At 52.0% G+C, this 66,643-nt stretch overlaps 10 non-coding genes across 10 annotated transcripts; 2 read left to right on the top strand and 8 right to left on the bottom strand.

Annotated features, from left to right (window-relative positions):
• Positions 1-4,343: 4,343 nt before the first annotated feature.
• On the top strand, positions 4,344-4,532 carry LOC135228190 (U2 spliceosomal RNA). Its single transcript, XR_010318520.1, has one exon. It is a non-coding gene; the product is annotated as a U2 spliceosomal RNA (small nuclear RNA).
• Positions 4,533-10,948: 6,416 nt separating this feature from the next.
• Positions 10,949-11,139, top strand: LOC135228177 (U2 spliceosomal RNA). The gene has a single exon (XR_010318507.1). It is a non-coding gene; the product is annotated as a U2 spliceosomal RNA (small nuclear RNA).
• Positions 11,140-16,449: 5,310 nt separating this feature from the next.
• LOC111751797 (U2 spliceosomal RNA) lies at positions 16,450-16,640 on the bottom strand. The gene has a single exon (XR_002786879.1). It is a non-coding gene; the product is annotated as a U2 spliceosomal RNA (small nuclear RNA).
• A 6,422-nt stretch (positions 16,641-23,062) lies between these two features.
• Positions 23,063-23,253, bottom strand: LOC135228175 (U2 spliceosomal RNA). The gene has a single exon (XR_010318505.1). It is a non-coding gene; the product is annotated as a U2 spliceosomal RNA (small nuclear RNA).
• A 6,422-nt stretch (positions 23,254-29,675) lies between these two features.
• LOC135228174 (U2 spliceosomal RNA) lies at positions 29,676-29,866 on the bottom strand. Its single transcript, XR_010318504.1, has one exon. It is a non-coding gene; the product is annotated as a U2 spliceosomal RNA (small nuclear RNA).
• Positions 29,867-36,287: 6,421 nt separating this feature from the next.
• On the bottom strand, positions 36,288-36,478 carry LOC135228173 (U2 spliceosomal RNA). The gene has a single exon (XR_010318503.1). It is a non-coding gene; the product is annotated as a U2 spliceosomal RNA (small nuclear RNA).
• A 6,412-nt stretch (positions 36,479-42,890) lies between these two features.
• LOC135228172 (U2 spliceosomal RNA) lies at positions 42,891-43,081 on the bottom strand. The gene has a single exon (XR_010318502.1). It is a non-coding gene; the product is annotated as a U2 spliceosomal RNA (small nuclear RNA).
• A 6,422-nt stretch (positions 43,082-49,503) lies between these two features.
• Positions 49,504-49,694, bottom strand: LOC135228171 (U2 spliceosomal RNA). Its single transcript, XR_010318501.1, has one exon. It is a non-coding gene; the product is annotated as a U2 spliceosomal RNA (small nuclear RNA).
• Positions 49,695-56,116: 6,422 nt separating this feature from the next.
• Positions 56,117-56,307, bottom strand: LOC135228170 (U2 spliceosomal RNA). The gene has a single exon (XR_010318500.1). It is a non-coding gene; the product is annotated as a U2 spliceosomal RNA (small nuclear RNA).
• A 6,413-nt stretch (positions 56,308-62,720) lies between these two features.
• Positions 62,721-62,911, bottom strand: LOC135228169 (U2 spliceosomal RNA). The gene has a single exon (XR_010318499.1). It is a non-coding gene; the product is annotated as a U2 spliceosomal RNA (small nuclear RNA).
• Between the last annotated feature and the right edge of the window lie 3,732 nt (positions 62,912-66,643).

Below are 66,643 nucleotides of genomic sequence, written 5' to 3'. Positions count from 1 at the left end.
CATAGAGAGATAGTATTGGAGTCAGAGCTGCCCCTCCCCCCCACCCCCCGTAGGGTTGCCTAGGCTGTTTATTGTTATGAAAGCTGCCTCTGGGTGGGCGTGAACCTCCAGGTTCCCGCTAGCAGCAAGCAGTTAAGCATTTGCACCACCCAGAGAATCCAGTGAAGGCATAAGACCACACAGGAGCTAAACTCGCTCATTGCAACAGTTTTCAAAATAGCCCAAAGGCGGAAACAGCCAACACATCCGTCAACGGACGAACGGGAAAAACGAAACGTGGTGTATTCGTACAAGGCGGTTGTAAAAGTTTTGCACATGTTTTTCTTGTGAAGTTATTTTCCTTGAGGGTATTGTGAGGTTTACTGCTGCTTTTTCCAATCCCCTGTATGTCTTTTCTCCCTTCTCCTTCCTCTTCACTTTCTCCTTTTCCTTCTTCTCCTCCTCCTCCTCCTCCTTCCTCTCCTTCTCCTTATCCTCTTCTTCCTCCTACTCCTCCTTCACCTCCTTCTTCTACTGCCTTGTCGCCCTGGTTCCCTAGTCCAATGTTGAGTAGACCTGGTGCAAACCTGACTTTCTTGCCTTGTTGTTGATCGTACAGGAAGATATTCAGTCTTTCACCATGAGGTATGTCAACTCTAGATTTCTTAGCTGCCCGTTATCGGGTAGACGTTCCATTTTACTCCAAACTTGGTTGTTTTTTAATCATGAATTGGTGTTGAATTGCGTCAAATGCTTTTTCTATACCCCTCGTGATGAGCAGGAGCCCCGGTGGCACAACACTTAGGTGCTTGGGCTGCTAACCACAAGGTTGGCAGTTCGAACCCGCCCAGCAGCTCCTTGGGAGAACGACCTGGCAAACCGCTCTCATAAAGATGATAGCCTAGGAAAGCCTATGGGGCAGTTCTCTGTCACATGGGGTCGGTTATGAGTCGAAATCGACTGGATGTCACCTAACGACAGCATAACAACTTTGAGGTAATTCTTCCTTTTAGTCTGTTAACGTAGTGCATTACATTGATCTTAAAGTTAAAGTAACTTCGGACCGAATCCTGGTTTCGGGTCCGGCATGTCAACGGCTCTGAACCACCAGTCCTGTCCTCACCACAAGAAAAAACTGAAAAGTGGACATCAACGACTCGTTTTACACCCTTCAGGGAATAGAGTTCGCGGGGCAAATGTCGTCCAGAAACCGGAGAGGCACACACGCCAATACAATGAATCACCGCTGCCTCTGGGCCTAACATCGGGGCTTTGCCAGGGATTACAGCTTGAGAGAACATCAGTTCCTTGACCTGGTACGTGATGGCCGGCTTTCAACAAAAGATTGCGAGGGAAAAACAAAACAAAACAGTCCAAAGAGACAGGGCAGGCATCAGAAACAGAGTCCGATATTGCAGATTTGGGCAATATCAGGTGCGATTTATAATACTATGATACTACGCTCTAATGGAATGTCAGCAGAGAGGCCGAAACTCTTAAGTATCAAAAGAAAATCTAGAAAGAAAGACGAAACAAAACCTTGTAACAGGGATGAAGAATGTTCATCCGTAGACCGGACATGGCTGAGGAAAGAATCAGTGAGCGTGGAGACATGTCAATAGAAACTCCCCCAAACGGAAAAGTAAGCAGAAGAAAAGACTGAGGAAAAAGAGGAGCATCCAGGAACCGTGGGACAACCACAAGTGATGTAACAAACGAGCCATGGAAAGACCGGAAGGAGAAGAAAGAGAGAACGGCACAGAAGAGATACGTAATGGAATGTCACGTAATGTAATAACGTATTAATGGCTGATACCTGTCCGAGAACTGTCCGTAGGGACCAAAGCATAGGGGGCTGAGAGAACACCGAGCAGGAGAAACAAAACCAGAACAAAACCAATCGAAAGCCTAAACCTAGGCACATCATATTCCATTCAAACTGCAGAAAATTGAAGGTAAAATCTTGAAAGAAGCCAAACACAATCAAACAATCGAAAAGCCACCTTAGCTATAAAGGAACAAGGGTAAGAGTTACATCAGACTTCTCTTCATAAACCGTGCAAGCGAGGAGAGAGTGGAGCGACATATTTAAAGTCTTGAAAGGAAAGACAGCAACCTAGAATTCTGTGCCCCAGGATTTAAGACTTTCCCAGTCAAACACAACTTGCGGGAATTGTTGGCACTAGACCCGCCCTGCAAGAAATGCTAAAAGGAGTTCTTCAGGGAGAAGGAAAATTACATAGATCCGAGACTCGATGGACAGAAAGAAAGGAAGAGCGTTCGAGAAGAAATAACATGAGGGTAAACCGAATATTCTATTTTTTCTTGTGCTTAACCGATCTCGCATAACCATTTATTTAAATAATAATAGTGGCAACGCTCTACTGGATGATTATAGCTTATGGATAAGTGAGATGTATGACAGCAATGCTAGGAGGGACGGGGGCGCGGTGGGTGTTCTCTTTCTCTCTGCGGTGGTCCTCAACGTCCATCTTCCCTGACTGCCCCCGACCCCAGCCTGGAGTTCAGCTTCGAGTGGCATACCACCCACTCCCTCACCTCCTTCCCGCCATCGGTCCAGCCGCGGGTCTCCCGTCCTACTGCGCACCCCGCTCATTCCTTGGGGATTTTAGCTGCCGGCTCACTGTCTCTCGCCGACTTACTCCTGTCGCGATTCCCGGTGATGGCAACACCCGCGCAGATGATCCTTCCAACACCCTGGCCTGATCTCAGCTCCTTAACCTTGACCCCCATACTATAATCTACGGCCCGTGTTCAGATTTCGCCAATCATCTCAACAGAGCCCCTTACTGCCATTTGTTTCCTGGCCCAGGAGCCAGTCCGGGATCACTTGTTGCGTTTGGTTGGCATGTCCCTCTAAGTCTCTGTGGGGCGGAGGCTTTAACTTTGCCCAAAGCATTTGGTCTTTATCCTTGGTCCCTGAGAGATGATAGCCTCTAAAACGTTGGGACCGTGCCCCAGTGAGTGAAGTGTCTTGGATGAGGGCTCCAGACCACACCACCTAATGAGGTGCCTCTTGGTGGGGGTTGGCCAGGCCAGAAGGACTCAGTTGACTGCAGGGCGCGGGGCGGGGGGTGGGGTGGGGGGGTGGGGGAGGCACGATTCAATCAATCCTGCCTGCTTAATGAGGCTTCGATAAAGGCTCTGGACTCGGAAGCTCCCCGGGCTTCCCGGTTGGTGAAAGGCATCCATGCAGGGGCGAGGGTAGCGCATCCCTTTTTGGCACGTGGAAGCTCCGCGTTGGGAACGCTCCCAGGCCTCAGGCTCTGCGTCTCTTCGTTTGTATCCTTTTTGCTGTAATAAAACTGTAATCCTAAGCTGAGCGCTTTCCCGAGTTCTGTGAGTCGTTGTAGCAAATTACCAAACCTGAGGGAGTAGTGGGAGCTAGCAGGCCGGAAGTGAGAGGGAGCCCCTGGGGCCCCCGGAGCTTACCGCTTGGCATCCCGACCCGGGGTAGTGGGAAAACTCCCAATTTGTAGCGGGCAGGTCAGCCTCAGCCACCCCGGCCTCCCACGCTCTTCCTCGGGAACCTCCTTAGGGCGTCTGAACTGGTGGCTCCTTGTGCCTGGAATGCTCCTCCCCTCGCAGGAGAGGACTGGATTTACCGCGAAGCTGTGTCCTCCCCACGGAGGGCCCCGTACCCAGGAGTCGCCGGTCCACCCGGTGAACCTGTCATCGCCTGCATTGCCCGGGGGACTGTACTCTGGCGACGCCCACCAAGAAGAAAAGAAGAAAATTAATGGTAAATAAATCCTCATCATCATAAAGAGAGGGAGGGAGAGAGAGAAGGTGAAATCGAGATACGTGTGTGTACACTTATCCGTATATGTCTATATACATACGTGTGTGGAGGTGGTATACGGTTAGGAGGACACTGGGAAACCCTTTCAGCGTAGCTGTGCGTGTAAGGATTTGAAAGAAAAACCTCATAGAGCGGTTTGCGTCTGCTCGTCCTGGGTTTTTCCTCCTTTTTCCCAGGGCGACGCGGCTGAAGGAGCTGTCCCACCCCATCCTCTCTGTTGATTTACGTGCGGCTGGGGTTGGGTTTGGGTTGGGTTCCAAGGCGAGGGGGCGGTCCCGCCGAGCCGGAGAAGGCCCGTGTGGGCGGTTCATGCAATGAGAAATGTCTGTTTCGCCCGGAAGCTAGGGGAGCTGAAAAGTTAAAGGTGCAAAAGGCCCCAATAAGTATCAACCTGCCAAGCCACGTATTCGCTGAGGTTCTGACAGCAGAACGGTGGCAAAAGTAGGAGAGCGGGTGAGTCCTGGGTGAGGCTGTGTGTGCTCACCGTGAGCTGAAGATGTGTGAGGGGAGCAGTGCCCCGGCGAGGGGGGCGGAGCCCGGCATCGCTTCTCGGCCTTTTGGCTAAGATCAAGTGTAGTATCTGTTCTTATCAGTTTAATATCTGATACGTCCTCTATCCGAGGACAATATATTAATGGATTTTGGAGCTGGGAGTTGGAATAGGAGCTTGCTCCGTCCACTCCACGCATCGACCTGGTATTGCAGTACCTCCAGGAACGGTGCACCCCCCTGCGGGGACCACAACCGGCGGTCTAACAGCAGCAGAAATGGCGCGCTTCTCCTTGTCTTTGCGTTTATCCGGCGCCCGCGTCTTCTAGCCGGGGCGCCTTACGGAGTAATGTCTCCTCTTCGCCGGCGAGACAGCAGCTCGGGTCCTCACGTCTGCCACACCTCTGAAAAGCCTACCGGGAGGGTTTGCCGCTCAGGCCCCCCCTGGGGTCCACCCACCGCGCTGCAGAAAATTCGGTGTTTCACCGCTTTGGGAAGCGCCGCCTCCTCTGGCCCTAGTGGGCTCTGACCACGTGTGCACAGGGACATCAAGTGGACGCTGCCACCGGGGCTCAGGGCTGGCCCTGCACATCAACCCGGGTACGGCCTATTCGTCAGCTGGAATACATACGTCGCACACCTTATACAACAGGCTCAACACCCACGGAGGCAGCAGTCAGGATGCAAAAGACGCCTTGCGTTGGGCGAATGTGCTGCAAAAGGCCTCTTTAAAGTGCTGAAAAGCCAAGGCGTCGCCTTGGAGACTGAGGTGCGCCTGACCCAAGCCGTGGTCTTTGCAATCGCCTCCTACGCATGCGAAAGCTGGACGACGAATAAAGAAGACCGAAAGGAGAATTGACGCCTTGGGATCTTCGTGTCGGAGAAGAATACTGGCGATACTACTACCGTGGACTGCCAAAAGAACCAACGCACCTGTCTTGGAAGAAGTACAACCAGCATGCTCCTGGAAGCAAGGACGGCGCCCACACACATACTTCGGACGCGTCGTCAGGAGGGATCAGTCCCTGGAGAAGGGCGCCATGCTTGGGTAAAGTAGAGAGGGTCAGCGAAAAAGAGGGAAGACCCTCAGTGAGGTGGATCGACACAGTGGCTTAAGCACAACGACGATTGGGGGGATGGCGCCGTACGTAGGGTCGCTATGAGTCGGAACCGACCGGATGGCACCTAAGAGCAACAACAACGTACAACAGGCACACTTTTGTATTGCGCGTGCATACGTGTAACGAGATGTATGAGTGATAGAGAGCGCGAAGGACCAGAGGGGGGAGCGTGCGAGTACCTCCAGTGGTATAACGGTTACACTGGCACTCTATATACCAAGTGGAAACCCTGGGGGCCTAGTGGTTAAGCACTGCGGCTGTTCACCAAGAGCTCGGCAGTTCCCATCCGCCGGGCCCTCCTTGGCAACTCTACGGGGCGGTTCTGCTCTGTCCCGTAGGGTCGCTGTGGGTTGGAATCGACTCGATGGCAGCGGGTTTGGTTTGGGTTTTGTCTTCGTTTTTTTAATCAAGTCGGATGGTATTAGTTGGTGGTAATGCTGGAAACCCCGGTGGCGTAGTGGGTAAGTGCTATGGCTGCTGACCAAAAGGTCGGCGGTTGGAATCCGCCAGGAGCTCCTTGGAAACTCTGTGGGGCGGTTCTACTCTGTCCTATAGGGCCGCTGTGAGTCGGAATCGAGTCGAGGGCAGTGGGTTGGTTTTTTGCTTTTAATGCTGGAGATAAGTTAGAGACGGATGCTGTAAACCCTAGACTCCAGCGACGAAGGCGTAAAACAAAGAGGTAGGGCGCGTTTTGATGAGAATGCACAGAAAGTGCAACCCTCGTCCGTTGCTGGGGGGAGCGTACCACCACGTTCGTTCCAGTTGCTTTGGAGAAGCCCGGCGGTTCCTCAGACACTCAAACAAACATGGAGTCACCGTATGACCCAGCGCTCCCCCTCCTAGGTATATATACCAGCCAACCAGTTGTTGCCGTTGAATCGATCCCAGCCCCATGACAACCCCACCTGTGTCCGAGTAGAACTGTGCTCCACGGGCGTTTCGATGACTCACCCTTTGGAGGCGGACCACCGCCAGGCCTTTCTTCCGAGGTGCCTCTGGGTGGACTCCGACTTCCAACCTTTAGGTTAGCCGTCGTCGAGTGCTTTGCACCGCCCGGGGGAATCCCGCCTTGCAAACACACCCTGCTTTTTCTTCTCCCTTCCCTGACTTTGCTCAGGCGCTTTCTTTTGCCTTGAACACCCGCCCCTTCGCCAGCTCTTCTGCCTATTGTAGTTGTTAGGTGCCCTGGAGTCAGAGCTGCCCCTCCCCCCCACCCCCCGTAGGGTTGCCTAGGCTGTTTATTGTTATGAAAGCTGCCTCTGGGTGGGCGTGAACCTCCAGGTTCCCGCTAGCAGCAAGCAGTTAAGCATTTGCACCACCCAGAGAATCCAGTGAAGGCATAAGACCACACAGGAGCTAACTTGCTCATTGCAACAGTTTCAAAATAGCCCAAAGGCGGAAACAGCCAACACATCCGTCAACGGACGAACGGGAAAAAACGAAACGTGGTGTATTCGTACAAGGCGGTTGTAAAAGTTTTGCACATGTTTGTCTTGTGAAGTTATTTTCCTTGAGGGTATTGTGAGGTTTACTGCTGCTTTTTCCAATCCCCTGTATGTCTTTTCTCCTTCTCCTTCCTCTTCACTTTCTCCTTTCCGTCTTCTCCTCCTCCTCCTCCTCCGTCCTCTCCTTCTCCTTATCCTCTTCTTCCTCCTACTCCTCCTTCACCTCCTTCTTCTACTGCCTTGTCGCCCTGGTTCCCTAGTCCAATGTTGAGTAGACCTGGTGCAAACCTGACTTTCTTGCCTTGTTGTTGATCGTACAGGAAAGATATTCAGTCTTTCACCATGAGGTATGTCAACTCTAGATTTTCTTAGCTGCCCGTTATCGGGTAGACGTTCCATTTTACTCCAAACTTGGTTGTTTTTTAAATCATGAATTGGTGTTGAATTTCGTCAAATGCTTTTTCTATACCCCTCGAGATGAGCAAGGAGCCCCGGTGGCACAACACTTAGGTGCTTGGGCTGCTAACCACAAGGTTGGCAGTTCGAACCCGCCCAGCAGCTCCTTGGGAGAACGACCTGGCAAACCGCTCTCATAAAGATGATAGCCTAGGAAAGCCTATGGGGCAGTTCTCTGTCACATGGGGTCGGTTATGAGTCGAAATCGACTGGATGTCACCTAACGACAGCAATAACAACTTTGAGGTAATTTCTTCCTTTTTAGTCTGTTAACGTAGTGCATTACATTGATCTTAAAAGTTAAAGTAACTTCGGACCGAATCCTGGTTTCGGGTCCGGCATGTCAACGGCTCTGAACCACCAGTCCTGTCCTCACCACAAGAAAAAACTGAAAAAGTGGACATCAACGACTCGTTTTACACCCATCAGGGAATAGAGTTCGCGGGGCAAATTATCGTCCAGAAAACCGGAGAGGCACACACGCCAATACAAAGAATCACCGCTGCCTCTGGGCCTAACATCGGGGCTTTGCCAGGGATTACAGCTTGAGAGAACATCAGTTCCTTTGACCTGGTACGTGATGGCCGGCTTTCAACAAAAGATTGCGAGGGAAAAACAAAACAAAACAGTCCAAAGAGACAGGGCAGGCATCAGAAACAGAGTCCGATATTGCAGATTTGGGCAATATCAGATCGAGATTTATAATAACTATGATTACTACGCTCTAATGGCAATGTCAGCAGAGAGGCCGAAACTCTTAAGTATCAAAAGAAAATCTAGAAAGAAAGACGAAACAAAACCTTGTAACAGGGATGAAGAATGTTCATCCGTAGACCGGACATGGCTGAGGAAAGAATCAGTGAGCGTGGAGACATGTCAATAGAAACTCCCCCAAACGGAAAAGTAAGCAGAAGAAAAGACTGAGGAAAAGGAGGAGCATCCAGGAACCGTGGGACAACCACAAGTGATGTAACAAACGAGCCATGGAAAGACCGGAAGGAGAAGAAAGAGAGAACGGAACAGAAGAGATACGTAATGGAATGTCACGTAATGTAATAACGTAATAATGGCTGATACCTGTCCAGAACTGTCCGTAGGGACCAAAGCATAGGGGGCTGAGAGAACACCGAGCAGGAGAAACAAAACCAGAACAAAACCAATCGAAAGCCTAAACCTAGGCACATCATATTCCATTCAAACTGCAGAAAATTGAAGGTAAAATCTTGAAAGAAGCCAAAACACAAACAAACAAACGAAAAGCCACCTTAGCTATAAAGGAACAAGGGTAAGAGTTACATCAGACTTCTCTTCATAAACCGTGCAAGCGAGGAGAGAGTGGAGCGACATATTTAAAGTCTTGAAAGGAAAGACAGCAACCTAGAATTCTGTGCCCCAGGATTTAAAGACTTTCCCAGTCAAACACAACTTGCGGGAATTGTTGGCACTAGACCCGCCCTGCAAGAAATGCTAAAAGGAGTTCTTCAGGGAGAAGGAAAATTACATAGATCCGAGACTCGGATGGACAGAAAGAAAGGAAGAGCGTTCGAGAAGAAATAACATGAGGGTAAAACCGAATATTCTATTTTTTCTTGTGCTTAACCGATCTCGCATAACCATTTATTTAAAATAATAATAGTGGCAACGCTCTACTGGATGATTATAGCTTATGGATAAGTGAGATGTATGACAGCAATGCTAGGAGGGACGGGGGCGCGGTGGGTGTTCTCTTTCTCTCTGCGGTGGTCCTCAACGTCCATCTTCCCTGACTGCCCCCGACCCCAGCCTGGAGTTCAGCTTCGAGTGGCATACCACCCACTCCCTCACCTCCTTCCCGCCATCGGTCCAGCCGCGGGTCTCCCGTCCTACTGCGCACCCGCTCATTCCTTGGGGATTTTAGCTGCCGGCTCACTGTCTCTCGCCGACTTACTCCTGTCGCGATTCCCGGTGATGGCAACACCCGCGCAGATGATCCTTCCAACACCCTGGCCTGATCTCAGCTCCTTAACCTTGACCCCCATACTATAATCTACGGCCCGTGTTCAGATTTCGCCAATCATCTCAACAGAGCCCCTTACTGCCATTTGTTTTCCTGGCCCAGGAGCCAGTCCGGGATCACTTGTTGCGTTTGGTTGGCATGTCCCTCTAAGTCTCTGTGGGGCGGAGGCTTTAACTTTGCCCAAAGCATTTGGTCTTTATCCTTGGTCCCTGAGAGATGATAGCCTCTAAAACGTTGGGACCGTGCCCCAGTGAGTGAAGTGTCTTGGATGAGGGCTCCAGACCACACCACCTAATGAGGTGCCTCTTTGGTGGGGGTTGGCCAGGCCAGAAGGACTCAGTTGACTGCAGGGCGCGGGGCGGGGGGTGGGGTGGGGGGGTGGGGAGGCACGATTCAATCAATCCTGCCTGCTTAATGAGGCTTCGATAAAGGCTCTGGACTCGGAAGCTCCCCGGGCTTCCCGGTTGGTGAAAGGCATCCATGCAGGGGCGAGGGTAGCGCATCCCTTTTTGGCACGTGGAAGCTCCGCGTTGGGAACGCTCCCAGGCCTCAGGCTCTGCGTCTCTTCGTTTGTATCCTTTTTGCTGTAATAAAACTGTAATCCTAAGCAGAGCGCTTTCCCGAGTTCTGTGAGTCGTTGTAGCAAATTACCAAACCTGAGGGAGTAGTGGGAGCTAGCAGGCCGGAAGTGAGAGGGAGCCCCTGGGGCCCCCGGAGCTTACCGCTTGGCATCCCGACCCGGGGTAGTGGGAAAACTCCCAATTTGTAGCGGGCAGGTCAGCCTCAGCCACCCCGGCCTCCCACGCTCTTCCTCGGGAACCTCCTTAGGGCGTCTGAACTGGTGGCTCCTTGTGCCTGGAATGCTCCTCCCCTCGCAGGAGAGGACTGGATTTACCGCGAAGCTGTGTCCTCCCCACGGAGGGCCCCGTACCCAGGAGTCGCCGGTCCACCCGGTGAACCTGTCATCGCCTGCATTGCCCGGGGGACTGTACTCTGGCGACGCCCACCAAGAAGAAAAGAAGAAAATTAATGGTAAATAAATCCTCATCATCATAAAAGAGAGGGAGGGAGAGAGAGAAGGTGAAATCGAGATACGTGTGTGTACACTTATCCGTATATGTCTATATACATACGTGTGTGGAGGTGGTATACGGTTAGGAGGACACTGGGAAACCCTTTCAGCGTAGCTGTGCGTTTAAGGATTTGAAAGAAAAACCTCATAGAGCGGTTTGCGTCTTGCTCGTCCTGGGTTTTTCCTCCTTTTTCCCAGGGCGACGCGGCTGAAGGAGCTGTCCCACCCCATCCTCTCTGTTGATTTACGTGCGGCTGGGTTTGGGTTTGGGTTTGGGTTCCAAGGCGAGGGGGCGGTCCCGCCGAGCCGGAGAAGGCCCGTGTGGGCGGTTCATGCAAATGAGAAATGTCTGTTTCGCCCGGAAGCTAGGGGAGCTGAAAAGTTAAAAGGTGCAAAAGGCCCCAATAAGTATCAACCTGCCAAGCCACGTATTCGCTGAGGTTCTGACAGCAGAACGGTGGCAAAAGTAGGAGAGCGGGTGAGTCCTGGGTTGAGGCTGTGTGTGCTCACCGTGAGCTGAAGATGTGTGAGGGGAGCAGTGCCCCGGCGAGGGGGGCGGAGCCCGGCATCGCTTCTCGGCCTTTTGGCTAAGATCAAGTGTAGTATCTGTTCTTATCAGTTTAATATCTGATACGTCCTCTATCCGAGGACAATATATTAAATGGATTTTTGGAGCTGGGAGTTGGAATAGGAGCTTGCTCCGTCCACTCCACGCATCGACCTGGTATTGCAGTACCTCCAGGAACGGTGCACCCCCCTGCGGGGACCACAACCGGCGGTCTAACAGCAGCAGAAATGGCGCGCTTCTCCTTGTCTTTTGCGTTTATCCGGCGCCCGCGTCTTCTAGCCGGGGCGCCTTACGGAGTAATGTCTCCTCTTCGCCGGCGAGACAGCAGCTCGGGTCCTCACGTCTGCCACACCTCTGAACAAGCCTACCGGGCGGGTTTGCCGCTCAGGCCCCCCCTGGGGTCCACCCACCGCGCTGCAGAAAATTCGGTGTTTCACCGCTTTGGGAAGCGCCGCCTCCTCTGGCCCTAGTGGGCTCTGACCACGTGTGCACAGGGACATCAAGTGGACGCTGCCACCGGGGCTCAGGGCTGGCCCTGCACATCAACCCGGGTACGGCCTATTCGTCAGCTGGAATACATACGTCGCACACCTTATACAACAGGCTCAACACCCACGGAGGCAGCAGTCAGGAAGTCAAAAGACGCCTTGCGTTGGGCGAATGTGCTGCAAAAGGCCTCTTTAAAGTGCTGAAAAGCCAAGGCGTCGCCTTGGAGACTGAGGTGCGCCTGACCCAAGCCGTGGTCTTTGCAATCGCCTCCTACGCATGCGAAAGCTGGACGACGAATAAAGAAGACCGAAAGGAGAATTGACGCCTTGGGATCTTCGTGTCGGAGAAGAATACTGGCGATACTACTACCGTGGACTGCCAAAAGAACCAACGCACCTGTCTTGGAAGAAGTACAACCAGCATGCTCCTGGAAGCAAGGACGGCGCCCACACACATACTTCGGACGCGTCGTCAGGAGGGATCAGTCCCTGGAGAAGGGCGCCATGCTTGGTAAAGTAGAGAGGGTCAGCGAAAAAGAGGGAAGACCCTCAGTGAGGTGGATCGACACAGTGGCTTAAGCACAACGACGATTGGGGGGATGGCGCCGTACGTAGGGTCGCTATGAGTCGGAACCGACCGGATGGCACCTAAGAGCAACAACAACGTACAACAGGCACACTTTTGTATTGCGCGTGCATACGTGTAACGAGATGTATGAGTGATAGAGAGCGCGAAGGACCAGAGGGGGGAGCGTGCGAGTACCTCCAGTGGTATAACGGTTACACTGGCACTCTATATACCAAGTGGAAACCCTGGGGGCCTAGTGGTTAAGCACTGCGGCTGTTCACCAAGAGCTCGGCAGTTCCCATCCGCCGGGCCCTCCTTGGCAACTCTACGGGGCGGTTCTGCTCTGTCCCGTAGGGTCGCTGTGGGTTGGAATCGACTCGATGGCAGCGGGTTTGGTTTGGGTTTTGTCTTCGTTTTTTTAATCAAGTCGGATGGTATTAGTTGGTGGTAATGCTGGAAACCCCGGTGGCGTAGTGGGTAAGTGCTATGGCTGCTGACCAAAAGGTCGGCGGTTGGAATCCGCCAGGAGCTCCTTGGAAACTCTGTGGGGCGGTTCTACTCTGTCCTATAGGGCCGCTGTGAGTCGGAATCGAGTCGAGGGCAGTGGGTTTGGTTTTTTGCTTTTAATGCTGGAGATAAGTTAGAGACGGATGCTGTAAACCCTAGACTCCAGCGACGAAGGCGTAAAACAAAGAGGTAGGGCGCGTTTTGATGAGAATGCACAGAAAGTGCAACCCTCGTCCGTTGCTGGGGGGAGCGTACCACCACGTTCGTTCCAGTTGCTTTGGAGAAGCCCGGCGGTTCCTCAGACACTCAAACAAACATGGAGTCACCGTATGACCCAGCGCTCCCCCTCCTAGGTATATATACCAGCCAACCAGTTGTTGCCGTTGAATCGATCCCAGCCCCATGACAACCCCACCTGTGTCCGAGTAGAACTGTGCTCCACGGGCGTTTCGATGACTCACCCTTTGGAGGCGGACCACCGCCAGGCCTTTCTTCCGAGGTGCCTCTGGGTGGACTCCGACTTCCAACCTTTAGGTTAGCCGTCGTCGAGTGCTTTGCACCGCCCGGGGGAATCCCGCCTTGCAAACACACCCTGCTTTTTCTTCTCCCTTCCCTGACTTTGCTCAGGCGCTTTCTTTTGCCTTGAACACCCGCCCCTTCGCCAGCTCTTCTGCCTATTGTAGTTGTTAGGTGCCCTGGAGTCAGAGCTGCCCCTCCCCCCCACCCCCCGTAGGGTTGCCTAGGCTGTTTATTGTTATGAAAGCTGCCTCTGGGTGGGCGTGAACCTCCAGGTTCCCGCTAGCAGCAAGCAGTTAAGCATTTGCACCACCCAGAGAATCCAGTGAAGGCATAAGACCACACAGGAGCTAAACTTGCTCATTGCAACAGTTTTCAAAATAGCCCAAAGGCGGAAACAGCCAACACATCCGTCAACGGACGAACGGGAAAAAACGAAACGTGGTGTATTCGTACAAGGCGGTTGTAAAAGTTTTGCACATGTTTTTCTTGTGAAGTTATTTTCCTTGAGGGTATTGTGAGGTTTACTGCTGCTTTTTCCAATCCCCTGTATGTCTTTTCTCCTTCTCCTTCCTCTTCACTTTCTCCTTTTCCTTCTTCTCCTCCTCCTCCTCCTCCTTCCTCTCCTTCTCCTTATCCTCTTCTTCCTCCTACTCCTCCTTCACCTCCTTCTTCTACTGCCTTGTCGCCCTGGTTCCCTAGTCCAATGTTGAGTAGACCTGGTGCAAACCTGACTTTCTTGCCTTGTTGTTGATCGTACAGGAAAGATATTCAGTCTTTCACCATGAGGTATGTCAACTCTAGATTTTCTTAGCTGCCCGTTATCGGGTAGACGTTCCATTTTACTCCAAACTTGGTTGTTTTTTAAATCATGAATTGGTGTTGAATTTCGTCAAATGCTTTTTCTATACCCCTCGAGATGAGCAAGGAGCCCCGGTGGCACAACACTTAGGTGCTTGGGCTGCTAACCACAAGGTTGGCAGTTCGAACCCGCCCAGCAGCTCCTTGGGAGAACGACCTGGCAAACCGCTCTCATAAAGATGATAGCCTAGGAAAGCCTATGGGGCAGTTCTCTGTCACATGGGGTCGGTTATGAGTCGAAATCGACTGGATGTCACCTAACGACAGCAATAACAACTTTGAGGTAATTTCTTCCTTTTTAGTCTGTTAACGTAGTGCATTACATTGATCTTAAAAGTTAAAGTAACTTCGGACCGAATCCTGGTTTCGGGTCCGGCATGTCAACGGCTCTGAACCACCAGTCCTGTCCTCACCACAAGAAAAAACTGAAAAAGTGGACATCAACGACTCGTTTTACACCCATCAGGGAATAGAGTTCGCGGGGCAAATTATCGTCCAGAAAACCGGAGAGGCACACACGCCAATACAAAGAATCACCGCTGCCTCTGGGCCTAACATCGGGGCTTTGCCAGGGATTACAGCTTGAGAGAACATCAGTTCCTTTGACCTGGTACGTGATGGCCGGCTTTCAACAAAAGATTGCGAGGGAAAAACAAAACAAAACAGTCCAAAGAGACAGGGCAGGCATCAGAAACAGAGTCCGATATTGCAGATTTGGGCAATATCAGATCGAGATTTATAATAACTATGATTACTACGCTCTAATGGAAATGTCAGCAGAGAGGCCGAAACTCTTAAGTATCAAAAGAAAATCTAGAAAGAAAGACGAAACAAAACCTTGTAACAGGGATGAAGAATGTTCATCCGTAGACCGGACATGGCTGAGGAAAGAATCAGTGAGCGTGGAGACATGTCAATAGAAACTCCCCCAAACGGAAAAGTAAGCAGAAGAAAAGACTGAGGAAAAAGAGGAGCATCCAGGAACCGTGGGACAACCACAAGTGATGTAACAAACGAGCCATGGAAAGACCGGAAGGAGAAGAAAGAGAGAACGGAACAGAAGAGATACGTAATGGAATGTCACGTAATGTAATAACGTAATAATGGCTGATACCTGTCCAGAACTGTCCGTAGGGACCAAAGCATAGGGGGCTGAGAGAACACCGAGCAGGAGAAACAAAACCAGAACAAAACCAATCGAAAGCCTAAACCTAGGCACATCATATTCCATTCAAACTGCAGAAAATTGAAGGTAAAATCTTGAAAGAAGCCAAAACACAAACAAACAAACGAAAAGCCACCTTAGCTATAAAGGAACAAGGGTAAGAGTTACATCAGACTTCTCTTCATAAACCGTGCAAGCGAGGAGAGAGTGGAGCGACATATTTAAAGTCTTGAAAGGAAAGACAGCAACCTAGAATTCTGTGCCCCAGGATTTAAAGACTTTCCCAGTCAAACACAACTTGCGGGAATTGTTGGCACTAGACCCGCCCTGCAAGAAATGCTAAAAGGAGTTCTTCAGGGAGAAGGAAAATTACATAGATCCGAGACTCGGATGGACAGAAAGAAAGGAAGAGCGTTCGAGAAGAAATAACATGAGGGTAAAACCGAATATTCTATTTTTTCTTGTGCTTAACCGATCTCGCATAACCATTTATTTAAAATAATAATAGTGGCAACGCTCTACTGGATGATTATAGCTTATGGATAAGTGAGATGTATGACAGCAATGCTAGGAGGGACGGGGGCGCGGTGGGTGTTCTCTTTCTCTCTGCGGTGGTCCTCAACGTCCATCTTCCCTGACTGCCCCCGACCCCAGCCTGGAGTTCAGCTTCGAGTGGCATACCACCCACTCCCTCACCTCCTTCCCGCCATCGGTCCAGCCGCGGGTCTCCCGTCCTACTGCGCACCCGCTCATTCCTTGGGGATTTTAGCTGCCGGCTCACTGTCTCTCGCCGACTTACTCCTGTCGCGATTCCCGGTGATGGCAACACCCGCGCAGATGATCCTTCCAACACCCTGGCCTGATCTCAGCTCCTTAACCTTGACCCCCATACTATAATCTACGGCCCGTGTTCAGATTTCGCCAATCATCTCAACAGAGCCCCTTACTGCCATTTGTTTTCCTGCAAAGACCACGGCTTGGGTCAGGCGCACCTCAGTCTCCAAGGCGACGCCTTGGCTTTTCAGCACTTTAAAGAGGCCTTTTGCAGCACATTCGCCCAACGCAAGGCGTCTTTTGACTTCCTGACTGCTGCCTCCGTGGGTGTTGAGCCTGTTGTATAAGGTGTGCGACGTATGTATTCCAGCTGACGAATAGGCCGTACCCGGGTTGATGTGCAGGGCCAGCCCTGAGCCCCGGTGGCAGCGTCCACTTGATGTCCCTGTGCACACGTGGTCAGAGCCCACTAGGGCCAGAGGAGGCGGCGCTTCCCAAAGCGGTGAAACACCGAATTTTCAAGGCGCCCCGGCTAGAAGACGCGGGCGCCGGATAAACGCAAAAGACAAGGAGAAGCGCGCCATTTCTGCTGCTGTTAGACCGCCGGTTGTGGTCCCCGCAGGGGGGTGCACCGTTCCTGGAGGTACTGCAATACCAGGTCGATGCGTGGAGTGGACGGAGCAAGCTCCTATTCCAACTCCCAGCTCCAAAAATCCATTTAATATATTGTCCTCGGATAGAGGACGTATCAGATATTAAACTGATAAGAACAGATACTACACTTGATCTTAGCCAAAAGGCCGAGAAGCGATGCCGGGCTCCGCCCCCCTCGCCGGGGCACTGCTCCCCTCACACATCTTCAGCTCACGGTGAGCACACACAGCCTCAACCCAGGACTCACCCGCTCTCCTACTTTTGCCACCGTTCTGCTGTCAGAACCTCAGCGAATACGTGGCTTGGCAGGTTGATACTTATTGGGGCCTTTTGCACCTTTTAACTTTTCAGCTCCCCTAGCTTCCGGGCGAAACAGACATTTCTCATTTGCATGAACCGCCCACACGGGCCTTCTCCGGCTCGGCGGGACCGCCCCCTCGCCTTGGAACCCAAACCCAAACCCAAACCCAGCCGCACGTAAATCAACAGAGAGGATGGGGTGGGACAGCTCCTTCAGCCGCGTCGCCCTGGGAAAAAGGAGGAAAAACCCAGGACGAGCAAGACGCAAACCGCTCTATGAGGTTTTTCTTTCAAATCCTTAAACGCACAGCTACGCTGAAAGGGTTTCCCAGTGTCCTCCTAACCGTATACCACCTCCACACACGTATGTATATAGACATATACGGATAAGTGTACACACACGTATCTCGATTTCACCTTCTCTCTCTCCCTCCCTCTCTTTTATGATGATGAGGATTTATTTACCATTAATTTTCTTCTTTTCTTCTTGGTGGGCGTCGCCAGAGTACAGTCCCCCGGGCAATGCAGGCGATGACAGGTTCACCGGGTGGACCGGCGACTCCTGGGTACGGGGCCCTCCGTGGGGAGGACACAGCTTCGCGGTAAATCCAGTCCTCTCCTGCGAGGGGAGGAGCATTCCAGGCACAAGGAGCCACCAGTTCAGACGCCCTAAGGAGGTTCCCGAGGAAGAGCGTGGGAGGCCGGGGTGGCTGAGGCTGACCTGCCCGCTACAAATTGGGAGTTTTCCCACTACCCCGGGTCGGGATGCCAAGCGGTAAGCTCCGGGGGCCCCAGGGGCTCCCTCTCACTTCCGGCCTGCTAGCTCCCACTACTCCCTCAGGTTTGGTAATTTGCTACAACGACTCACAGAACTCGGGAAAGCGCTCTGCTTAGGATTACAGTTTTATTACAGCAAAAAGGATACAAACGAAGAGACGCAGAGCCTGAGGCCTGGGAGCGTTCCCAACGCGGAGCTTCCACGTGCCAAAAAGGGATGCGCTACCCTCGCCCCTGCATGGATGCCTTTCACCAACCGGGAAGCCCGGGGAGCTTCCGAGTCCAGAGCCTTTATCGAAGCCTCATTAAGCAGGCAGGATTGATTGAATCGTGCCTCCCCACCCCCCCACCCCACCCCCCGCCCCGCGCCCTGCAGTCAACTGAGTCCTTCTGGCCTGGCCAACCCCCACCAAAGAGGCACCTCATTAGGTGGTGTGGTCTGGAGCCCTCATCCAAGACACTTCACTCACTGGGGCACGGTCCCAACGTTTTAGAGGCTATCATCTCTCAGGGACCAAGGATAAAGACCAAATGCTTTGGGCAAAGTTAAAGCCTCCGCCCCACAGAGACTTAGAGGGACATGCCAACCAAACGCAACAAGTGATCCCGGACTGGCTCCTGGGCCAGGAAAACAAATGGCAGTAAGGGGCTCTGTTGAGATGATTGGCGAAATCTGAACACGGGCCGTAGATTATAGTATGGGGGTCAAGGTTAAGGAGCTGAGATCAGGCCAGGGTGTTGGAAGGATCATCTGCGCGGGTGTTGCCATCACCGGGAATCGCGACAGGAGTAAGTCGGCGAGAGACAGTGAGCCGGCAGCTAAAATCCCCAAGGAATGAGCGGGTGCGCAGTAGGACGGGAGACCCGCGGCTGGACCGATGGCGGGAAGGAGGTGAGGGAGTGGGTGGTATGCCACTCGAAGCTGAACTCCAGGCTGGGGTCGGGGGCAGTCAGGGAAGATGGACGTTGAGGACCACCGCAGAGAGAAAGAGAACACCCACCGCGCCCCCGTCCCTCCTAGCATTGCTGTCATACATCTCACTTATCCATAAGCTATAATCATCCAGTAGAGCGTTGCCACTATTATTATTTTAAATAAATGGTTATGCGAGATCGGTTAAGCACAAGAAAAAATAGAATATTCGGTTTTACCCTCATGTTATTTCTTCTCGAACGCTCTTCCTTTCTTTCTGTCCATCCGAGTCTCGGATCTATGTAATTTTCCTTCTCCCTGAAGAACTCCTTTTAGCATTTCTTGCAGGGCGGGTCTAGTGCCAACAATTCCCGCAAGTTGTGTTTGACTGGGAAAGTCTTTAAATCCTGGGGCACAGAATTCTAGGTTGCTGTCTTTCCTTTCAAGACTTTAAATATGTCGCTCCACTCTCTCCTCGCTTGCACGGTTTATGAAGAGAAGTCTGATGTAACTCTTACCCTTGTTCCTTTATAGCTAAGGTGGCTTTTCGTTTGTTTGTTTGTGTTTTGGCTTCTTTCAAGATTTTACCTTCAATTTTCTGCAGTTTGAATGGAATATGATGTGCCTAGGTTTAGGCTTTCGATTGGTTTTGTTCTGGTTTTGTTTCTCCTGCTCGGTGTTCTCTCAGCCCCCTATGCTTTGGTCCCTACGGACAGTTCTGGACAGGTATCAGCCATTATTACGTTATTACATTACGTGACATTCCATTACGTATCTCTTCTGTTCCGTTCTCTCTTTCTTCTCCTTCCGGTCTTTCCATGGCTCGTTTGTTACATCACTTGTGGTTGTCCCACGGTTCCTGGATGCTCCTCTTTTTCCTCAGTCTTTTCTTCTGCTTACTTTTCCGTTTGGGGGAGTTTCTATTGACATGTCTCCACGCTCACTGATTCTTTCCTCAGCCATGTCCGGTCTACGGATGAACATTCTTCATCCCTGTTACAAGGTTTTGTTTCGTCTTTCTTTCTAGATTTTCTTTTGATACTTAAGAGTTTCGGCCTCTCTGCTGACATTTCCATTAGAGCGTAGTAATCATAGTTATTATAAATCTCGATCTGATATTGCCCAAATCTGCAATATCGGACTCTGTTTCTGATGCCTGCCCTGTCTCTTTGGACTGTTTTGTTTTGTTTTTCCCTCGCAATCTTTTGTTGAAAGCCGGCCATCACGTACCAGGTCAAAGGAACTGATGTTCTCTCAAGCTGTAATCCCTGGCAAAGCCCCGATGTTAGGCCCAGAGGCAGCGGTGATTCTTTGTATTGGCGTGTGTGCCTCTCCGGTTTTCTGGACGATAATTTGCCCCGCGAACTCTATTCCCTGATGGGTGTAAAACGAGTCGTTGATGTCCACTTTTTCAGTTTTTTCTTGTGGTGAGGACAGGACTGGTGGTTCAGAGCCGTTGACATGCCGGACCCGAAACCAGGATTCGGTCCGAAGTTACTTTAACTTTTAAGATCAATGTAATGCACTACGTTAACAGACTAAAAAGGAAGAAATTACCTCAAAGTTGTTATTGCTGTCGTTAGGTGACATCCAGTCGATTTCGACTCATAACCGACCCCATGTGACAGAGAACTGCCCCATAGGCTTTCCTAGGCTATCATCTTTATGAGAGCGGTTTGCCAGGTCGTTCTCCCAAGGAGCTGCTGGGCGGGTTCGAACTGCCAACCTTGTGGTTAGCAGCCCAAGCACCTAAGTGTTGTGCCACCGGGGCTCCTTGCTCATCTCGAGGGGTATAGAAAAAGCATTTGACGAAATTCAACACCAATTCATGATTTAAAAAACAACCAAGTTTGGAGTAAAATGGAACGTCTACCCGATAACGGGCAGCTAAGAAAATCTAGAGTTGACATACCTCATGGTGAAAGACTGAATATCTTTCCTGTACGATCAACAACAAGGCAAGAAAGTCAGGTTTGCACCAGGTCTACTCAACATTGGACTAGGGAACCAGGGCGACAAGGCAGTAGAAGAAGGAGGTGAAGGAGGAGTAGGAGGAAGAAGAGGATAAGGAGAAGGAGAGGAAGGAGGAGGAGGAGGAGGAGAAGAAGGAAAAGGAGAAAGTGAAGAGGAAGGAGAAGGAGAAAAGACATACAGGGGATTGGAAAAAGCAGCAGTAAACCTCACAATACCCTCAAGGAAAATAACTTCACAAGAAAAACATGTGCAAAACTTTTACAACCGCCTTGTACGAATACACCACGTTTCGTTTTTTCCCGTTCGTCCGTTGACGGATGTGTTGGCTGTTTCCGCCTTTGGGCTATTTTGAAAACTGTTGCAATGAGCAAGTTTAGCTCCTGTGTGGTCTTATGCCTTCACTGGATTCTCTGGGTGGTGCAAATGCTTAACTGCTTGCTGCTAGCGGGAACCTGGAGGTTCACGCCCACCCAGAGGCAGCTTTCATAACAATAAACAGCCTAGGCAACCCTACGGGGGGTGGGGGGGAGGGGCAGCTCTGACTCCAGGGCACCTAACAACTACAATAGGCAGAAGAGCTGGCGAAGGGGCGGGTGTTCAAGGCAAAAGAAAGCGCCTGAGCAAAGTCAGGGAAGGGAGAAGAAAAAGCAGGGTGTGTTTGCAAGGCGGGATTCCCCCGGGCGGTGCAAAGCACTCGACGACGGCTAACCTAAAGGTTGGAAGTCGGAGTCCACCCAGAGGCACCTCGGAAGAAAGGCCTGGCGGTGGTCCGCCTCCAAAGGGTGAGTCATCGAAACGCCCGTGGAGCACAGTTCTACTCGGACACAGGTGGGGTTGTCATGGGGCTGGGATCGATTCAACGGCAACAACTGGTTGGCTGGTATATATACCTAGGAGGGGGAGCGCTGGGTCATACGGTGACTCCATGTTTGTTTGAGTGTCTGAGGAACCGCCGGGCTTCTCCAAAGCAACTGGAACGAACGTGGTGGTACGCTCCCCCCAGCAACGGACGAGGGTTGCACTTTCTGTGCATTCTCATCAAAACGCGCCCTACCTCTTTGTTTTACGCCTTCGTCGCTGGAGTCTAGGGTTTACAGCATCCGTCTCTAACTTATCTCCAGCATTAAAAGCAAAAAACCAAACCCACTGCCCTCGACTCGATTCCGACTCACAGCGGCCCTATAGGACAGAGTAGAACCGCCCCACAGAGTTTCCAAGGAGCTCCTGGCGGATTCCAACCGCCGACCTTTTGGTCAGCAGCCATAGCACTTACCCACTACGCCACCGGGGTTTCCAGCATTACCACCAACTAATACCATCCGACTTGATTAAAAAAACGAAGACAAAACCCAAACCAAACCCGCTGCCATCGAGTCGATTCCAACCCACAGCGACCCTACGGGACAGAGCAGAACCGCCCCGTAGAGTTGCCAAGGAGGGCCCGGCGGATGGGAACTGCCGAGCTCTTGGTGAACAGCCGCAGTGCTTAACCACTAGGCCCCCAGGGTTTCCACTTGGTATATAGAGTGCCAGTGTAACCGTTATACCACTGGAGGTACTCGCACGCTCCCCCCTCTGGTCCTTCGCGCTCTCTATCACTCATACATCTCGTTACACGTATGCACGCGCAATACAAAAGTGTGCCTGTTGTACGTTGTTGTTGCTCTTAGGTGCCATCCGGTCGGTTCCGACTCATAGCGACCCTACGTACGGCGCCATCCCCCCAATCGTCGTTGTGCTTAAGCCACTGTGTCGATCCACCTCACTGAGGGTCTTCCCTCTTTTTCGCTGACCCTCTCTACTTTACCAAGCATGGCGCCCTTCTCCAGGGACTGATCCCTCCTGACGACGCGTCCGAAGTATGTGTGTGGGCGCCGTCCTTGCTTCCAGGAGCATGCTGGTTGTACTTCTTCCAAGACAGGTGCGTTGGTTCTTTTGGCAGTCCACGGTAGTAGTATCGCCAGTATTCTTCTCCGACACGAAGATCCCAAGGCGTCAATTCTCCTTTCGGTCTTCTTTATTCGTCGTCCAGCTTTCGCATGCGTAGGAGGCGATTGCAAAGACCACGGCTTGGGTCAGGCGCACCTCAGTCTCCAAGGCGACGCCTTGGCTTTTCAGCACTTTAAAGAGGCCTTTTGCAGCACATTCGCCCAACGCAAGGCGTCTTTTGACTTCCTGACTGCTGCCTCCGTGGGTGTTGAGCCTGTTGTATAAGGTGTGCGACGTATGTATTCCAGCTGACGAATAGGCCGTACCCGGGTTGATGTGCAGGGCCAGCCCTGAGCCCCGGTGGCAGCGTCCACTTGATGTCCCTGTGCACACGTGGTCAGAGCCCACTAGGGCCAGAGGAGGCGGCGCTTCCCAAAGCGGTGAAACACCGAATTTTCTGCAGCGCGGTGGGTGGACCCCAGGGGGGGCCTGAGCGGCAAACCCGCCCGGTAGGCTTGTTCAGAGGTGTGGCAGACGTGAGGACCCGAGCTGCTGTCTCGCCGGCGAAGAGGAGACATTACTCCGTAAGGCGCCCCGGCTAGAAGACGCGGGCGCCGGATAAACGCAAAAGACAAGGAGAAGCGCGCCATTTCTGCTGCTGTTAGACCGCCGGTTGTGGTCCCCGCAGGGGGGTGCACCGTTCCTGGAGGTACTGCAATACCAGGTCGATGCGTGGAGTGGACGGAGCAAGCTCCTATTCCAACTCCCAGCTCCAAAAATCCATTTAATATATTGTCCTCGGATAGAGGACGTATCAGATATTAAACTGATAAGAACAGATACTACACTTGATCTTAGCCAAAAGGCCGAGAAGCGATGCCGGGCTCCGCCCCCCTCGCCGGGGCACTGCTCCCCTCACACATCTTCAGCTCACGGTGAGCACACACAGCCTCAACCCAGGACTCACCCGCTCTCCTACTTTTGCCACCGTTCTGCTGTCAGAACCTCAGCGAATACGTGGCTTGGCAGGTTGATACTTATTGGGGCCTTTTGCACCTTTTAACTTTTCAGCTCCCCTAGCTTCCGGGCGAAACAGACATTTCTCATTTGCATGAACCGCCCACACGGGCCTTCTCCGGCTCGGCGGGACCGCCCCCTCGCCTTGGAACCCAAACCCAAACCCAAACCCAGCCGCACGTAAATCAACAGAGAGGATGGGGTGGGACAGCTCCTTCAGCCGCGTCGCCCTGGGAAAAAGGAGGAAAAACCCAGGACGAGCAAGACGCAAACCGCTCTATGAGGTTTTTCTTTCAAATCCTTAAACGCACAGCTACGCTGAAAGGGTTTCACAGTGTCCTCCTAACCGTATACCACCTCCACACACGTATGTATATAGACATATACGGATAAGTGTACACACACGTATCTCGATTTCACCTTCTCTCTCTCCCTCCCTCTCTTTTATGATGATGAGGATTTATTTACCATTAATTTTCTTCTTTTCTTCTTGGTGGGCGTCGCCAGAGTACAGTCCCCCGGGCAATGCAGGCGATGACAGGTTCACCGGGTGGACCGGCGACTCCTGGGTACGGGGCCCTCCGTGGGGAGGACACAGCTTCGCGGTAAATCCAGTCCTCTCCTGCGAGGGGAGGAGCATTCCAGGCACAAGGAGCCACCAGTTCAGACGCCCTAAGGAGGTTCCCGAGGAAGAGCGTGGGAGGCCGGGGTGGCTGAGGCTGACCTGCCCGCTACAAATTGGGAGTTTTCCCACTACCCCGGGTCGGGATGCCAAGCGGTAAGCTCCGGGGGCCCCAGGGGCTCCCTCTCACTTCCGGCCTGCTAGCTCCCACTACTCCCTCAGGTTTGGTAATTTGCTACAACGACTCACAGAACTCGGGAAAGCGCTCTGCTTAGGATTACAGTTTTATTACAGCAAAAAGGATACAAACGAAGAGACGCAGAGCCTGAGGCCTGGGAGCGTTCCCAACGCGGAGCTTCCACGTGCCAAAAAGGGATGCGCTACCCTCGCCCCTGCATGGATGCCTTTCACCAACCGGGAAGCCCGGGGAGCTTCCGAGTCCAGAGCCTTTATCGAAGCCTCATTAAGCAGGCAGGATTGATTGAATCGTGCCTCCCCACCCCCCCACCCCACCCCCCGCCCCGCGCCCTGCAGTCAACTGAGTCCTTCTGGCCTGGCCAACCCCCACCAAAGAGGCACCTCATTAGGTGGTGTGGTCTGGAGCCCTCATCCAAGACACTTCACTCACTGGGGCACGGTCCCAACGTTTTAGAGGCTATCATCTCTCAGGGACCAAGGATAAAGACCAAATGCTTTGGGCAAAGTTAAAGCCTCCGCCCCACAGAGACTTAGAGGGACATGCCAACCAAACGCAACAAGTGATCCCGGACTGGCTCCTGGGCCAGGAAAACAAATGGCAGTAAGGGGCTCTGTTGAGATGATTGGCGAAATCTGAACACGGGCCGTAGATTATAGTATGGGGGTCAAGGTTAAGGAGCTGAGATCAGGCCAGGGTGTTGGAAGGATCATCTGCGCGGGTGTTGCCATCACCGGGAATCGCGACAGGAGTAAGTCGGCGAGAGACAGTGAGCCGGCAGCTAAAATCCCCAAGGAATGAGCGGGTGCGCAGTAGGACGGGAGACCCGCGGCTGGACCGATGGCGGGAAGGAGGTGAGGGAGTGGGTGGTATGCCACTCGAAGCTGAACTCCAGGCTGGGGTCGGGGGCAGTCAGGGAAGATGGACGTTGAGGACCACCGCAGAGAGAAAGAGAACACCCACCGCGCCCCCGTCCCTCCTAGCATTGCTGTCATACATCTCACTTATCCATAAGCTATAATCATCCAGTAGAGCGTTGCCACTATTATTATTTTAAATAAATGGTTATGCGAGATCGGTTAAGCACAAGAAAAAATAGAATATTCGGTTTTACCCTCATGTTATTTCTTCTCGAACGCTCTTCCTTTCTTTCTGTCCATCCGAGTCTCGGATCTATGTAATTTTCCTTCTCCCTGAAGAACTCCTTTTAGCATTTCTTGCAGGGCGGGTCTAGTGCCAACAATTCCCGCAAGTTGTGTTTGACTGGGAAAGTCTTTAAATCCTGGGGCACAGAATTCTAGGTTGCTGTCTTTCCTTTCAAGACTTTAAATATGTCGCTCCACTCTCTCCTCGCTTGCACGGTTTATGAAGAGAAGTCTGATGTAACTCTTACCCTTGTTCCTTTATAGCTAAGGTGGCTTTTCGTTTGTTTGTTTGTGTTTTGGCTTCTTTCAAGATTTTACCTTCAATTTTCTGCAGTTTGAATGGAATATGATGTGCCTAGGTTTAGGCTTTCGATTGGTTTTGTTCTGGTTTTGTTTCTCCTGCTCGGTGTTCTCTCAGCCCCCTATGCTTTGGTCCCTACGGACAGTTCTGGACAGGTATCAGCCATTATTACGTTATTACATTACGTGACATTCCATTACGTATCTCTTCTGTGCCGTTCTCTCTTTCTTCTCCTTCCGGTCTTTCCATGGCTCGTTTGTTACATCACTTGTGGTTGTCCCACGGTTCCTGGATGCTCCTCTTTTTCCTCAGTCTTTTCTTCTGCTTACTTTTCCGTTTGGGGGAGTTTCTATTGACATGTCTCCACGCTCACTGATTCTTTCCTCAGCCATGTCCGGTCTACGGATGAACATTCTTCATCCCTGTTACAAGGTTTTGTTTCGTCTTTCTTTCTAGATTTTCTTTTGATACTTAAGAGTTTCGGCCTCTCTGCTGACATTTCCATTAGAGCGTAGTAATCATAGTTATTATAAATCTCGATCTGATATTGCCCAAATCTGCAATATCGGACTCTGTTTCTGATGCCTGCCCTGTCTCTTTGGACTGTTTTGTTTTGTTTTTCCCTCGCAATCTTTTGTTGAAAGCCGGCCATCACGTACCAGGTCAAAGGAACTGATGTTCTCTCAAGCTGTAATCCCTGGCAAAGCCCCGATGTTAGGCCCAGAGGCAGCGGTGATTCTTTGTATTGGCGTGTGTGCCTCTCCGGTTTTCTGGACGATAATTTGCCCCGCGAACTCTATTCCCTGATGGGTGTAAAACGAGTCGTTGATGTCCACTTTTTCAGTTTTTTCTTGTGGTGAGGACAGGACTGGTGGTTCAGAGCCGTTGACATGCCGGACCCGAAACCAGGATTCGGTCCGAAGTTACTTTAACTTTTAAGATCAATGTAATGCACTACGTTAACAGACTAAAAAGGAAGAAATTACCTCAAAGTTGTTATTGCTGTCGTTAGGTGACATCCAGTCGATTTCGACTCATAACCGACCCCATGTGACAGAGAACTGCCCCATAGGCTTTCCTAGGCTATCATCTTTATGAGAGCGGTTTGCCAGGTCGTTCTCCCAAGGAGCTGCTGGGCGGGTTCGAACTGCCAACCTTGTGGTTAGCAGCCCAAGCACCTAAGTGTTGTGCCACCGGGGCTCCTTGCTCATCTCGAGGGGTATAGAAAAAGCATTTGACGAAATTCAACACCAATTCATGATTTAAAAAACAACCAAGTTTGGAGTAAAATGGAACGTCTACCCGATAACGGGCAGCTAAGAAAATCTAGAGTTGACATACCTCATGGTGAAAGACTGAATATCTTTCCTGTACGATCAACAACAAGGCAAGAAAGTCAGGTTTGCACCAGGTCTACTCAACATTGGACTAGGGAACCAGGGCGACAAGGCAGTAGAAGAAGGAGGTGAAGGAGGAGTAGGAGGAAGAAGAGGATAAGGAGAAGGAGAGGAAGGAGGAGGAGGAGGAGGAGAAGAAGGAAAAGGAGAAAGTGAAGAGGAAGGAGAAGGAGAAAAGACATACAGGGGATTGGAAAAAGCAGCAGTAAACCTCACAATACCCTCAAGGAAAATAACTTCACAAGAAAAACATGTGCAAAACTTTTACAACCGCCTTGTACGAATACACCACGTTTCGTTTTTTCCCGTTCGTCCGTTGACGGATGTGTTGGCTGTTTCCGCCTTTGGGCTATTTTGAAAACTGTTGCAATGAGCAAGTTTAGCTCCTGTGTGGTCTTATGCCTTCACTGGATTCTCTGGGTGGTGCAAATGCTTAACTGCTTGCTGCTAGCGGGAACCTGGAGGTTCACGCCCACCCAGAGGCAGCTTTCATAACAATAAACAGCCTAGGCAACCCTACGGGGGGTGGGGGGGAGGGGCAGCTCTGACTCCAGGGCACCTAACAACTACAATAGGCAGAAGAGCTGGCGAAGGGGCGGGTGTTCAAGGCAAAAGAAAGCGCCTGAGCAAAGTCAGGGAAGGGAGAAGAAAAAGCAGGGTGTGTTTGCAAGGCGGGATTCCCCCGGGCGGTGCAAAGCACTCGACGACGGCTAACCTAAAGGTTGGAAGTCGGAGTCCACCCAGAGGCACCTCGGAAGAAAGGCCTGGCGGTGGTCCGCCTCCAAAGGGTGAGTCATCGAAACGCCCGTGGAGCACAGTTCTACTCGGACACAGGTGGGGTTGTCATGGGGCTGGGATCGATTCAACGGCAACAACTGGTTGGCTGGTATATATACCTAGGAGGGGGAGCGCTGGGTCATACGGTGACTCCATGTTTGTTTGAGTGTCTGAGGAACCGCCGGGCTTCTCCAAAGCAACTGGAACGAACGTGGTGGTACGCTCCCCCCAGCAACGGACGAGGGTTGCACTTTCTGTGCATTCTCATCAAAACGCGCCCTACCTCTTTGTTTTACGCCTTCGTCGCTGGAGTCTAGGGTTTACAGCATCCGTCTCTAACTTATCTCCAGCATTAAAAGCAAAAAACCAAACCCACTGCCCTCGACTCGATTCCGACTCACAGCGGCCCTATAGGACAGAGTAGAACCGCCCCACAGAGTTTCCAAGGAGCTCCTGGCGGATTCCAACCGCCGACCTTTTGGTCAGCAGCCATAGCACTTACCCACTACGCCACCGGGGTTTCCAGCATTACCACCAACTAATACCATCCGACTTGATTAAAAAAACGAAGACAAAACCCAAACCAAACCCGCTGCCATCGAGTCGATTCCAACCCACAGCGACCCTACGGGACAGAGCAGAACCGCCCCGTAGAGTTGCCAAGGAGGGCCCGGCGGATGGGAACTGCCGAGCTCTTGGTGAACAGCCGCAGTGCTTAACCACTAGGCCCCCAGGGTTTCCACTTGGTATATAGAGTGCCAGTGTAACCGTTATACCACTGGAGGTACTCGCACGCTCCCCCCTCTGGTCCTTCGCGCTCTCTATCACTCATACATCTCGTTACACGTATGCACGCGCAATACAAAAGTGTGCCTGTTGTACGTTGTTGTTGCTCTTAGGTGCCATCCGGTCGGTTCCGACTCATAGCGACCCTACGTACGGCGCCATCCCCCCAATCGTCGTTGTGCTTAAGCCACTGTGTCGATCCACCTCACTGAGGGTCTTCCCTCTTTTTCGCTGACCCTCTCTACTTTACCAAGCATGGCGCCCTTCTCCAGGGACTGATCCCTCCTGACGACGCGTCCGAAGTATGTGTGTGGGCGCCGTCCTTGCTTCCAGGAGCATGCTGGTTGTACTTCTTCCAAGACAGGTGCGTTGGTTCTTTTGGCAGTCCACGGTAGTAGTATCGCCAGTATTCTTCTCCGACACGAAGATCCCAAGGCGTCAATTCTCCTTTCGGTCTTCTTTATTCGTCGTCCAGCTTTCGCATGCGTAGGAGGCGATTGCAAAGACCACGGCTTGGGTCAGGCGCACCTCAGTCTCCAAGGCGACGCCTTGGCTTTTCAGCACTTTAAAGAGGCCTTTTGCAGCACATTCGCCCAACGCAAGGCGTCTTTTGACTTCCTGACTGCTGCCTCCGTGGGTGTTGAGCCTGTTGTATAAGGTGTGCGACGTATGTATTCCAGCTGACGAATAGGCCGTACCCGGGTTGATGTGCAGGGCCAGCCCTGAGCCCCGGTGGCAGCGTCCACTTGATGTCCCTGTGCACACGTGGTCAGAGCCCACTAGGGCCAGAGGAGGCGGCGCTTCCCAAAGCGGTGAAACACCGAATTTTCTGCAGCGCGGTGGGTGGACCCCAGGGGGGGCCTGAGCGGCAAACCCGCCCGGTAGGCTTGTTCAGAGGTGTGGCAGACGTGAGGACCCGAGCTGCTGTCTCGCCGGCGAAGAGGAGACATTACTCCGTAAGGCGCCCCGGCTAGAAGACGCGGGCGCCGGATAAACGCAAAAGACAAGGAGAAGCGCGCCATTTCTGCTGCTGTTAGACCGCCGGTTGTGGTCCCCGCAGGGGGGTGCACCGTTCCTGGAGGTACTGCAATACCAGGTCGATGCGTGGAGTGGACGGAGCAAGCTCCTATTCCAACTCCCAGCTCCAAAAATCCATTTAATATATTGTCCTCGGATAGAGGACGTATCAGATATTAAACTGATAAGAACAGATACTACACTTGATCTTAGCCAAAAGGCCGAGAAGCGATGCCGGGCTCCGCCCCCCTCGCCGGGGCACTGCTCCCCTCACACATCTTCAGCTCACGGTGAGCACACACAGCCTCAACCCAGGACTCACCCGCTCTCCTACTTTTGCCACCGTTCTGCTGTCAGAACCTCAGCGAATACGTGGCTTGGCAGGTTGATACTTATTGGGGCCTTTTGCACCTTTTAACTTTTCAGCTCCCCTAGCTTCCGGGCGAAACAGACATTTCTCATTTGCATGAACCGCCCACACGGGCCTTCTCCGGCTCGGCGGGACCGCCCCCTCGCCTTGGAACCCAAACCCAAACCCAAACCCAGCCGCACGTAAATCAACAGAGAGGATGGGGTGGGACAGCTCCTTCAGCCGCGTCGCCCTGGGAAAAAGGAGGAAAAACCCAGGACGAGCAAGACGCAAACCGCTCTATGAGGTTTTTCTTTCAAATCCTTAAACGCACAGCTACGCTGAAAGGGTTTCCCAGTGTCCTCCTAACCGTATACCACCTCCACACACGTATGTATATAGACATATACGGATAAGTGTACACACACGTATCTCGATTTCACCTTCTCTCTCTCCCTCCCTCTCTTTTATGATGATGAGGATTTATTTACCATTAATTTTCTTCTTTTCTTCTTGGTGGGCGTCGCCAGAGTACAGTCCCCCGGGCAATGCAGGCGATGACAGGTTCACCGGGTGGACCGGCGACTCCTGGGTACGGGGCCCTCCGTGGGGAGGACACAGCTTCGCGGTAAATCCAGTCCTCTCCTGCGAGGGGAGGAGCATTCCAGGCACAAGGAGCCACCAGTTCAGACGCCCTAAGGAGGTTCCCGAGGAAGAGCGTGGGAGGCCGGGGTGGCTGAGGCTGACCTGCCCGCTACAAATTGGGAGTTTTCCCACTACCCCGGGTCGGGATGCCAAGCGGTAAGCTCCGGGGGCCCCAGGGGCTCCCTCTCACTTCCGGCCTGCTAGCTCCCACTACTCCCTCAGGTTTGGTAATTTGCTACAACGACTCACAGAACTCGGGAAAGCGCTCTGCTTAGGATTACAGTTTTATTACAGCAAAAAGGATACAAACGAAGAGACGCAGAGCCTGAGGCCTGGGAGCGTTCCCAACGCGGAGCTTCCACGTGCCAAAAAGGGATGCGCTACCCTCGCCCCTGCATGGATGCCTTTCACCAACCGGGAAGCCCGGGGAGCTTCCGAGTCCAGAGCCTTTATCGAAGCCTCATTAAGCAGGCAGGATTGATTGAATCGTGCCTCCCCACCCCCCCACCCCACCCCCCGCCCCGCGCCCTGCAGTCAACTGAGTCCTTCTGGCCTGGCCAACCCCCACCAAAGAGGCACCTCATTAGGTGGTGTGGTCTGGAGCCCTCATCCAAGACACTTCACTCACTGGGGCACGGTCCCAACGTTTTAGAGGCTATCATCTCTCAGGGACCAAGGATAAAGACCAAATGCTTTGGGCAAAGTTAAAGCCTCCGCCCCACAGAGACTTAGAGGGACATGCCAACCAAACGCAACAAGTGATCCCGGACTGGCTCCTGGGCCAGGAAAACAAATGGCAGTAAGGGGCTCTGTTGAGATGATTGGCGAAATCTGAACACGGGCCGTAGATTATAGTATGGGGGTCAAGGTTAAGGAGCTGAGATCAGGCCAGGGTGTTGGAAGGATCATCTGCGCGGGTGTTGCCATCACCGGGAATCGCGACAGGAGTAAGTCGGCGAGAGACAGTGAGCCGGCAGCTAAAATCCCCAAGGAATGAGCGGGTGCGCAGTAGGACGGGAGACCCGCGGCTGGACCGATGGCGGGAAGGAGGTGAGGGAGTGGGTGGTATGCCACTCGAAGCTGAACTCCAGGCTGGGGTCGGGGGCAGTCAGGGAAGATGGACGTTGAGGACCACCGCAGAGAGAAAGAGAACACCCACCGCGCCCCCGTCCCTCCTAGCATTGCTGTCATACATCTCACTTATCCATAAGCTATAATCATCCAGTAGAGCGTTGCCACTATTATTATTTTAAATAAATGGTTATGCGAGATCGGTTAAGCACAAGAAAAAATAGAATATTCGGTTTTACCCTCATGTTATTTCTTCTCGAACGCTCTTCCTTTCTTTCTGTCCATCCGAGTCTCGGATCTATGTAATTTTCCTTCTCCCTGAAGAACTCCTTTTAGCATTTCTTGCAGGGCGGGTCTAGTGCCAACAATTCCCGCAAGTTGTGTTTGACTGGGAAAGTCTTTAAATCCTGGGGCACAGAATTCTAGGTTGCTGTCTTTCCTTTCAAGACTTTAAATATGTCGCTCCACTCTCTCCTCGCTTGCACGGTTTATGAAGAGAAGTCTGATGTAACTCTTACCCTTGTTCCTTTATAGCTAAGGTGGCTTTTCGTTTGTTTGTTTGTGTTTTGGCTTCTTTCAAGATTTTACCTTCAATTTTCTGCAGTTTGAATGGAATATGATGTGCCTAGGTTTAGGCTTTCGATTGGTTTTGTTCTGGTTTTGTTTCTCCTGCTCGGTGTTCTCTCAGCCCCCTATGCTTTGGTCCCTACGGACAGTTCTGGACAGGTATCAGCCATTATTACGTTATTACATTACGTGACATTCCATTACGTATCTCTTCTGTGCCGTTCTCTCTTTCTTCTCCTTCCGGTCTTTCCATGGCTCGTTTGTTACATCACTTGTGGTTGTCCCACGGTTCCTGGATGCTCCTCTTTTTCCTCAGTCTTTTCTTCTGCTTACTTTTCCGTTTGGGGGAGTTTCTATTGACATGTCTCCACGCTCACTGATTCTTTCCTCAGCCATGTCCGGTCTACGGATGAACATTCTTCATCCCTGTTACAAGGTTTTGTTTCGTCTTTCTTTCTAGATTTTCTTTTGATACTTAAGAGTTTCGGCCTCTCTGCTGACATTTCCATTAGAGCGTAGTAATCATAGTTATTATAAATCTCGATCTGATATTGCCCAAATCTGCAATATCGGACTCTGTTTCTGATGCCTGCCCTGTCTCTTTGGACTGTTTTGTTTTGTTTTTCCCTCGCAATCTTTTGTTGAAAGCCGGCCATCACGTACCAGGTCAAAGGAACTGATGTTCTCTCAAGCTGTAATCCCTGGCAAAGCCCCGATGTTAGGCCCAGAGGCAGCGGTGATTCTTTGTATTGGCGTGTGTGCCTCTCCGGTTTTCTGGACGATAATTTGCCCCGCGAACTCTATTCCCTGATGGGTGTAAAACGAGTCGTTGATGTCCACTTTTTCAGTTTTTTCTTGTGGTGAGGACAGGACTGGTGGTTCAGAGCCGTTGACATGCCGGACCCGAAACCAGGATTCGGTCCGAAGTTACTTTAACTTTTAAGATCAATGTAATGCACTACGTTAACAGACTAAAAAGGAAGAAATTACCTCAAAGTTGTTATTGCTGTCGTTAGGTGACATCCAGTCGATTTCGACTCATAACCGACCCCATGTGACAGAGAACTGCCCCATAGGCTTTCCTAGGCTATCATCTTTATGAGAGCGGTTTGCCAGGTCGTTCTCCCAAGGAGCTGCTGGGCGGGTTCGAACTGCCAACCTTGTGGTTAGCAGCCCAAGCACCTAAGTGTTGTGCCACCGGGGCTCCTTGCTCATCTCGAGGGGTATAGAAAAAGCATTTGACGAAATTCAACACCAATTCATGATTTAAAAAACAACCAAGTTTGGAGTAAAATGGAACGTCTACCCGATAACGGGCAGCTAAGAAAATCTAGAGTTGACATACCTCATGGTGAAAGACTGAATATCTTTCCTGTACGATCAACAACAAGGCAAGAAAGTCAGGTTTGCACCAGGTCTACTCAACATTGGACTAGGGAACCAGGGCGACAAGGCAGTAGAAGAAGGAGGTGAAGGAGGAGTAGGAGGAAGAAGAGGATAAGGAGAAGGAGAGGAAGGAGGAGGAGGAGGAGGAGAAGAAGGAAAAGGAGAAAGTGAAGAGGAAGGAGAAGGAGAAAAGACATACAGGGGATTGGAAAAAGCAGCAGTAAACCTCACAATACCCTCAAGGAAAATAACTTCACAAGAAAAACATGTGCAAAACTTTTACAACCGCCTTGTACGAATACACCACGTTTCGTTTTTTCCCGTTCGTCCGTTGACGGATGTGTTGGCTGTTTCCGCCTTTGGGCTATTTTGAAAACTGTTGCAATGAGCAAGTTTAGCTCCTGTGTGGTCTTATGCCTTCACTGGATTCTCTGGGTGGTGCAAATGCTTAACTGCTTGCTGCTAGCGGGAACCTGGAGGTTCACGCCCACCCAGAGGCAGCTTTCATAACAATAAACAGCCTAGGCAACCCTACGGGGGGTGGGGGGGAGGGGCAGCTCTGACTCCAGGGCACCTAACAACTACAATAGGCAGAAGAGCTGGCGAAGGGGCGGGTGTTCAAGGCAAAAGAAAGCGCCTGAGCAAAGTCAGGGAAGGGAGAAGAAAAAGCAGGGTGTGTTTGCAAGGCGGGATTCCCCCGGGCGGTGCAAAGCACTCGACGACGGCTAACCTAAAGGTTGGAAGTCGGAGTCCACCCAGAGGCACCTCGGAAGAAAGGCCTGGCGGTGGTCCGCCTCCAAAGGGTGAGTCATCGAAACGCCCGTGGAGCACAGTTCTACTCGGACACAGGTGGGGTTGTCATGGGGCTGGGATCGATTCAACGGCAACAACTGGTTGGCTGGTATATATACCTAGGAGGGGGAGCGCTGGGTCATACGGTGACTCCATGTTTGTTTGAGTGTCTGAGGAACCGCCGGGCTTCTCCAAAGCAACTGGAACGAACGTGGTGGTACGCTCCCCCCAGCAACGGACGAGGGTTGCACTTTCTGTGCATTCTCATCAAAACGCGCCCTACCTCTTTGTTTTACGCCTTCGTCGCTGGAGTCTAGGGTTTACAGCATCCGTCTCTAACTTATCTCCAGCATTAAAAGCAAAAAACCAAACCCACTGCCCTCGACTCGATTCCGACTCACAGCGGCCCTATAGGACAGAGTAGAACCGCCCCACAGAGTTTCCAAGGAGCTCCTGGCGGATTCCAACCGCCGACCTTTTGGTCAGCAGCCATAGCACTTACCCACTACGCCACCGGGGTTTCCAGCATTACCACCAACTAATACCATCCGACTTGATTAAAAAAACGAAGACAAAACCCAAACCAAACCCGCTGCCATCGAGTCGATTCCAACCCACAGCGACCCTACGGGACAGAGCAGAACCGCCCCGTAGAGTTGCCAAGGAGGGCCCGGCGGATGGGAACTGCCGAGCTCTTGGTGAACAGCCGCAGTGCTTAACCACTAGGCCCCCAGGGTTTCCACTTGGTATATAGAGTGCCAGTGTAACCGTTATACCACTGGAGGTACTCGCACGCTCCCCCCTCTGGTCCTTCGCGCTCTCTATCACTCATACATCTCGTTACACGTATGCACGCGCAATACAAAAGTGTGCCTGTTGTACGTTGTTGTTGCTCTTAGGTGCCATCCGGTCGGTTCCGACTCATAGCGACCCTACGTACGGCGCCATCCCCCCAATCGTCGTTGTGCTTAAGCCACTGTGTCGATCCACCTCACTGAGGGTCTTCCCTCTTTTTCGCTGACCCTCTCTACTTTACCAAGCATGGCGCCCTTCTCCAGGGACTGATCCCTCCTGACGACGCGTCCGAAGTATGTGTGTGGGCGCCGTCCTTGCTTCCAGGAGCATGCTGGTTGTACTTCTTCCAAGACAGGTGCGTTGGTTCTTTTGGCAGTCCACGGTAGTAGTATCGCCAGTATTCTTCTCCGACACGAAGATCCCAAGGCGTCAATTCTCCTTTCGGTCTTCTTTATTCGTCGTCCAGCTTTCGCATGCGTAGGAGGCGATTGCAAAGACCACGGCTTGGGTCAGGCGCACCTCAGTCTCCAAGGCGACGCCTTGGCTTTTCAGCACTTTAAAGAGGCCTTTTGCAGCACATTCGCCCAACGCAAGGCGTCTTTTGACTTCCTGACTGCTGCCTCCGTGGGTGTTGAGCCTGTTGTATAAGGTGTGCGACGTATGTATTCCAGCTGACGAATAGGCCGTACCCGGGTTGATGTGCAGGGCCAGCCCTGAGCCCCGGTGGCAGCGTCCACTTGATGTCCCTGTGCACACGTGGTCAGAGCCCACTAGGGCCAGAGGAGGCGGCGCTTCCCAAAGCGGTGAAACACCGAATTTTCTGCAGCGCGGTGGGTGGACCCCAGGGGGGGCCTGAGCGGCAAACCCTCCCGGTAGGCTTTTCAGAGGTGTGGCAGACGTGAGGACCCGAGCTGCTGTCTCGCCGGCGAAGAGGAGACATTACTCCGTAAGGCGCCCCGGCTAGAAGACGCGGGCGCCGGATAAACGCAAAAGACAAGGAGAAGCGCGCCATTTCTGCTGCTGTTAGACCGCCGGTTGTGGTCCCCGCAGGGGGGTGCACCGTTCCTGGAGGTACTGCAATACCAGGTCGATGCGTGGAGTGGACGGAGCAAGCTCCTATTCCAACTCCCAGCTCCAAAAATCCATTTAATATATTGTCCTCGGATAGAGGACGTATCAGATATTAAACTGATAAGAACAGATACTACACTTGATCTTAGCCAAAAGGCCGAGAAGCGATGCCGGGCTCCGCCCCCCTCGCCGGGGCACTGCTCCCCTCACACATCTTCAGCTCACGGTGAGCACACACAGCCTCAACCCAGGACTCACCCGCTCTCCTACTTTTGCCACCGTTCTGCTGTCAGAACCTCAGCGAATACGTGGCTTGGCAGGTTGATACTTATTGGGGCCTTTTGCACCTTTTAACTTTTCAGCTCCCCTAGCTTCCGGGCGAAACAGACATTTCTCATTTGCATGAACCGCCCACACGGGCCTTCTCCGGCTCGGCGGGACCGCCCCCTCGCCTTGGAACCCAAACCCAAACCCAAACCCAGCCGCACGTAAATCAACAGAGAGGATGGGGTGGGACAGCTCCTTCAGCCGCGTCGCCCTGGGAAAAAGGAGGAAAAACCCAGGACGAGCAAGACGCAAACCGCTCTATGAGGTTTTTCTTTCAAATCCTTAAACGCACAGCTACGCTGAAAGGGTTTCCCAGTGTCCTCCTAACCGTATACCACCTCCACACACGTATGTATATAGACATATACGGATAAGTGTACACACACGTATCTCGATTTCACCTTCTCTCTCTCCCTCCCTCTCTTTTATGATGATGAGGATTTATTTACCATTAATTTTCTTCTTTTCTTCTTGGTGGGCGTCGCCAGAGTACAGTCCCCCGGGCAATGCAGGCGATGACAGGTTCACCGGGTGGACCGGCGACTCCTGGGTACGGGGCCCTCCGTGGGGAGGACACAGCTTCGCGGTAAATCCAGTCCTCTCCTGCGAGGGGAGGAGCATTCCAGGCACAAGGAGCCACCAGTTCAGACGCCCTAAGGAGGTTCCCGAGGAAGAGCGTGGGAGGCCGGGGTGGCTGAGGCTGACCTGCCCGCTACAAATTGGGAGTTTTCCCACTACCCCGGGTCGGGATGCCAAGCGGTAAGCTCCGGGGGCCCCAGGGGCTCCCTCTCACTTCCGGCCTGCTAGCTCCCACTACTCCCTCAGGTTTGGTAATTTGCTACAACGACTCACAGAACTCGGGAAAGCGCTCTGCTTAGGATTACAGTTTTATTACAGCAAAAAGGATACAAACGAAGAGACGCAGAGCCTGAGGCCTGGGAGCGTTCCCAACGCGGAGCTTCCACGTGCCAAAAAGGGATGCGCTACCCTCGCCCCTGCATGGATGCCTTTCACCAACCGGGAAGCCCGGGGAGCTTCCGAGTCCAGAGCCTTTATCGAAGCCTCATTAAGCAGGCAGGATTGATTGAATCGTGCCTCCCCACCCCCCCACCCCACCCCCCGCCCCGCGCCCTGCAGTCAACTGAGTCCTTCTGGCCTGGCCAACCCCCACCAAAGAGGCACCTCATTAGGTGGTGTGGTCTGGAGCCCTCATCCAAGACACTTCACTCACTGGGGCACGGTCCCAACGTTTTAGAGGCTATCATCTCTCAGGGACCAAGGATAAAGACCAAATGCTTTGGGCAAAGTTAAAGCCTCCGCCCCACAGAGACTTAGAGGGACATGCCAACCAAACGCAACAAGTGATCCCGGACTGGCTCCTGGGCCAGGAAAACAAATGGCAGTAAGGGGCTCTGTTGAGATGATTGGCGAAATCTGAACACGGGCCGTAGATTATAGTATGGGGGTCAAGGTTAAGGAGCTGAGATCAGGCCAGGGTGTTGGAAGGATCATCTGCGCGGGTGTTGCCATCACCGGGAATCGCGACAGGAGTAAGTCGGCGAGAGACAGTGAGCCGGCAGCTAAAATCCCCAAGGAATGAGCGGGTGCGCAGTAGGACGGGAGACCCGCGGCTGGACCGATGGCGGGAAGGAGGTGAGGGAGTGGGTGGTATGCCACTCGAAGCTGAACTCCAGGCTGGGGTCGGGGGCAGTCAGGGAAGATGGACGTTGAGGACCACCGCAGAGAGAAAGAGAACACCCACCGCGCCCCCGTCCCTCCTAGCATTGCTGTCATACATCTCACTTATCCATAAGCTATAATCATCCAGTAGAGCGTTGCCACTATTATTATTTTAAATAAATGGTTATGCGAGATCGGTTAAGCACAAGAAAAAATAGAATATTCGGTTTTACCCTCATGTTATTTCTTCTCGAACGCTCTTCCTTTCTTTCTGTCCATCCGAGTCTCGGATCTATGTAATTTTCCTTCTCCCTGAAGAACTCCTTTTAGCATTTCTTGCAGGGCGGGTCTAGTGCCAACAATTCCCGCAAGTTGTGTTTGACTGGGAAAGTCTTTAAATCCTGGGGCACAGAATTCTAGGTTGCTGTCTTTCCTTTCAAGACTTTAAATATGTCGCTCCACTCTCTCCTCGCTTGCACGGTTTATGAAGAGAAGTCTGATGTAACTCTTACCCTTGTTCCTTTATAGCTAAGGTGGCTTTTCGTTTGTTTGTTTGTGTTTTGGCTTCTTTCAAGATTTTACCTTCAATTTTCTGCAGTTTGAATGGAATATGATGTGCCTAGGTTTAGGCTTTCGATTGGTTTTGTTCTGGTTTTGTTTCTCCTGCTCGGTGTTCTCTCAGCCCCCTATGCTTTGGTCCCTACGGACAGTTCTGGACAGGTATCAGCCATTATTACGTTATTACATTACGTGACATTCCATTACGTATCTCTTCTGTTCCGTTCTCTCTTTCTTCTCCTTCCGGTCTTTCCATGGCTCGTTTGTTACATCACTTGTGGTTGTCCCACGGTTCCTGGATGCTCCTCTTTTTCCTCAGTCTTTTCTTCTGCTTACTTTTCCGTTTGGGGGAGTTTCTATTGACATGTCTCCACGCTCACTGATTCTTTCCTCAGCCATGTCCGGTCTACGGATGAACATTCTTCATCCCTGTTACAAGGTTTTGTTTCGTCTTTCTTTCTAGATTTTCTTTTGATACTTAAGAGTTTCGGCCTCTCTGCTGACATTTCCATTAGAGCGTAGTAATCATAGTTATTATAAATCTCGATCTGATATTGCCCAAATCTGCAATATCGGACTCTGTTTCTGATGCCTGCCCTGTCTCTTTGGACTGTTTTGTTTTGTTTTTCCCTCGCAATCTTTTGTTGAAAGCCGGCCATCACGTACCAGGTCAAAGGAACTGATGTTCTCTCAAGCTGTAATCCCTGGCAAAGCCCCGATGTTAGGCCCAGAGGCAGCGGTGATTCTTTGTATTGGCGTGTGTGCCTCTCCGGTTTTCTGGACGATAATTTGCCCCGCGAACTCTATTCCCTGATGGGTGTAAAACGAGTCGTTGATGTCCACTTTTTCAGTTTTTTCTTGTGGTGAGGACAGGACTGGTGGTTCAGAGCCGTTGACATGCCGGACCCGAAACCAGGATTCGGTCCGAAGTTACTTTAACTTTTAAGATCAATGTAATGCACTACGTTAACAGACTAAAAAGGAAGAAATTACCTCAAAGTTGTTATTGCTGTCGTTAGGTGACATCCAGTCGATTTCGACTCATAACCGACCCCATGTGACAGAGAACTGCCCCATAGGCTTTCCTAGGCTATCATCTTTATGAGAGCGGTTTGCCAGGTCGTTCTCCCAAGGAGCTGCTGGGCGGGTTCGAACTGCCAACCTTGTGGTTAGCAGCCCAAGCACCTAAGTGTTGTGCCACCGGGGCTCCTTGCTCATCTCGAGGGGTATAGAAAAAGCATTTGACGAAATTCAACACCAATTCATGATTTAAAAAACAACCAAGTTTGGAGTAAAATGGAACGTCTACCCGATAACGGGCAGCTAAGAAAATCTAGAGTTGACATACCTCATGGTGAAAGACTGAATATCTTTCCTGTACGATCAACAACAAGGCAAGAAAGTCAGGTTTGCACCAGGTCTACTCAACATTGGACTAGGGAACCAGGGCGACAAGGCAGTAGAAGAAGGAGGTGAAGGAGGAGTAGGAGGAAGAAGAGGATAAGGAGAAGGAGAGGAAGGAGGAGGAGAAGAAGGAAAAGGAGAAAGTGAAGAGGAAGGAGAAGGAGAAAAGACATACAGGGGATTGGAAAAAGCAGCAGTAAACCTCACAATACCCTCAAGGAAAATAACTTCACAAGAAAAACATGTGCAAAACTTTTACAACCGCCTTGTACGAATACACCACGTTTCGTTTTTTCCCGTTCGTCCGTTGACGGATGTGTTGGCTGTTTCCGCCTTTGGGCTATTTTGAAAACTGTTGCAATGAGCGAGTTTAGCTCCTGTGTGGTCTTATGCCTTCACTGGATTCTCTGGGTGGTGCAAATGCTTAACTGCTTGCTGCTAGCGGGAACCTGGAGGTTCACGCCCACCCAGAGGCAGCTTTCATAACAATAAACAGCCTAGGCAACCCTACGGGGGGTGGGGGGGAGGGGCAGCTCTGACTCCAGGGCACCTAACAACTACAATAGGCAGAAGAGCTGGCGAAGGGGCGGGTGTTCAAGGCAAAAGAAAGCGCCTGAGCAAAGTCAGGGAAGGGAGAAGAAAAAGCAGGGTGTGTTTGCAAGGCGGGATTCCCCCGGGCGGTGCAAAGCACTCGACGACGGCTAACCTAAAGGTTGGAAGTCGGAGTCCACCCAGAGGCACCTCGGAAGAAAGGCCTGGCGGTGGTCCGCCTCCAAAGGGTGAGTCATCGAAACGCCCGTGGAGCACAGTTCTACTCGGACACAGGTGGGGTTGTCATGGGGCTGGGATCGATTCAACGGCAACAACTGGTTGGCTGGTATATATACCTAGGAGGGGGAGCGCTGGGTCATACGGTGACTCCATGTTTGTTTGAGTGTCTGAGGAACCGCCGGGCTTCTCCAAAGCAACTGGAACGAACGTGGTGGTACGCTCCCCCCAGCAACGGACGAGGGTTGCACTTTCTGTGCATTCTCATCAAAACGCGCCCTACCTCTTTGTTTTACGCCTTCGTCGCTGGAGTCTAGGGTTTACAGCATCCGTCTCTAACTTATCTCCAGCATTAAAAGCAAAAAACCAAACCCACTGCCCTCGACTCGATTCCGACTCACAGCGGCCCTATAGGACAGAGTAGAACCGCCCCACAGAGTTTCCAAGGAGCTCCTGGCGGATTCCAACCGCCGACCTTTTGGTCAGCAGCCATAGCACTTACCCACTACGCCACCGGGGTTTCCAGCATTACCACCAACTAATACCATCCGACTTGATTAAAAAAACGAAGACAAAACCCAAACCAAACCCGCTGCCATCGAGTCGATTCCAACCCACAGCGACCCTACGGGACAGAGCAGAACCGCCCCGTAGAGTTGCCAAGGAGGGCCCGGCGGATGGGAACTGCCGAGCTCTTGGTGAACAGCCGCAGTGCTTAACCACTAGGCCCCCAGGGTTTCCACTTGGTATATAGAGTGCCAGTGTAACCGTTATACCACTGGAGGTACTCGCACGCTCCCCCCTCTGGTCCTTCGCGCTCTCTATCACTCATACATCTCGTTACACGTATGCACGCGCAATACAAAAGTGTGCCTGTTGTACGTTGTTGTTGCTCTTAGGTGCCATCCGGTCGGTTCCGACTCATAGCGACCCTACGTACGGCGCCATCCCCCCAATCGTCGTTGTGCTTAAGCCACTGTGTCGATCCACCTCACTGAGGGTCTTCCCTCTTTTTCGCTGACCCTCTCTACTTTACCAAGCATGGCGCCCTTCTCCAGGGACTGATCCCTCCTGACGACGCGTCCGAAGTATGTGTGTGGGCGCCGTCCTTGCTTCCAGGAGCATGCTGGTTGTACTTCTTCCAAGACAGGTGCGTTGGTTCTTTTGGCAGTCCACGGTAGTAGTATCGCCAGTATTCTTCTCCGACACGAAGATCCCAAGGCGTCAATTCTCCTTTCGGTCTTCTTTATTCGTCGTCCAGCTTTCGCATGCGTAGGAGGCGATTGCAAAGACCACGGCTTGGGTCAGGCGCACCTCAGTCTCCAAGGCGACGCCTTGGCTTTTCAGCACTTTAAAGAGGCCTTTTGCAGCACATTCGCCCAACGCAAGGCGTCTTTTGACTTCCTGACTGCTGCCTCCGTGGGTGTTGAGCCTGTTGTATAAGGTGTGCGACGTATGTATTCCAGCTGACGAATAGGCCGTACCCGGGTTGATGTGCAGGGCCAGCCCTGAGCCCCGGTGGCAGCGTCCACTTGATGTCCCTGTGCACACGTGGTCAGAGCCCACTAGGGCCAGAGGAGGCGGCGCTTCCCAAAGCGGTGAAACACCGAATTTTCTGCAGCGCGGTGGGTGGACCCCAGGGGGGGCCTGAGCGGCAAACCCTCCCGGTAGGCTTTTCAGAGGTGTGGCAGACGTGAGGACCCGAGCTGCTGTCTCGCCGGCGAAGAGGAGACATTACTCCGTAAGGCGCCCCGGCTAGAAGACGCGGGCGCCGGATAAACGCAAAAGACAAGGAGAAGCGCGCCATTTCTGCTGCTGTTAGACCGCCGGTTGTGGTCCCCGCAGGGGGGTGCACCGTTCCTGGAGGTACTGCAATACCAGGTCGATGCGTGGAGTGGACGGAGCAAGCTCCTATTCCAACTCCCAGCTCCAAAAATCCATTTAATATATTGTCCTCGGATAGAGGACGTATCAGATATTAAACTGATAAGAACAGATACTACACTTGATCTTAGCCAAAAGGCCGAGAAGCGATGCCGGGCTCCGCCCCCCTCGCCGGGGCACTGCTCCCCTCACACATCTTCAGCTCACGGTGAGCACACACAGCCTCAACCCAGGACTCACCCGCTCTCCTACTTTTGCCACCGTTCTGCTGTCAGAACCTCAGCGAATACGTGGCTTGGCAGGTTGATACTTATTGGGGCCTTTTGCACCTTTTAACTTTTCAGCTCCCCTAGCTTCCGGGCGAAACAGACATTTCTCATTTGCATGAACCGCCCACACGGGCCTTCTCCGGCTCGGCGGGACCGCCCCCTCGCCTTGGAACCCAAACCCAAACCCAAACCCAGCCGCACGTAAATCAACAGAGAGGATGGGGTGGGACAGCTCCTTCAGCCGCGTCGCCCTGGGAAAAAGGAGGAAAAACCCAGGACGAGCAAGACGCAAACCGCTCTATGAGGTTTTTCTTTCAAATCCTTAAACGCACAGCTACGCTGAAAGGGTTTCCCAGTGTCCTCCTAACCGTATACCACCTCCACACACGTATGTATATAGACATATACGGATAAGTGTACACACACGTATCTCGATTTCACCTTCTCTCTCTCCCTCCCTCTCTTTTATGATGATGAGGATTTATTTACCATTAATTTTCTTCTTTTCTTCTTGGTGGGCGTCGCCAGAGTACAGTCCCCCGGGCAATGCAGGCGATGACAGGTTCACCGGGTGGACCGGCGACTCCTGGGTACGGGGCCCTCCGTGGGGAGGACACAGCTTCGCGGTAAATCCAGTCCTCTCCTGCGAGGGGAGGAGCATTCCAGGCACAAGGAGCCACCAGTTCAGACGCCCTAAGGAGGTTCCCGAGGAAGAGCGTGGGAGGCCGGGGTGGCTGAGGCTGACCTGCCCGCTACAAATTGGGAGTTTTCCCACTACCCCGGGTCGGGATGCCAAGCGGTAAGCTCCGGGGGCCCCAGGGGCTCCCTCTCACTTCCGGCCTGCTAGCTCCCACTACTCCCTCAGGTTTGGTAATTTGCTACAACGACTCACAGAACTCGGGAAAGCGCTCTGCTTAGGATTACAGTTTTATTACAGCAAAAAGGATACAAACGAAGAGACGCAGAGCCTGAGGCCTGGGAGCGTTCCCAACGCGGAGCTTCCACGTGCCAAAAAGGGATGCGCTACCCTCGCCCCTGCATGGATGCCTTTCACCAACCGGGAAGCCCGGGGAGCTTCCGAGTCCAGAGCCTTTATCGAAGCCTCATTAAGCAGGCAGGATTGATTGAATCGTGCCTCCCCACCCCCCCACCCCACCCCCCGCCCCGCGCCCTGCAGTCAACTGAGTCCTTCTGGCCTGGCCAACCCCCACCAAAGAGGCACCTCATTAGGTGGTGTGGTCTGGAGCCCTCATCCAAGACACTTCACTCACTGGGGCACGGTCCCAACGTTTTAGAGGCTATCATCTCTCAGGGACCAAGGATAAAGACCAAATGCTTTGGGCAAAGTTAAAGCCTCCGCCCCACAGAGACTTAGAGGGACATGCCAACCAAACGCAACAAGTGATCCCGGACTGGCTCCTGGGCCAGGAAAACAAATGGCAGTAAGGGGCTCTGTTGAGATGATTGGCGAAATCTGAACACGGGCCGTAGATTATAGTATGGGGGTCAAGGTTAAGGAGCTGAGATCAGGCCAGGGTGTTGGAAGGATCATCTGCGCGGGTGTTGCCATCACCGGGAATCGCGACAGGAGTAAGTCGGCGAGAGACAGTGAGCCGGCAGCTAAAATCCCCAAGGAATGAGCGGGTGCGCAGTAGGACGGGAGACCCGCGGCTGGACCGATGGCGGGAAGGAGGTGAGGGAGTGGGTGGTATGCCACTCGAAGCTGAACTCCAGGCTGGGGTCGGGGGCAGTCAGGGAAGATGGACGTTGAGGACCACCGCAGAGAGAAAGAGAACACCCACCGCGCCCCCGTCCCTCCTAGCATTGCTGTCATACATCTCACTTATCCATAAGCTATAATCATCCAGTAGAGCGTTGCCACTATTATTATTTTAAATAAATGGTTATGCGAGATCGGTTAAGCACAAGAAAAAATAGAATATTCGGTTTTACCCTCATGTTATTTCTTCTCGAACGCTCTTCCTTTCTTTCTGTCCATCCGAGTCTCGGATCTATGTAATTTTCCTTCTCCCTGAAGAACTCCTTTTAGCATTTCTTGCAGGGCGGGTCTAGTGCCAACAATTCCCGCAAGTTGTGTTTGACTGGGAAAGTCTTTAAATCCTGGGGCACAGAATTCTAGGTTGCTGTCTTTCCTTTCAAGACTTTAAATATGTCGCTCCACTCTCTCCTCGCTTGCACGGTTTATGAAGAGAAGTCTGATGTAACTCTTACCCTTGTTCCTTTATAGCTAAGGTGGCTTTTCGTTTGTTTGTTTGTGTTTTGGCTTCTTTCAAGATTTTACCTTCAATTTTCTGCAGTTTGAATGGAATATGATGTGCCTAGGTTTAGGCTTTCGATTGGTTTTGTTCTGGTTTTGTTTCTCCTGCTCGGTGTTCTCTCAGCCCCCTATGCTTTGGTCCCTACGGACAGTTCTGGACAGGTATCAGCCATTATTACGTTATTACATTACGTGACATTCCATTACGTATCTCTTCTGTTCCGTTCTCTCTTTCTTCTCCTTCCGGTCTTTCCATGGCTCGTTTGTTACATCACTTGTGGTTGTCCCACGGTTCCTGGATGCTCCTCTTTTTCCTCAGTCTTTTCTTCTGCTTACTTTTCCGTTTGGGGGAGTTTCTATTGACATGTCTCCACGCTCACTGATTCTTTCCTCAGCCATGTCCGGTCTACGGATGAACATTCTTCATCCCTGTTACAAGGTTTTGTTTCGTCTTTCTTTCTAGATTTTCTTTTGATACTTAAGAGTTTCGGCCTCTCTGCTGACATTTCCATTAGAGCGTAGTAATCATAGTTATTATAAATCTCGATCTGATATTGCCCAAATCTGCAATATCGGACTCTGTTTCTGATGCCTGCCCTGTCTCTTTGGACTGTTTTGTTTTGTTTTTCCCTCGCAATCTTTTGTTGAAAGCCGGCCATCACGTACCAGGTCAAAGGAACTGATGTTCTCTCAAGCTGTAATCCCTGGCAAAGCCCCGATGTTAGGCCCAGAGGCAGCGGTGATTCTTTGTATTGGCGTGTGTGCCTCTCCGGTTTTCTGGACGATAATTTGCCCCGCGAACTCTATTCCCTGATGGGTGTAAAACGAGTCGTTGATGTCCACTTTTTCAGTTTTTTCTTGTGGTGAGGACAGGACTGGTGGTTCAGAGCCGTTGACATGCCGGACCCGAAACCAGGATTCGGTCCGAAGTTACTTTAACTTTTAAGATCAATGTAATGCACTACGTTAACAGACTAAAAAGGAAGAAATTACCTCAAAGTTGTTATTGCTGTCGTTAGGTGACATCCAGTCGATTTCGACTCATAACCGACCCCATGTGACAGAGAACTGCCCCATAGGCTTTCCTAGGCTATCATCTTTATGAGAGCGGTTTGCCAGGTCGTTCTCCCAAGGAGCTGCTGGGCGGGTTCGAACTGCCAACCTTGTGGTTAGCAGCCCAAGCACCTAAGTGTTGTGCCACCGGGGCTCCTTGCTCATCTCGAGGGGTATAGAAAAAGCATTTGACGAAATTCAACACCAATTCATGATTTAAAAAACAACCAAGTTTGGAGTAAAATGGAACGTCTACCCGATAACGGGCAGCTAAGAAAATCTAGAGTTGACATACCTCATGGTGAAAGACTGAATATCTTTCCTGTACGATCAACAACAAGGCAAGAAAGTCAGGTTTGCACCAGGTCTACTCAACATTGGACTAGGGAACCAGGGCGACAAGGCAGTAGAAGAAGGAGGTGAAGGAGGAGTAGGAGGAAGAAGAGGATAAGGAGAAGGAGAGGAAGGAGGAGGAGGAGGAGGAGAAGAAGGAAAAGGAGAAAGTGAAGAGGAAGGAGAAGGAGAAAAGACATACAGGGGATTGGAAAAAGCAGCAGTAAACCTCACAATACCCTCAAGGAAAATAACTTCACAAGAAAAACATGTGCAAAACTTTTACAACCGCCTTGTACGAATACACCACGTTTCGTTTTTTCCCGTTCGTCCGTTGACGGATGTGTTGGCTGTTTCCGCCTTTGGGCTATTTTGAAAACTGTTGCAATGAGCAAGTTTAGCTCCTGTGTGGTCTTATGCCTTCACTGGATTCTCTGGGTGGTGCAAATGCTTAACTGCTTGCTGCTAGCGGGAACCTGGAGGTTCACGCCCACCCAGAGGCAGCTTTCATAACAATAAACAGCCTAGGCAACCCTACGGGGGGTGGGGGGGAGGGGCAGCTCTGACTCCAGGGCACCTAACAACTACAATAGGCAGAAGAGCTGGCGAAGGGGCGGGTGTTCAAGGCAAAAGAAAGCGCCTGAGCAAAGTCAGGGAAGGGAGAAGAAAAAGCAGGGTGTGTTTGCAAGGCGGGATTCCCCCGGGCGGTGCAAAGCACTCGACGACGGCTAACCTAAAGGTTGGAAGTCGGAGTCCACCCAGAGGCACCTCGGAAGAAAGGCCTGGCGGTGGTCCGCCTCCAAAGGGTGAGTCATCGAAACGCCCGTGGAGCACAGTTCTACTCGGACACAGGTGGGGTTGTCATGGGGCTGGGATCGATTCAACGGCAACAACTGGTTGGCTGGTATATATACCTAGGAGGGGGAGCGCTGGGTCATACGGTGACTCCATGTTTGTTTGAGTGTCTGAGGAACCGCCGGGCTTCTCCAAAGCAACTGGAACGAACGTGGTGGTACGCTCCCCCCAGCAACGGACGAGGGTTGCACTTTCTGTGCATTCTCATCAAAACGCGCCCTACCTCTTTGTTTTACGCCTTCGTCGCTGGAGTCTAGGGTTTACAGCATCCGTCTCTAACTTATCTCCAGCATTAAAAGCAAAAAACCAAACCCACTGCCCTCGACTCGATTCCGACTCACAGCGGCCCTATAGGACAGAGTAGAACCGCCCCACAGAGTTTCCAAGGAGCTCCTGGCGGATTCCAACCGCCGACCTTTTGGTCAGCAGCCATAGCACTTACCCACTACGCCACCGGGGTTTCCAGCATTACCACCAACTAATACCATCCGACTTGATTAAAAAAACGAAGACAAAACCCAAACCAAACCCGCTGCCATCGAGTCGATTCCAACCCACAGCGACCCTACGGGACAGAGCAGAACCGCCCCGTAGAGTTGCCAAGGAGGGCCCGGCGGATGGGAACTGCCGAGCTCTTGGTGAACAGCCGCAGTGCTTAACCACTAGGCCCCCAGGGTTTCCACTTGGTATATAGAGTGCCAGTGTAACCGTTATACCACTGGAGGTACTCGCACGCTCCCCCCTCTGGTCCTTCGCGCTCTCTATCACTCATACATCTCGTTACACGTATGCACGCGCAATACAAAAGTGTGCCTGTTGTACGTTGTTGTTGCTCTTAGGTGCCATCCGGTCGGTTCCGACTCATAGCGACCCTACGTACGGCGCCATCCCCCCAATCGTCGTTGTGCTTAAGCCACTGTGTCGATCCACCTCACTGAGGGTCTTCCCTCTTTTTCGCTGACCCTCTCTACTTTACCAAGCATGGCGCCCTTCTCCAGGGACTGATCCCTCCTGACGACGCGTCCGAAGTATGTGTGTGGGCGCCGTCCTTGCTTCCAGGAGCATGCTGGTTGTACTTCTTCCAAGACAGGTGCGTTGGTTCTTTTGGCAGTCCACGGTAGTAGTATCGCCAGTATTCTTCTCCGACACGAAGATCCCAAGGCGTCAATTCTCCTTTCGGTCTTCTTTATTCGTCGTCCAGCTTTCGCATGCGTAGGAGGCGATTGCAAAGACCACGGCTTGGGTCAGGCGCACCTCAGTCTCCAAGGCGACGCCTTGGCTTTTCAGCACTTTAAAGAGGCCTTTTGCAGCACATTCGCCCAACGCAAGGCGTCTTTTGACTTCCTGACTGCTGCCTCCGTGGGTGTTGAGCCTGTTGTATAAGGTGTGCGACGTATGTATTCCAGCTGACGAATAGGCCGTACCCGGGTTGATGTGCAGGGCCAGCCCTGAGCCCCGGTGGCAGCGTCCACTTGATGTCCCTGTGCACACGTGGTCAGAGCCCACTAGGGCCAGAGGAGGCGGCGCTTCCCAAAGCGGTGAAACACCGAATTTTCTGCAGCGCGGTGGGTGGACCCCAGGGGGGGCCTGAGCGGCAAACCCGCCCGGTAGGCTTGTTCAGAGGTGTGGCAGACGTGAGGACCCGAGCTGCTGTCTCGCCGGCGAAGAGGAGACATTACTCCGTAAGGCGCCCCGGCTAGAAGACGCGGGCGCCGGATAAACGCAAAAGACAAGGAGAAGCGCGCCATTTCTGCTGCTGTTAGACCGCCGGTTGTGGTCCCCGCAGGGGGGTGCACCGTTCCTGGAGGTACTGCAATACCAGGTCGATGCGTGGAGTGGACGGAGCAAGCTCCTATTCCAACTCCCAGCTCCAAAAATCCATTTAATATATTGTCCTCGGATAGAGGACGTATCAGATATTAAACTGATAAGAACAGATACTACACTTGATCTTAGCCAAAAGGCCGAGAAGCGATGCCGGGCTCCGCCCCCCTCGCCGGGGCACTGCTCCCCTCACACATCTTCAGCTCACGGTGAGCACACACAGCCTCAACCCAGGACTCACCCGCTCTCCTACTTTTGCCACCGTTCTGCTGTCAGAACCTCAGCGAATACGTGGCTTGGCAGGTTGATACTTATTGGGGCCTTTTGCACCTTTTAACTTTTCAGCTCCCCTAGCTTCCGGGCGAAACAGACATTTCTCATTTGCATGAACCGCCCACACGGGCCTTCTCCGGCTCGGCGGGACCGCCCCCTCGCCTTGGAACCCAAACCCAAACCCAAACCCAGCCGCACGTAAATCAACAGAGAGGATGGGGTGGGACAGCTCCTTCAGCCGCGTCGCCCTGGGAAAAAGGAGGAAAAACCCAGGACGAGCAAGACGCAAACCGCTCTATGAGGTTTTTCTTTCAAATCCTTAAACGCACAGCTACGCTGAAAGGGTTTCACAGTGTCCTCCTAACCGTATACCACCTCCACACACGTATGTATATAGACATATACGGATAAGTGTACACACACGTATCTCGATTTCACCTTCTCTCTCTCCCTCCCTCTCTTTTATGATGATGAGGATTTATTTACCATTAATTTTCTTCTTTTCTTCTTGGTGGGCGTCGCCAGAGTACAGTCCCCCGGGCAATGCAGGCGATGACAGGTTCACCGGGTGGACCGGCGACTCCTGGGTACGGGGCCCTCCGTGGGGAGGACACAGCTTCGCGGTAAATCCAGTCCTCTCCTGCGAGGGGAGGAGCATTCCAGGCACAAGGAGCCACCAGTTCAGACGCCCTAAGGAGGTTCCCGAGGAAGAGCGTGGGAGGCCGGGGTGGCTGAGGCTGACCTGCCCGCTACAAATTGGGAGTTTTCCCACTACCCCGGGTCGGGATGCCAAGCGGTAAGCTCCGGGGGCCCCAGGGGCTCCCTCTCACTTCCGGCCTGCTAGCTCCCACTACTCCCTCAGGTTTGGTAATTTGCTACAACGACTCACAGAACTCGGGAAAGCGCTCTGCTTAGGATTACAGTTTTATTACAGCAAAAAGGATACAAACGAAGAGACGCAGAGCCTGAGGCCTGGGAGCGTTCCCAACGCGGAGCTTCCACGTGCCAAAAAGGGATGCGCTACCCTCGCCCCTGCATGGATGCCTTTCACCAACCGGGAAGCCCGGGGAGCTTCCGAGTCCAGAGCCTTTATCGAAGCCTCATTAAGCAGGCAGGATTGATTGAATCGTGCCTCCCCACCCCCCCACCCCACCCCCCGCCCCGCGCCCTGCAGTCAACTGAGTCCTTCTGGCCTGGCCAACCCCCACCAAAGAGGCACCTCATTAGGTGGTGTGGTCTGGAGCCCTCATCCAAGACACTTCACTCACTGGGGCACGGTCCCAACGTTTTAGAGGCTATCATCTCTCAGGGACCAAGGATAAAGACCAAATGCTTTGGGCAAAGTTAAAGCCTCCGCCCCACAGAGACTTAGAGGGACATGCCAACCAAACGCAACAAGTGATCCCGGACTGGCTCCTGGGCCAGGAAAACAAATGGCAGTAAGGGGCTCTGTTGAGATGATTGGCGAAATCTGAACACGGGCCGTAGATTATAGTATGGGGGTCAAGGTTAAGGAGCTGAGATCAGGCCAGGGTGTTGGAAGGATCATCTGCGCGGGTGTTGCCATCACCGGGAATCGCGACAGGAGTAAGTCGGCGAGAGACAGTGAGCCGGCAGCTAAAATCCCCAAGGAATGAGCGGGTGCGCAGTAGGACGGGAGACCCGCGGCTGGACCGATGGCGGGAAGGAGGTGAGGGAGTGGGTGGTATGCCACTCGAAGCTGAACTCCAGGCTGGGGTCGGGGGCAGTCAGGGAAGATGGACGTTGAGGACCACCGCAGAGAGAAAGAGAACACCCACCGCGCCCCCGTCCCTCCTAGCATTGCTGTCATACATCTCACTTATCCATAAGCTATAATCATCCAGTAGAGCGTTGCCACTATTATTATTTTAAATAAATGGTTATGCGAGATCGGTTAAGCACAAGAAAAAATAGAATATTCGGTTTTACCCTCATGTTATTTCTTCTCGAACGCTCTTCCTTTCTTTCTGTCCATCCGAGTCTCGGATCTATGTAATTTTCCTTCTCCCTGAAGAACTCCTTTTAGCATTTCTTGCAGGGCGGGTCTAGTGCCAACAATTCCCGCAAGTTGTGTTTGACTGGGAAAGTCTTTAAATCCTGGGGCACAGAATTCTAGGTTGCTGTCTTTCCTTTCAAGACTTTAAATATGTCGCTCCACTCTCTCCTCGCTTGCACGGTTTATGAAGAGAAGTCTGATGTAACTCTTACCCTTGTTCCTTTATAGCTAAGGTGGCTTTTCGTTTGTTTGTTTGTGTTTTGGCTTCTTTCAAGATTTTACCTTCAATTTTCTGCAGTTTGAATGGAATATGATGTGCCTAGGTTTAGGCTTTCGATTGGTTTTGTTCTGGTTTTGTTTCTCCTGCTCGGTGTTCTCTCAGCCCCCTATGCTTTGGTCCCTACGGACAGTTCTGGACAGGTATCAGCCATTATTACGTTATTACATTACGTGACATTCCATTACGTATCTCTTCTGTTCCGTTCTCTCTTTCTTCTCCTTCCGGTCTTTCCATGGCTCGTTTGTTACATCACTTGTGGTTGTCCCACGGTTCCTGGATGCTCCTCTTTTTCCTCAGTCTTTTCTTCTGCTTACTTTTCCGTTTGGGGGAGTTTCTATTGACATGTCTCCACGCTCACTGATTCTTTCCTCAGCCATGTCCGGTCTACGGATGAACATTCTTCATCCCTGTTACAAGGTTTTGTTTCGTCTTTCTTTCTAGATTTTCTTTTGATACTTAAGAGTTTCGGCCTCTCTGCTGACATTTCCATTAGAGCGTAGTAATCATAGTTATTATAAATCTCGATCTGATATTGCCCAAATCTGCAATATCGGACTCTGTTTCTGATGCCTGCCCTGTCTCTTTGGACTGTTTTGTTTTGTTTTTCCCTCGCAATCTTTTGTTGAAAGCCGGCCATCACGTACCAGGTCAAAGGAACTGATGTTCTCTCAAGCTGTAATCCCTGGCAAAGCCCCGATGTTAGGCCCAGAGGCAGCGGTGATTCTTTGTATTGGCGTGTGTGCCTCTCCGGTTTTCTGGACGATAATTTGCCCCGCGAACTCTATTCCCTGATGGGTGTAAAACGAGTCGTTGATGTCCACTTTTTCAGTTTTTTCTTGTGGTGAGGACAGGACTGGTGGTTCAGAGCCGTTGACATGCCGGACCCGAAACCAGGATTCGGTCCGAAGTTACTTTAACTTTTAAGATCAATGTAATGCACTACGTTAACAGACTAAAAAGGAAGAAATTACCTCAAAGTTGTTATTGCTGTCGTTAGGTGACATCCAGTCGATTTCGACTCATAACCGACCCCATGTGACAGAGAACTGCCCCATAGGCTTTCCTAGGCTATCATCTTTATGAGAGCGGTTTGCCAGGTCGTTCTCCCAAGGAGCTGCTGGGCGGGTTCGAACTGCCAACCTTGTGGTTAGCAGCCCAAGCACCTAAGTGTTGTGCCACCGGGGCTCCTTGCTCATCTCGAGGGGTATAGAAAAAGCATTTGACGAAATTCAACACCAATTCATGATTTAAAAAACAACCAAGTTTGGAGTAAAATGGAACGTCTACCCGATAACGGGCAGCTAAGAAAATCTAGAGTTGACATACCTCATGGTGAAAGACTGAATATCTTTCCTGTACGATCAACAACAAGGCAAGAAAGTCAGGTTTGCACCAGGTCTACTCAACATTGGACTAGGGAACCAGGGCGACAAGGCAGTAGAAGAAGGAGGTGAAGGAGGAGTAGGAGGAAGAAGAGGATAAGGAGAAGGAGAGGAAGGAGGAGGAGGAGGAGGAGAAGAAGGAAAAGGAGAAAGTGAAGAGGAAGGAGAAGGAGAAAAGACATACAGGGGATTGGAAAAAGCAGCAGTAAACCTCACAATACCCTCAAGGAAAATAACTTCACAAGAAAAACATGTGCAAAACTTTTACAACCGCCTTGTACGAATACACCACGTTTCGTTTTTTCCCGTTCGTCCGTTGACGGATGTGTTGGCTGTTTCCGCCTTTGGGCTATTTTGAAAACTGTTGCAATGAGCGAGTTTAGCTCCTGTGTGGTCTTATGCCTTCACTGGATTCTCTGGGTGGTGCAAATGCTTAACTGCTTGCTGCTAGCGGGAACCTGGAGGTTCACGCCCACCCAGAGGCAGCTTTCATAACAATAAACAGCCTAGGCAACCCTACGGGGGGTGGGGGGGAGGGGCAGCTCTGACTCCAGGGCACCTAACAACTACAATAGGCAGAAGAGCTGGCGAAGGGGCGGGTGTTCAAGGCAAAAGAAAGCGCCTGAGCAAAGTCAGGGAAGGGAGAAGAAAAAGCAGGGTGTGTTTGCAAGGCGGGATTCCCCCGGGCGGTGCAAAGCACTCGACGACGGCTAACCTAAAGGTTGGAAGTCGGAGTCCACCCAGAGGCACCTCGGAAGAAAGGCCTGGCGGTGGTCCGCCTCCAAAGGGTGAGTCATCGAAACGCCCGTGGAGCACAGTTCTACTCGGACACAGGTGGGGTTGTCATGGGGCTGGGATCGATTCAACGGCAACAACTGGTTGGCTGGTATATATACCTAGGAGGGGGAGCGCTGGGTCATACGGTGACTCCATGTTTGTTTGAGTGTCTGAGGAACCGCCGGGCTTCTCCAAAGCAACTGGAACGAACGTGGTGGTACGCTCCCCCCAGCAACGGACGAGGGTTGCACTTTCTGTGCATTCTCATCAAAACGCGCCCTACCTCTTTGTTTTACGCCTTCGTCGCTGGAGTCTAGGGTTTACAGCATCCGTCTCTAACTTATCTCCAGCATTAAAAGCAAAAAACCAAACCCACTGCCCTCGACTCGATTCCGACTCACAGCGGCCCTATAGGACAGAGTAGAACCGCCCCACAGAGTTTCCAAGGAGCTCCTGGCGGATTCCAACCGCCGACCTTTTGGTCAGCAGCCATAGCACTTACCCACTACGCCACCGGGGTTTCCAGCATTACCACCAACTAATACCATCCGACTTGATTAAAAAAACGAAGACAAAACCCAAACCAAACCCGCTGCCATCGAGTCGATTCCAACCCACAGCGACCCTACGGGACAGAGCAGAACCGCCCCGTAGAGTTGCCAAGGAGGGCCCGGCGGATGGGAACTGCCGAGCTCTTGGTGAACAGCCGCAGTGCTTAACCACTAGGCCCCCAGGGTTTCCACTTGGTATATAGAGTGCCAGTGTAACCGTTATACCACTGGAGGTACTCGCACGCTCCCCCCTCTGGTCCTTCGCGCTCTCTATCACTCATACATCTCGTTACACGTATGCACGCGCAATACAAAAGTGTGCCTGTTGTACGTTGTTGTTGCTCTTAGGTGCCATCCGGTCGGTTCCGACTCATAGCGACCCTACGTACGGCGCCATCCCCCCAATCGTCGTTGTGCTTAAGCCACTGTGTCGATCCACCTCACTGAGGGTCTTCCCTCTTTTTCGCTGACCCTCTCTACTTTACCAAGCATGGCGCCCTTCTCCAGGGACTGATCCCTCCTGACGACGCGTCCGAAGTATGTGTGTGGGCGCCGTCCTTGCTTCCAGGAGCATGCTGGTTGTACTTCTTCCAAGACAGGTGCGTTGGTTCTTTTGGCAGTCCACGGTAGTAGTATCGCCAGTATTCTTCTCCGACACGAAGATCCCAAGGCGTCAATTCTCCTTTCGGTCTTCTTTATTCGTCGTCCAGCTTTCGCATGCGTAGGAGGCGATTGCAAAGACCACGGCTTGGGTCAGGCGCACCTCAGTCTCCAAGGCGACGCCTTGGCTTTTCAGCACTTTAAAGAGGCCTTTTGCAGCACATTCGCCCAACGCAAGGCGTCTTTTGACTTCCTGACTGCTGCCTCCGTGGGTGTTGAGCCTGTTGTATAAGGTGTGCGACGTATGTATTCCAGCTGACGAATAGGCCGTACCCGGGTTGATGTGCAGGGCCAGCCCTGAGCCCCGGTGGCAGCGTCCACTTGATGTCCCTGTGCACACGTGGTCAGAGCCCACTAGGGCCAGAGGAGGCGGCGCTTCCCAAAGCGGTGAAACACCGAATTTTCTGCAGCGCGGTGGGTGGACCCCAGGGGGGGCCTGAGCGGCAAACCCGCCCGGTAGGCTTGTTCAGAGGTGTGGCAGACGTGAGGACCCGAGCTGCTGTCTCGCCGGCGAAGAGGAGACATTACTCCGTAAGGCGCCCCGGCTAGAAGACGCGGGCGCCGGATAAACGCAAAAGACAAGGAGAAGCGCGCCATTTCTGCTGCTGTTAGACCGCCGGTTGTGGTCCCCGCAGGGGGGTGCACCGTTCCTGGAGGTACTGCAATACCAGGTCGATGCGTGGAGTGGACGGAGCAAGCTCCTATTCCAACTCCCAGCTCCAAAAATCCATTTAATATATTGTCCTCGGATAGAGGACGTATCAGATATTAAACTGATAAGAACAGATACTACACTTGATCTTAGCCAAAAGGCCGAGAAGCGATGCCGGGCTCCGCCCCCCTCGCCGGGGCACTGCTCCCCTCACACATCTTCAGCTCACGGTGAGCACACACAGCCTCAACCCAGGACTCACCCGCTCTCCTACTTTTGCCACCGTTCTGCTGTCAGAACCTCAGCGAATACGTGGCTTGGCAGGTTGATACTTATTGGGGCCTTTTGCACCTTTTAACTTTTCAGCTCCCCTAGCTTCCGGGCGAAACAGACATTTCTCATTTGCATGAACCGCCCACACGGGCCTTCTCCGGCTCGGCGGGACCGCCCCCTCGCCTTGGAACCCAAACCCAAACCCAAACCCAGCCGCACGTAAATCAACAGAGAGGATGGGGTGGGACAGCTCCTTCAGCCGCGTCGCCCTGGGAAAAAGGAGGAAAAACCCAGGACGAGCAAGACGCAAACCGCTCTATGAGGTTTTTCTTTCAAATCCTTAAACGCACAGCTACGCTGAAAGGGTTTCCCAGTGTCCTCCTAACCGTATACCACCTCCACACACGTATGTATATAGACATATACGGATAAGTGTACACACACGTATCTCGATTTCACCTTCTCTCTCTCCCTCCCTCTCTTTTATGATGATGAGGATTTATTTACCATTAATTTTCTTCTTTTCTTCTTGGTGGGCGTCGCCAGAGTACAGTCCCCCGGGCAATGCAGGCGATGACAGGTTCACCGGGTGGACCGGCGACTCCTGGGTACGGGGCCCTCCGTGGGGAGGACACAGCTTCGCGGTAAATCCAGTCCTCTCCTGCGAGGGGAGGAGCATTCCAGGCACAAGGAGCCACCAGTTCAGACGCCCTAAGGAGGTTCCCGAGGAAGAGCGTGGGAGGCCGGGGTGGCTGAGGCTGACCTGCCCGCTACAAATTGGGAGTTTTCCCACTACCCCGGGTCGGGATGCCAAGCGGTAAGCTCCGGGGGCCCCAGGGGCTCCCTCTCACTTCCGGCCTGCTAGCTCCCACTACTCCCTCAGGTTTGGTAATTTGCTACAACGACTCACAGAACTCGGGAAAGCGCTCTGCTTAGGATTACAGTTTTATTACAGCAAAAAGGATACAAACGAAGAGACGCAGAGCCTGAGGCCTGGGAGCGTTCCCAACGCGGAGCTTCCACGTGCCAAAAAGGGATGCGCTACCCTCGCCCCTGCATGGATGCCTTTCACCAACCGGGAAGCCCGGGGAGCTTCCGAGTCCAGAGCCTTTATCGAAGCCTCATTAAGCAGGCAGGATTGATTGAATCGTGCCTCCCCACCCCCCCACCCCACCCCCCGCCCCGCGCCCTGCAGTCAACTGAGTCCTTCTGGCCTGGCCAACCCCCACCAAAGAGGCACCTCATTAGGTGGTGTGGTCTGGAGCCCTCATCCAAGACACTTCACTCACTGGGGCACGGTCCCAACGTTTTAGAGGCTATCATCTCTCAGGGACCAAGGATAAAGACCAAATGCTTTGGGCAAAGTTAAAGCCTCCGCCCCACAGAGACTTAGAGGGACATGCCAACCAAACGCAACAAGTGATCCCGGACTGGCTCCTGGGCCAGGAAAACAAATGGCAGTAAGGGGCTCTGTTGAGATGATTGGCGAAATCTGAACACGGGCCGTAGATTATAGTATGGGGGTCAAGGTTAAGGAGCTGAGATCAGGCCAGGGTGTTGGAAGGATCATCTGCGCGGGTGTTGCCATCACCGGGAATCGCGACAGGAGTAAGTCGGCGAGAGACAGTGAGCCGGCAGCTAAAATCCCCAAGGAATGAGCGGGTGCGCAGTAGGACGGGAGACCCGCGGCTGGACCGATGGCGGGAAGGAGGTGAGGGAGTGGGTGGTATGCCACTCGAAGCTGAACTCCAGGCTGGGGTCGGGGGCAGTCAGGGAAGATGGACGTTGAGGACCACCGCAGAGAGAAAGAGAACACCCACCGCGCCCCCGTCCCTCCTAGCATTGCTGTCATACATCTCACTTATCCATAAGCTATAATCATCCAGTAGAGCGTTGCCACTATTATTATTTTAAATAAATGGTTATGCGAGATCGGTTAAGCACAAGAAAAAATAGAATATTCGGTTTTACCCTCATGTTATTTCTTCTCGAACGCTCTTCCTTTCTTTCTGTCCATCCGAGTCTCGGATCTATGTAATTTTCCTTCTCCCTGAAGAACTCCTTTTAGCATTTCTTGCAGGGCGGGTCTAGTGCCAACAATTCCCGCAAGTTGTGTTTGACTGGGAAAGTCTTTAAATCCTGGGGCACAGAATTCTAGGTTGCTGTCTTTCCTTTCAAGACTTTAAATATGTCGCTCCACTCTCTCCTCGCTTGCACGGTTTATGAAGAGAAGTCTGATGTAACTCTTACCCTTGTTCCTTTATAGCTAAGGTGGCTTTTCGTTTGTTTGTTTGTGTTTTGGCTTCTTTCAAGATTTTACCTTCAATTTTCTGCAGTTTGAATGGAATATGATGTGCCTAGGTTTAGGCTTTCGATTGGTTTTGTTCTGGTTTTGTTTCTCCTGCTCGGTGTTCTCTCAGCCCCCTATGCTTTGGTCCCTACGGACAGTTCTGGACAGGTATCAGCCATTATTACGTTATTACATTACGTGACATTCCATTACGTATCTCTTCTGTTCCGTTCTCTCTTTCTTCTCCTTCCGGTCTTTCCATGGCTCGTTTGTTACATCACTTGTGGTTGTCCCACGGTTCCTGGATGCTCCTCTTTTTCCTCAGTCTTTTCTTCTGCTTACTTTTCCGTTTGGGGGAGTTTCTATTGACATGTCTCCACGCTCACTGATTCTTTCCTCAGCCATGTCCGGTCTACGGATGAACATTCTTCATCCCTGTTACAAGGTTTTGTTTCGTCTTTCTTTCTAGATTTTCTTTTGATACTTAAGAGTTTCGGCCTCTCTGCTGACATTTCCATTAGAGCGTAGTAATCATAGTTATTATAAATCTCGATCTGATATTGCCCAAATCTGCAATATCGGACTCTGTTTCTGATGCCTGCCCTGTCTCTTTGGACTGTTTTGTTTTGTTTTTCCCTCGCAATCTTTTGTTGAAAGCCGGCCATCACGTACCAGGTCAAAGGAACTGATGTTCTCTCAAGCTGTAATCCCTGGCAAAGCCCCGATGTTAGGCCCAGAGGCAGCGGTGATTCTTTGTATTGGCGTGTGTGCCTCTCCGGTTTTCTGGACGATAATTTGCCCCGCGAACTCTATTCCCTGATGGGTGTAAAACGAGTCGTTGATGTCCACTTTTTCAGTTTTTTCTTGTGGTGAGGACAGGACTGGTGGTTCAGAGCCGTTGACATGCCGGACCCGAAACCAGGATTCGGTCCGAAGTTACTTTAACTTTTAAGATCAATGTAATGCACTACGTTAACAGACTAAAAAGGAAGAAATTACCTCAAAGTTGTTATTGCTGTCGTTAGGTGACATCCAGTCGATTTCGACTCATAACCGACCCCATGTGACAGAGAACTGCCCCATAGGCTTTCCTAGGCTATCATCTTTATGAGAGCGGTTTGCCAGGTCGTTCTCCCAAGGAGCTGCTGGGCGGGTTCGAACTGCCAACCTTGTGGTTAGCAGCCCAAGCACCTAAGTGTTGTGCCACCGGGGCTCCTTGCTCATCTCGAGGGGTATAGAAAAAGCATTTGACGAAATTCAACACCAATTCATGATTTAAAAAACAACCAAGTTTGGAGTAAAATGGAACGTCTACCCGATAACGGGCAGCTAAGAAAATCTAGAGTTGACATACCTCATGGTGAAAGACTGAATATCTTTCCTGTACGATCAACAACAAGGCAAGAAAGTCAGGTTTGCACCAGGTCTACTCAACATTGGACTAGGGAACCAGGGCGACAAGGCAGTAGAAGAAGGAGGTGAAGGAGGAGTAGGAGGAAGAAGAGGATAAGGAGAAGGAGAGGAAGGAGGAGGAGAAGAAGGAAAAGGAGAAAGTGAAGAGGAAGGAGAAGGAGAAAAGACATACAGGGGATTGGAAAAAGCAGCAGTAAACCTCACAATACCCTCAAGGAAAATAACTTCACAAGAAAAACATGTGCAAAACTTTTACAACCGCCTTGTACGAATACACCACGTTTCGTTTTTTCCCGTTCGTCCGTTGACGGATGTGTTGGCTGTTTCCGCCTTTGGGCTATTTTGAAAACTGTTGCAATGAGCGAGTTTAGCTCCTGTGTGGTCTTATGCCTTCACTGGATTCTCTGGGTGGTGCAAATGCTTAACTGCTTGCTGCTAGCGGGAACCTGGAGGTTCACGCCCACCCAGAGGCAGCTTTCATAACAATAAACAGCCTAGGCAACCCTACGGGGGGTGGGGGGGAGGGGCAGCTCTGACTCCAGGGCACCTAACAACTACAATAGGCAGAAGAGCTGGCGAAGGGGCGGGTGTTCAAGGCAAAAGAAAGCGCCTGAGCAAAGTCAGGGAAGGGAGAAGAAAAAGCAGGGTGTGTTTGCAAGGCGGGATTCCCCCGGGCGGTGCAAAGCACTCGACGACGGCTAACCTAAAGGTTGGAAGTCGGAGTCCACCCAGAGGCACCTCGGAAGAAAGGCCTGGCGGTGGTCCGCCTCCAAAGGGTGAGTCATCGAAACGCCCGTGGAGCACAGTTCTACTCGGACACAGGTGGGGTTGTCATGGGGCTGGGATCGATTCAACGGCAACAACTGGTTGGCTGGTATATATACCTAGGAGGGGGAGCGCTGGGTCATACGGTGACTCCATGTTTGTTTGAGTGTCTGAGGAACCGCCGGGCTTCTCCAAAGCAACTGGAACGAACGTGGTGGTACGCTCCCCCCAGCAACGGACGAGGGTTGCACTTTCTGTGCATTCTCATCAAAACGCGCCCTACCTCTTTGTTTTACGCCTTCGTCGCTGGAGTCTAGGGTTTACAGCATCCGTCTCTAACTTATCTCCAGCATTAAAAGCAAAAAACCAAACCCACTGCCCTCGACTCGATTCCGACTCACAGCGGCCCTATAGGACAGAGTAGAACCGCCCCACAGAGTTTCCAAGGAGCTCCTGGCGGATTCCAACCGCCGACCTTTTGGTCAGCAGCCATAGCACTTACCCACTACGCCACCGGGGTTTCCAGCATTACCACCAACTAATACCATCCGACTTGATTAAAAAAACGAAGACAAAACCCAAACCAAACCCGCTGCCATCGAGTCGATTCCAACCCACAGCGACCCTACGGGACAGAGCAGAACCGCCCCGTAGAGTTGCCAAGGAGGGCCCGGCGGATGGGAACTGCCGAGCTCTTGGTGAACAGCCGCAGTGCTTAACCACTAGGCCCCCAGGGTTTCCACTTGGTATATAGAGTGCCAGTGTAACCGTTATACCACTGGAGGTACTCGCACGCTCCCCCCTCTGGTCCTTCGCGCTCTCTATCACTCATACATCTCGTTACACGTATGCACGCGCAATACAAAAGTGTGCCTGTTGTACGTTGTTGTTGCTCTTAGGTGCCATCCGGTCGGTTCCGACTCATAGCGACCCTACGTACGGCGCCATCCCCCCAATCGTCGTTGTGCTTAAGCCACTGTGTCGATCCACCTCACTGAGGGTCTTCCCTCTTTTTCGCTGACCCTCTCTACTTTACCAAGCATGGCGCCCTTCTCCAGGGACTGATCCCTCCTGACGACGCGTCCGAAGTATGTGTGTGGGCGCCGTCCTTGCTTCCAGGAGCATGCTGGTTGTACTTCTTCCAAGACAGGTGCGTTGGTTCTTTTGGCAGTCCACGGTAGTAGTATCGCCAGTATTCTTCTCCGACACGAAGATCCCAAGGCGTCAATTCTCCTTTCGGTCTTCTTTATTCGTCGTCCAGCTTTCGCATGCGTAGGAGGCGATTGCAAAGACCACGGCTTGGGTCAGGCGCACCTCAGTCTCCAAGGCGACGCCTTGGCTTTTCAGCACTTTAAAGAGGCCTTTTGCAGCACATTCGCCCAACGCAAGGCGTCTTTTGACTTCCTGACTGCTGCCTCCGTGGGTGTTGAGCCTGTTGTATAAGGTGTGCGACGTATGTATTCCAGCTGACGAATAGGCCGTACCCGGGTTGATGTGCAGGGCCAGCCCTGAGCCCCGGTGGCAGCGTCCACTTGATGTCCCTGTGCACACGTGGTCAGAGCCCACTAGGGCCAGAGGAGGCGGCGCTTCCCAAAGCGGTGAAACACCGAATTTTCTGCAGCGCGGTGGGTGGACCCCAGGGGGGGCCTGAGCGGCAAACCCGCCCGGTAGGCTTGTTCAGAGGTGTGGCAGACGTGAGGACCCGAGCTGCTGTCTCGCCGGCGAAGAGGAGACATTACTCCGTAAGGCGCCCCGGCTAGAAGACGCGGGCGCCGGATAAACGCAAAAGACAAGGAGAAGCGCGCCATTTCTGCTGCTGTTAGACCGCCGGTTGTGGTCCCCGCAGGGGGGTGCACCGTTCCTGGAGGTACTGCAATACCAGGTCGATGCGTGGAGTGGACGGAGCAAGCTCCTATTCCAACTCCCAGCTCCAAAAATCCATTTAATATATTGTCCTCGGATAGAGGACGTATCAGATATTAAACTGATAAGAACAGATACTACACTTGATCTTAGCCAAAAGGCCGAGAAGCGATGCCGGGCTCCGCCCCCCTCGCCGGGGCACTGCTCCCCTCACACATCTTCAGCTCACGGTGAGCACACACAGCCTCAACCCAGGACTCACCCGCTCTCCTACTTTTGCCACCGTTCTGCTGTCAGAACCTCAGCGAATACGTGGCTTGGCAGGTTGATACTTATTGGGGCCTTTTGCACCTTTTAACTTTTCAGCTCCCCTAGCTTCCGGGCGAAACAGACATTTCTCATTTGCATGAACCGCCCACACGGGCCTTCTCCGGCTCGGCGGGACCGCCCCCTCGCCTTGGAACCCAAACCCAAACCCAAACCCAGCCGCACGTAAATCAACAGAGAGGATGGGGTGGGACAGCTCCTTCAGCCGCGTCGCCCTGGGAAAAAGGAGGAAAAACCCAGGACGAGCAAGACGCAAACCGCTCTATGAGGTTTTTCTTTCAAATCCTTAAACGCACAGCTACGCTGAAAGGGTTTCACAGTGTCCTCCTAACCGTATACCACCTCCACACACGTATGTATATAGACATATACGGATAAGTGTACACACACGTATCTCGATTTCACCTTCTCTCTCTCCCTCCCTCTCTTTTATGATGATGAGGATTTATTTACCATTAATTTTCTTCTTTTCTTCTTGGTGGGCGTCGCCAGAGTACAGTCCCCCGGGCAATGCAGGCGATGACAGGTTCACCGGGTGGACCGGCGACTCCTGGGTACGGGGCCCTCCGTGGGGAGGACACAGCTTCGCGGTAAATCCAGTCCTCTCCTGCGAGGGGAGGAGCATTCCAGGCACAAGGAGCCACCAGTTCAGACGCCCTAAGGAGGTTCCCGAGGAAGAGCGTGGGAGGCCGGGGTGGCTGAGGCTGACCTGCCCGCTACAAATTGGGAGTTTTCCCACTACCCCGGGTCGGGATGCCAAGCGGTAAGCTCCGGGGGCCCCAGGGGCTCCCTCTCACTTCCGGCCTGCTAGCTCCCACTACTCCCTCAGGTTTGGTAATTTGCTACAACGACTCACAGAACTCGGGAAAGCGCTCTGCTTAGGATTACAGTTTTATTACAGCAAAAAGGATACAAACGAAGAGACGCAGAGCCTGAGGCCTGGGAGCGTTCCCAACGCGGAGCTTCCACGTGCCAAAAAGGGATGCGCTACCCTCGCCCCTGCATGGATGCCTTTCACCAACCGGGAAGCCCGGGGAGCTTCCGAGTCCAGAGCCTTTATCGAAGCCTCATTAAGCAGGCAGGATTGATTGAATCGTGCCTCCCCACCCCCCCACCCCACCCCCCGCCCCGCGCCCTGCAGTCAACTGAGTCCTTCTGGCCTGGCCAACCCCCACCAAAGAGGCACCTCATTAGGTGGTGTGGTCTGGAGCCCTCATCCAAGACACTTCACTCACTGGGGCACGGTCCCAACGTTTTAGAGGCTATCATCTCTCAGGGACCAAGGATAAAGACCAAATGCTTTGGGCAAAGTTAAAGCCTCCGCCCCACAGAGACTTAGAGGGACATGCCAACCAAACGCAACAAGTGATCCCGGACTGGCTCCTGGGCCAGGAAAACAAATGGCAGTAAGGGGCTCTGTTGAGATGATTGGCGAAATCTGAACACGGGCCGTAGATTATAGTATGGGGGTCAAGGTTAAGGAGCTGAGATCAGGCCAGGGTGTTGGAAGGATCATCTGCGCGGGTGTTGCCATCACCGGGAATCGCGACAGGAGTAAGTCGGCGAGAGACAGTGAGCCGGCAGCTAAAATCCCCAAGGAATGAGCGGGTGCGCAGTAGGACGGGAGACCCGCGGCTGGACCGATGGCGGGAAGGAGGTGAGGGAGTGGGTGGTATGCCACTCGAAGCTGAACTCCAGGCTGGGGTCGGGGGCAGTCAGGGAAGATGGACGTTGAGGACCACCGCAGAGAGAAAGAGAACACCCACCGCGCCCCCGTCCCTCCTAGCATTGCTGTCATACATCTCACTTATCCATAAGCTATAATCATCCAGTAGAGCGTTGCCACTATTATTATTTTAAATAAATGGTTATGCGAGATCGGTTAAGCACAAGAAAAAATAGAATATTCGGTTTTACCCTCATGTTATTTCTTCTCGAACGCTCTTCCTTTCTTTCTGTCCATCCGAGTCTCGGATCTATGTAATTTTCCTTCTCCCTGAAGAACTCCTTTTAGCATTTCTTGCAGGGCGGGTCTAGTGCCAACAATTCCCGCAAGTTGTGTTTGACTGGGAAAGTCTTTAAATCCTGGGGCACAGAATTCTAGGTTGCTGTCTTTCCTTTCAAGACTTTAAATATGTCGCTCCACTCTCTCCTCGCTTGCACGGTTTATGAAGAGAAGTCTGATGTAACTCTTACCCTTGTTCCTTTATAGCTAAGGTGGCTTTTCGTTTGTTTGTTTGTGTTTTGGCTTCTTTCAAGATTTTACCTTCAATTTTCTGCAGTTTGAATGGAATATGATGTGCCTAGGTTTAGGCTTTCGATTGGTTTTGTTCTGGTTTTGTTTCTCCTGCTCGGTGTTCTCTCAGCCCCCTATGCTTTGGTCCCTACGGACAGTTCTGGACAGGTATCAGCCATTATTACGTTATTACATTACGTGACATTCCATTACGTATCTCTTCTGTTCCGTTCTCTCTTTCTTCTCCTTCCGGTCTTTCCATGGCTCGTTTGTTACATCACTTGTGGTTGTCCCACGGTTCCTGGATGCTCCTCTTTTTCCTCAGTCTTTTCTTCTGCTTACTTTTCCGTTTGGGGGAGTTTCTATTGACATGTCTCCACGCTCACTGATTCTTTCCTCAGCCATGTCCGGTCTACGGATGAACATTCTTCATCCCTGTTACAAGGTTTTGTTTCGTCTTTCTTTCTAGATTTTCTTTTGATACTTAAGAGTTTCGGCCTCTCTGCTGACATTTCCATTAGAGCGTAGTAATCATAGTTATTATAAATCTCGATCTGATATTGCCCAAATCTGCAATATCGGACTCTGTTTCTGATGCCTGCCCTGTCTCTTTGGACTGTTTTGTTTTGTTTTTCCCTCGCAATCTTTTGTTGAAAGCCGGCCATCACGTACCAGGTCAAAGGAACTGATGTTCTCTCAAGCTGTAATCCCTGGCAAAGCCCCGATGTTAGGCCCAGAGGCAGCGGTGATTCTTTGTATTGGCGTGTGTGCCTCTCCGGTTTTCTGGACGATAATTTGCCCCGCGAACTCTATTCCCTGATGGGTGTAAAACGAGTCGTTGATGTCCACTTTTTCAGTTTTTTCTTGTGGTGAGGACAGGACTGGTGGTTCAGAGCCGTTGACATGCCGGACCCGAAACCAGGATTCGGTCCGAAGTTACTTTAACTTTTAAGATCAATGTAATGCACTACGTTAACAGACTAAAAAGGAAGAAATTACCTCAAAGTTGTTATTGCTGTCGTTAGGTGACATCCAGTCGATTTCGACTCATAACCGACCCCATGTGACAGAGAACTGCCCCATAGGCTTTCCTAGGCTATCATCTTTATGAGAGCGGTTTGCCAGGTCGTTCTCCCAAGGAGCTGCTGGGCGGGTTCGAACTGCCAACCTTGTGGTTAGCAGCCCAAGCACCTAAGTGTTGTGCCACCGGGGCTCCTTGCTCATCTCGAGGGGTATAGAAAAAGCATTTGACGAAATTCAACACCAATTCATGATTTAAAAAACAACCAAGTTTGGAGTAAAATGGAACGTCTACCCGATAACGGGCAGCTAAGAAAATCTA

This window comes from Loxodonta africana, chromosome 18 (genome assembly GCF_030014295.1).
Source record: "Loxodonta africana isolate mLoxAfr1 chromosome 18, mLoxAfr1.hap2, whole genome shotgun sequence".
In the NCBI taxonomy this organism is placed as follows: Eukaryota; Metazoa; Chordata; class Mammalia; order Proboscidea; family Elephantidae; genus Loxodonta; species Loxodonta africana.
The sequence above is the reverse complement of the archived record's forward strand: the minus strand, read 5'-3'. Positions and strand labels throughout refer to the sequence as shown.